At 37.9% G+C, this 72,089-nt stretch overlaps 2 protein-coding genes across 2 annotated transcripts; both read left to right on the top strand.

Moving 5' to 3' along the window:
• Positions 1–19,780: 19,780 nt before the first annotated feature.
• Positions 19,781–49,857, top strand: LOC142167896 (prolyl 4-hydroxylase 1-like). Its single transcript, XM_075228323.1, has 12 exons — positions 19,781–20,108; positions 21,997–22,044; positions 24,723–24,788; positions 26,549–26,601; positions 27,774–27,839; positions 28,734–28,808; positions 37,374–37,448; positions 37,703–37,773; positions 37,869–37,920; positions 38,064–38,153; positions 48,533–48,625; positions 49,458–49,857. Exons 1-12 carry the CDS (start codon positions 20,045–20,047, stop codon positions 49,563–49,565), a joined length of 861 nt encoding a protein of 286 aa, XP_075084424.1. The 5' UTR covers positions 19,781–20,044; the 3' UTR covers positions 49,566–49,857.
• LOC142167897 (uncharacterized) lies at positions 47,035–48,030 on the top strand. The gene is made up of 4 exons (XM_075228324.1): positions 47,035–47,174; positions 47,243–47,411; positions 47,584–47,693; positions 47,781–48,030. Exons 1-4 carry the CDS (start codon positions 47,098–47,100, stop codon positions 48,028–48,030), a joined length of 606 nt encoding a protein of 201 aa, XP_075084425.1. The 5' UTR covers positions 47,035–47,097.
• Positions 49,858–72,089: the final 22,232 nt, after the last annotated feature.

The following is a 72,089-nucleotide window of genomic DNA, read 5'->3' as shown; positions in this document are numbered from 1 at the left end:
ACCCCACACTTAAACATTGCTCGTCCTCGAGCAATCAAACTACACTTGTAGATACGACCTTTTTAATCAATTCTCCCAACTCATTACACCAAGAATTTTTTAAAAATAGTTTAAGCACACAAGTGTGACATCCTCGCCTCAAGATTCGACTCACAAATACCATGCCTTATTCACAATTCACTTACTTACTCTAACATGGATGTCAACAACATTACCTTTCCTTCATGAATCTTGTGCCCTCACTCAATCAAAGAGCTTAGTTCCACATGCAATGAATTTTAAGAACATAGGAACTCAAGATAGACAAAATTCACTCGCTCTTAGAAATAACATTCATATGCCACAAATGATGCACCATAGGCTTGCCCGTAGTGTAATACTCTACTAATCGAGTTCATCCAGTCTAAGATCAAGTAGGACTTTCATTTGTTGTAATGTAGGCTGCGGGCTGGGTAGGATACATTTGGATATGAGTGACTACACCTCCCTTAAGTACTTCAATACATATACTTTGACACACATCCCATACTTATGCCAAACCAAACATTCCACCTTCACTTCAATTTATATTACCCCATATTTCTTTAAGCATAATTATATTAAGAGTCACCACTTATCAAAGAATTTTTTTTTCCAGCAATACAACTATTATTATTATTTTTTTCTTTCTTTCTTGAGTTCTTTCTACACACATAAGTGGTAGTCAGATAAAACTACATTACACACTACACACATAATTTTTCCCGACTTTCTGAGGTTACTGAGACTTCACCTCGTATTTTCTTAATATTAGAATCAAAGAACAATACATGGGCTACCCGCGAGCCACCCCACACTTAAGATTTTATCGTGGTGTATGACTTCATAACACTAGTCTATTAATCCTGGAGACTCAGGCTTCAATGGGGACAAGGAATGCCATTGAGGCATTATATCAAACACTTAACATACATTAGTGCCATGGGAGTTCTTATGGAAATGAGGGATTGCTTCATCCTCCCAAATCGGCTTGGGGGTTCCGTACTACCACATGTTTCCACAATCGCAGCACCAGCATACAAACTCAATACTACAATGAAGAACAACCACCAATTTTTGTGTGTAATTGTATACCAGTACCCCGCTCGAAATTACAAAGGAAAAAGATCAAATCATACCTTTGAAGCTTTTGAGAGGAGGGAGCTGCTTGAGAATTTCTAATGAGTGTGATAGAATAGCAAGACTAAACTTGACTTCAATGGGGATGGGGGAGACCACTATGGCAATGTGCTGCTGAGTGTTTGTGGGTGAGGATAATTCATGCAGTGTGTTTGGTTGAGAGCAACGCTGATGAGAAGATGTGTGAGCTTGTGAATTTTTTTTCTTTTAAAGCTTGATGTGTGTTTGAGGTTAGGGTTGTTTCTATTGTGTTTAGTGTTTAGGGCATGTAATGTGAGGAGGTTCGACTAAAATAACTTAAACTGGGCCGAAATAACTTACCTGGCGACGCCTGGCCCAGTACCTGGTAAGGGTGGCATGTGGGCCCGGTCCTAAGTGGGCCGGTCCTAAATGGGTCGGTCCTAAGTGGTCCCGGTCTTCGCGGGCTTCTTGTTGGAATTGGCCCGGGACCGGGACCACGAACTAACGGTCCCGGGTAAAGTGGGCCGGTCCCGGCCTATGTGGGCCCAATGGATACTTTTTATTTTTTAATTTTTTTTATAGAAGTTAGAAAAAAAAATGGTAATAACAATATTTAAAGCAATTTCTTGTAAATTATATTATAGAATTGTGACCTAAATTTTTTAATTTAAATTTAAAGACAAAAATATTTTAAAGAGATATTCAAAGCAATGCGTTATAATTTTATTATAGCATTAAAAAAATATGGCAATATCTTTCTTAGTCTTCCTCCCCCTATGGAATGAGCACAACAAGGTGCTAATACCACCATTGAGAAGAAAAAGAAACTAATCAAGATGTGCCAAAATACAAGTTACATATTAATTTTTGTTCATATAAGTTACATGGTATCTCTTACAAATTTCATAAATCCTTCAAGGTCCGGAGGAATTTCCGTTGGTGGTGGCGGAAAAGAAGTTTGGTCATCACCGCTTCCAGACGAAGCAGCATCCTCCGCAAGTTCAGCTAGCATTTCTTCGTAAGCTTCGTCTACCTCTGATTGTGATTCAGCAAGTCCAAAATTTCTTCTTTCCGAACGGATCCAATCTCTGAAAAGTACTGATTTTTCCAAGCTCTCCCTCATAAACGCTTTATAATCACCAAGTTGTAGTCTTGCTTGACTGTAAGCGCTCTTTGATGCCACTGTTGATGCTTGAATAATTAAAATGTCTCGGGCCATCCTTGAAAGAATCGGAAAGTATTTTTCTTTGTCCTTCCACCATTCCAAAATATTAAAGGAGCCGTCGGGATTCACTTCCTCAATTTTCTGTGACAAATAAACTTTAAGCTTATTTAGTTGTGAAAAATCACTAGTACTAGAACCTTGAGAACCCCTGAACCCCACCCAAACACTAAGTGTTCTTACTCCTGCAGTTCTTTTAGATGATTGAGAACTAGAAGAAGAAGGAGTTGGAACATTTGGTCTAGCATGATCTAATGCAACTTGATAAGCATTATAAATAGTTTTAACATTTATTTTAATTGAGACTATTGCATCCGGAAGTTTAGACAACTCCTTATCTTCAAGTGCTAAACCATTATAAACAGTTTCATACCAAAATTGAGGACCTCCTAATTTTATAGTAGGATTTAACAATGCAGCAACACCATAAATAGGGGGAATAGGGAAAAAATATTTTTTAAACTTTTTTCTCATAGAATCAATAGCAAGTTGATAAATTTCTCCACCCTCTGAAAAATGATCAAACAAATTTGCAAGTTCTGCAATATAAACTAAATAGTTAAAAATAGTAGGATAATATTGCCCAGAAAATTCATTTGTAGCAATATGAAATTTTTCTAAAAAATCTACAAGTATTTTAACATTAGCCCAATCCGCATTTGTAAGGTGCTCATCATCATCACTTACATGAGCATTAAACGTTGAGTTTACAGGGTTTCTATATTCATATGCAACAACTAAACTTTCATACATGTAATTCCATCTAGTTGGACAAGGTTTAGGAACCTTTCTTTCTCTTAGGCCAAATTCATCGCATCTTTTAAAATATTCTCTAAGTCTACTTGTATGGTTTGAATAAAAAAGCCAATTAAGAGCCATTTTAACCTTTTCAATTTCAACATTTAAAATTCGCATATCATCACCTACAATTAAATAGTAAATATGACAAATACATCTAACATGAAAAATATTACTAAATGCAGGTCTTAATGTAGTGGTAAGCAAGGCTACAACATTTGTGTTACTAGTAGCATTATCCATTGAAACTGACATTATTTTATCACTAATGCAAAAATATCTACAAATATCCGTAACTGTGCTAGAAATAAACTACCGTGTGTGACGTGAATTAATTATTCTATAAGCAATAATGCGTTTTGCATTATCCAATCCTCATCAATCCAATGACTGGTAACAGTAAGGTAATCACAGTCATTACTACTTCTACCAATATCAGTTATAATAGCAACGCGATAATTTATATGAGTAAATAAATAAAGCAAATATTATTCATATTCATGTTTATATTTATAAATATCGCTCTTTACGGTTGTGCGAGGAAAACTTTTATAAGTAGGATTATAAACTTTTCTAATATAATGCACAAAGTGAGGGTTAGAAGGAAAACTATAGGGTAAGCACATAACAGTAACCATTTTTGTCAATTCTTCCCGATCTTTTTTTGGATCATAATATAAAATACCACCGGTAACAGTGTTAATTCCCGGTTGAAATTAATTTGACCCGGTACTAAGGTCAGCCTGACTAGGTGCACTTGTCCCCTCGGCCAAAGCTTTCATACGAAAATATCTAGCTTTATCTTGAGGGTGTAGCAATATGTGTCTAGTCAAACTTCCCGTTCCCCTCGACTTCCAACATATTTAAAAACCAACTCTTTGCCACAAGTTTTACACTTAGCCCTATTTTTTTCTCTTAGTTGAGTAAAAAATGTCCAAACAACAGATGTTTCTGCCCGTTTAGAAGGTTGTCTAGAAAAAGTAGGGGCAGTAACATGAGGGTTAACTTCAGGAGCAGGACTAGTCGGTGTATCGTCATCCGGTTGTGTTTCATCAAAATCTATTTCTTCATCATCATTTTCATCAATAGTTGGATTACCATAAAGAACATTCATATATTCATGGTTTAATTGTTCACCGGGTGCAATATTATGGCAAAATTTACTCTCGATAAATTGTAATAAACTATTATCGCTATCAAGAATAGGAGGTGTAGGATGGGTAACAGGTTTGGATCAGGGAGCCGGGGGAAGTGGAGGAGGAGCAGATTGGCAACTAGATTCACCACTCTTGGATTTTTCCTTATTTTTATTAAATATTGTTTTCAAGGAATAAGCCATCTTAATTAATCAAATAATACAAAGTAAATAAAACAAACAAAATTATAATATTAAAACTTAAGAGTTGGAACGAGTTTACCGAATTGACGAACAACTTGTTGAAAATTAATTATCGTTGAAGACTTGAAGACTTCAATTCACCAACTTCACAATTTTACCCAAATTGTAACAATAAAGTAAGCAATTATAGAAGAAAATTAGAGAGAGATTGAGAGATATTGATGATTTTGTGAGAAAAATGAAAGAATGAGAGGGTATTTATAGTTGAAAATAGGGAAAAGTTTAATTATAAAATGTTTGAGGTTAAAACAAAGTTGAGGGGTTGAATGACTATTTTGGTAGGTAAAACAGCTATATTTTAAATGCCATAACGGCTACGATTCAGAAAATATAAAAAATTCCTTAGAAGTGATGAATGGGAAACAAGTGGGTCCTATTTTTTTGGAAACTAAAATCCTTGTTACAAGGACAAGAATGCACTATGAGACAATCCTATTCCAACTGTTTTTTTCCTTTACTTTTTTTCTTTTTTCTTTTTTGAGTTTTTTTTATGTTTCCAGTCCTTTTTATGGCAGAATTTTTTTAGAAAAAAAATTAGCCGTTGGGCCCGGATAGGCCCGTTTAGGATCGCTTGAACCGGCCCACTTCCCAGCCGGTCCCGGTCTCGCGGGCCTCGCCTATGGGACCGGCCCACTACCCAGTCCACCTCCCCACGGTCCCGGTCCTATCCGGTTAGGACCGTTTAGGCCCACCGCCCATTTGGTTTTGCAGTCCTGGGCCGGGCCCGGTCCTAACCGGCCCATATGCCACCCTTAGTACCTGGCGTTAGCCAGGCGTCGCCAGCCAAAGGCCCAGCAGAACCTGGCGTTAGCCAGGCGTCGCCAGCCTAAGGCCAAGCAGAACCTGGCGTTAACCAGGCGTCGCCAGCCTAAGGCCAAGCAGAACCTAGCGTTAGCCAGGCGTCGCCAGCCCAAACGCCAGCTTTGGCCGGCTTGATCCTGGCGTCGCCTGCCCCAGTGCCTGGTGTACGTCAGGTGATGCTGAAACCCTATTTGACTTGCCCAAACTCGCCTGCAAACTTGTTAGTACCTAAAAACAAAACAAAACAAAATTCTAATTGCACTAAATATCAACTACGAATTGGGTTGCCTCCCAACTAGCGTCTGATTTAACGTCGTAGCACGACGCAGATAATTGCACTTAAGGCTCGCTTAACCTTGGTGGCTCGAGCAAATGAGTCACCAACACTACTTTCGCATCTTCCATGCCCAAATAATGTTTTAACCTGTGCCCATTGACTCTAAACGTGCGGGAGTCATTTGATGCAGCAATCTCTATGGCTCCGGTGGGGTGAATCTCCACCACACTAAATGGTCCCGACCATCGGGACTTTAACTTACCCGGGAATAACCTCAACTTTAAGTTGTATAGTAATACCTTATCTCCGGGTTTAAAACTCCGCTCAAGAATATTTTTATCGTGCATTATTTTCATTCTCTCCTTGTATAATCTTGTGCTCTCAAAAGCGTGGTAACGAAATTCATCAAGCTCGTGCAGCTCTGTGACTCTACTTGTGCCCGCAGCTTCTATATCGAGATTCAACTGCCGCAGTGCCCATAAAGCTCTATGCTCCAACTCCACTGGTAGGTGATATGCCTTCCCAAATACCAATTTATATGGCGTCATACTAATTGGAGTTTTGAAAGCGGTACGACAGGCCCAGAGTGCATCATCTAATTTCTTGCCCAATCCATTCTTGTAGCATTCACAGTCTTTGTCAAAACACTCTTTATCTCTATGTTCGACACTTCTACTTGCCAGCTCGTTTGTGGATGATATGGGGTGGCAACTTTGTGACGTACACCATATTTTTCTAACAACTTTGTGAAGGCTCGATTATAGAAGTGAGTGCCTCTGTCACTGATTATCGCCCTTGGAGTGCCAAATCGGGTGAATATGTTCATTCTCAAAAAACCAATTACCCCCTTAGCATCATTTGTCGGGAGCGCTGCAGCCTCCACCCATTTTTACACGTAGTCCACAGCTACGAGTATGTATTTGTTACTATATGAGCTGAAGAAAGGCCCCATGAAATCGATTTCCCACACGTAAAACACTTCTACCTCTTGAATTGGGTTCATAGGCATCTCATGTCGGCGGGAAATATTCCCAGTTCGTTGGCATTCGTCACAACCTTTCACCCATAAGTGTGCATCTTTGAATACTGTCGGCCAGTAGAAGCCCAATTCCAGTACTTTCGCGGCGGTCCTTACTCCTCCGAAGTGGCCACCATATGGTGATGCATGACAAGCCTGCAAAATAGAAGATTGGTCTATCTCGGGGATACATCTCCGGATCATGTTATCAACACAAATCCTGAACAGGTAAGGCTCATCCCAATAATACATGTGACAGTCACGAAAGAACTTTTTCTTTTGAACAGAGGAACGATCATAGGGGACAATACCGCTTGCCAGGTAGTTTGCAATGTCTGCATACCATGGAGCTTCCTCCAATGTCACTGCTAGCAATTGTTCATCTGGGAATGTCTCAGTTATATCTTCTACCTCAACTTTCTTTTCAGCTCCCTCCAACCTTGAAAGGTGGTCTGCCACTTGGTTCTCTGCCCTTTTTCTATCGCGGATCTCCAAATTAAATTCTTGTAGCAAAAGAACCCAACGGATCAAGCGTGGCTTTGACTCCTTCTTTGCTATCAGGTACCTAAGTGCTGCATTGTCAGTATAAACAATCACTTTTGAACCAATCAAATAAGACCTAAATTTGTCGAATGCAAACACCACAACCAACATCTCTTTCTCAGTCACGGTATAATTGAGTTGTGCACCGCTTAGTGTTCTGCTTGAATAGTAAATTGGGTGCACTAGTTTGTCCTTCCGCTGCCCTAGGACTGCTCCTATAGCATAGTCACTCGCATCACACATGAGCTCAAATGGTTGATCCCAGTTGGGTGAAACGATGATTGGTGCAGTCACCAGTCTCCTTTTTAGCTCCTCAAATGCTAATCTGCAGTCATCAGAAAACACAAAATAATGATCCTTTTCAAGGAGTTTACATAAAGGGTTAGCAATTTTAGAGAAATCCTTTATAAATCGCATGTAGAACCCGGAGTGCCCGAGGAAACGTCTTACTGCCTTAACTGAAGTGGGCGGTGGCAACTTCTCAATCACCTCAACCTTAACGTGGTCAACCTCAATACCCTTACTGGACACTCAATGTCCCAAAACTATACCTTCTTGTACCATAAAATATCACTTCTCCCAGTTCAGCACTAAATTTGTCTCCACACACCTTTTCAACACTCTTCTTAAATTGTGCAGACAGTCTTCTAACGAATCCCCCACCACAGAGAAATCATCCATAAAGACTTCCATAATATCTTCAACCATGTCAGTGAAAATGGCTAACATACACCTTTGAAAGGTGGTCGGTGTATTGCATAAGCCAAATGGCATTCTCCGAAAGGCAAAGATGCCATAAGGACAAGTGAATAATGTCTTCTCTCTATCCTCAGGGGCTATGAAAATCTGATTGTACCCCTAATACCCATCCAAAAAGCATAAGTGAGACCTCCCTGCTAGTCTATCCAATATTTGGTCAATGAATGGTAAAGGAAAATGGTCTTTTTCGGGTGGCTGTGTTCAATTTTCTATAATCCATACAAATTCGCCAACCCGTAACTGTACGAGTTGAGATCAACTCATTATTCTCATTGGGCACTACAGTCATTCCACCCTTCTTTGGCACACACTGAACTGGGCTAACCCAGTTACTGTTAGAGATTGGGAAGATGATTCCCGCATCTAACCACTTGATCACTTATTTCTTCACCACTTCTTTCATGTTGGGGTTTAGCCTTCTTTGATGTTATCTAGAAGGTTTGTGCCAATCTTCCAGTAGAATCTTATGCATACAAAATGTCGGGCTGATCCCCCTAATATCTGCAATGGTCCAGCCAATTGCAGTCTTGCATTCCATTAACACCTGCAAAAGCTGTTTTGCCTCCACATCTAACAAAATGGATGAGATAATAACAGGTAAAGTGGATTTAGGTCCCAAGAAAGCGTACCTGAGGTAAGACGGTAACGGTTTTAGTTCCAACTATGGTGGCTCTTCAATTGACAGCTTAGCTGGAGGTATTTTTCTTTCTTCTAAGTGTAAGGGGTCGAATTCGAGCTCTCTTTTCCAGTGCCCTCGCCCTTCAAATGCCAAAACCCATTCTGCCAAGTTTTTACCATTCATTTCTTCTAAGTTCATGAGGCATGCTACTAGAGGGTCTTTTGCATTCAGAGTCTCATCTTCCTCCTCTAAGATCACATGCACAACTTCTATTAGAGAGCAGTTAGCAAACTCACTAGGTCGCCGCATAAAGTTTTACACATTAAATTCTATCTCTTCATCGTTCAGTCTCATCTTTAGCTCTCCAGTTTCACAATCAATTAGGGCTCTCCCAGTGGCCAAGAATGGCCTTCCCAAAATTATGGGAATCTCCTCGTCAACCCGGCAGTCTAAAATGACAAAATCTGCTGGGAAAACAAACTTCCTCACCTGTACTAATACATCATCAAGGATACCAGAGGGCTTCTTCACCGTCCGGTTGGCCAGCTGTAATAACATAGACGTGGGTCTAGCTCTTCCTATGCTTAACCTTTTGTAGATAGCCAAGGGCATCAAGTTTATGCTTGCCCCCAAATCACAAAGTGCCTTAGCAAACGCATAGTTGCCTATTGTGCATGTGATTGTGAAACTCCCTGGATCAGATAACTTCTCAGCTATGGGTCTTGTCACAACAACACTACATGTCTGAATCAGTGTAACCGTGGCCAAGTCTTGAAAGTCAAACTTACGAGACATCAAGTCCTTCATCATTTTTGCATAACCAGGCATTTACTTTAAGGCGTCAATCAATGGAATGTTTACCTGAATTTGCTTCAACATCTCCAAGAATTTCTTATATTGCTCATCTTTTTGATATTTGGCCAATCTTTGGGGGAAGGGTGCTGGAGGCCGCTTCTTTAATGTGGTTTGATTTTGAACCTGCTCTGGCACTGTTTCTGTTGCCTTCTCTTTCTCTAACTCAGTTTCCTTCGCGACTTCTTTTTCTTTGCTTGTTTCAGCTGGCGCATGTTGTGCCGTCACTTCTGTTAACCCTGTTGAGTCATGTATCTCGATGGGTACTGGCACAAGTGTTTCAGTAGGCCGGCTTTAGCGAGCCATCTCTTGCTCCAGATATAGGTCTCTACCATTTCGTAGACTCACTGCCATAAGCTGTTTCGGGCCCTGTTCTTTTGGATTAACTTGTGTATTTGCAGGTAACGTCCCTTGGGGATGATTGTTTAGGGCCATAGAAATCTGTCCTAATTTAATCTCAATACCCTTTATCGCTGATTCATGCGAGTCTACCCTTTGTTGTATTTTTCCTGTGGACCCAATCAATTATTGCAGCATTCTGTTGTTGTTGTCCAGCATTCCCTCAAGTTTAGTAAACCCATCATCTAGTTTTATAATCTGTTGTTGTTGAGGTTGTTGATAAGTCAACTGCTGATTTTGCTGAATGTAGCCCTGTTGCCTTTGGTAAGGCGCAACTTGACCCAGTGGTCGCATAGCTCCAGGATTGTTGTTGTTATTGTACTGCTATTGTGCTGGTCTATATTATTGATTATGTTGACCCCAATTCTGACCACCTTGCCTCTATCCCCCATAGCTGGCTACATAATTCATATCTCCATGATATTGCTGGTTGTTACCTTCCGCACTCCACGAGAAAACATATGGTTGGTTAATGCATGGTGTACATAAGCCCCAATTAGTTGTGTCAACTATGTGAACCTGGTGCTTCTGGCCTAATTCATCAATCTTTTTGGTGAGGATACTCACTTGTGTCATTTAAGTGGCCACATTCTCAGCTATGGAGTTATTTGGGTCCAACGCCACTGAGTGAACTATCGGAGTGATCGTGGAGGCTCTTGTCATCCATCCTGAGTTTTGTGCCATCTTATCAAGTAGGATCTTGCATTCTGCGAATGTTTTACTCAGAAATGCTCCACCTGCTGAAGCATCAACATTGGCCTTTAAGCTGTCAGCCAATCCCATATAGAATCTCTGCCCCAACATCTGATCCGGAATACCATGATGTGGACACTTAACCAGCATGCCCTTGAACCTCTCCCATGTTTTTTGTAGTGATTCTGTTGGTCTCTACCTGTAGCTCAATATATCATCAATCTGTTGGGTCGTTTTATTTGGTGGGTAGAATTTGTTCAAAAATCGCTTGACTAATTCCTCCCAAGTAGTGATGGAATTTACAGGGAGTGAATTAAGCCAAGTCTGAGCTTCTCTTGTATGTGAGAATGGGAACAACACAAGCTTTATTGCGTCCGGTGTTACGTTAGGTTGCCTTTGCGTTAAACATATTGACAGGAAATTCTTCAGGTGCTGTTGAGGATCTTCAATGTGTGACCCTGAGAACAGTCCTTTGTTCTGTAACAAATGTAGCATGTTATTTGTGATTTGGAATGATTCTGCTTGTATCCGAGGGACTGCAATTGCGGTTGCCAGATTGTCGGCGGTGGGCTATGCCAATCATATAATGATGTTTCTGGTACAAGAGGCACCACACCCCGAATGTTTGGTTCATTCTCATTGTTTATGTTGTTGATTGGATTTTCTATTCCGTCAGCCATGTTTGGTTCGATTTGTTCTGTCGAGTTTCGTTGCTGTTTGCTTTTCTTGTTTGCACGATTTAGTGCCTTGAAAACTTTCTCAGGATCTGATAATGCTTCGAGCAATTCACCAGTTCTTGAGGATTTCCTAGGCATGCACCTGTGACACCCAAGACTACAACGTTAAAATTTCAATGTATTTGGTTTAGAAGGGAGAAAATTGACTACATTAAGAATTCTAGCACTTCTTTTAGCTGCAATTAATAACACCGTTAATTCCCCGACAACGACGCCAAAATTTGATCACGCCCAACTATGCCTTATAAAAAGGACTAAGCGGTCGTTGTAAATATATTCCGGCTAATAAGTCCGGAGTCGAATTCCACAGGGAATTAACCTATCAAACACAGTTACTAGACTCGCACAAATTCACACAATCAATCTTCAGAAATATTTAAGTAACGGGTTGGGTTTTATTAACTAAATATTACGTAATGAAAATGTAATAATTAACAACTAACTACGAACGGGTTGTAAACAAGAATTGGAATGATCTAAGGTTATGATTTCCCCTATTGTCGGAATCTTTTCCGCTACGTTTTCTACAAATTTTTGCCTAAGTCTTCTCTATCGACCATGAGCACTCTAACTGTCGTAACTCTCTCCCGAGTAATTATCACAATTTAATAGGCATATTCTTCCAAATTACGCTAGCTGGCATTAAGTACAGCTCACTCAGATCGCATCAAGGTTTCGTTATCCCTAAACCCACCTTTAAACCTTCATATTGATCCCTCATATACGTTTAGGAGTGATGTTATTCAACAACTACCTAAATATGCACACTCTCTCGAGTAATACATACTAAATAGGCACAACTAATTGAGGTCCCTTCAATCAACCACAAGAATAATATAGTTGAACAAATAGAGAATATACTACGGCAAATCTATATTAACGTAACAAGAAAATCATCCTTCAATAGGTTCCATCAAAACCCTAGATTAGGAATTTAGCTACTCATACTCATAGTAACAATATCCCAAATATTTTGCATAATTAAAATACAGAGTAAAGATGAAAAGTTGTAGAAATTGATGATTCTAACTCCCAAAAGGTGATTCCACCAGCTCTTCTTGCCTCTGGCTGCAAAAGTGCCTCCAAGTGGTGTTTTTAGGTCTATTTATATGTGTAAAAGAAACCCTAAACGTGTAGGCCAAGTCCTAGTCAAACCCGAAAACGAATTAAGTCTTCAAAACTCGGATTGGACCTGGCCTCAGGCCTGGCATCGCCAGCCTAATGCCTAGCTTTTGGCTGGCCTCGCCAGGCTTAAGCCTGGTTCAGCCTGGCCTCGCCAGGTCTTTCCTTTTCACTGTTCTCGAGCACGCTTTCAACGTTTAAGTATCCCTTGTGCTCTACTTTCATCTCCAATTCACCTACACATAAAAAAGATTCCATTATGCGCAAATAAAATTTAATTTATCATTAAAGCATGTAAAATACAAGACACATAATGTACGAAATTATGGAATTATAGCCACAACATCAAGTAACCAACTCCTTTCTTTGGATTTGGAAGCTACAACTTCCACCGAAGATTACCCACTTCATTTGGTTGCTAGCACATAACCGCCTACCCACAGCCTCCTACCTTCATCATCTTAATATTTTGCACTCACCTATTTGCACCCTATGCCACACAGCAGAGGAAACACTTATACACCTCCTTTTTAGTTGCCCAAGAGTTATCAATATATGGTCACATGTGCAAATCAGTGTACCTATAACTTCTACCTCTTCCCCAAACTATAACATGTGGTTGCGCAATTTCCTCTTGGATGCTACAACCCTTACCCACCAATCCTTGCCATTATCTATTCTCCTTTCCTTTTCCCTCTGGCATATATGGAAATCACGCAATATTAATCTTCTTGAAAAGAGGTTCGACCAGGTTAGTCTCATGCATATTTTTAAAAATGTGCATGAATTTTTCCATCTAGGCTTGAATCAACGCCCCAAAACACATAAAATCCCTATGCATATAAAGTGGAAACCTCCTAATATGGGTTCTTTTAAATTAAACACTGATGGAGCTACGAGCGCAAACAACTTCTCATCCATGATTCGATCGGAAACTGGAAATTAGGCTTCTCAGAGTGCACATACAAAGCCAATAGTATACACATGGAATTTCTTGCTCTGCTGAAAGGTCTCCAGTTGGCCCTTAGCCACAACCTCCTACCCCTGGAAGTTGAAACAGATCCAATTGAGGTAATACACCTATTGCACAATGATAATCTTGTTTACTCACATCTCCTTAATGACTGCAGGTACGTACTCCACCAGCTTGGTAATCCCAGTATCAAGCATACATATAGGGAGGAAAATATGGTGGCAGATCGATTAGCGAAGCAACTTTTTGAGTCAACTACCCCTACAAATACCACCGTTTATTATGCAGCACCAACTTTTGTATTGGACCTTTTGCACGCAGATATGTATGGCCCTCCCTATGTTAGGCGTGTCTCTCCAACTTCTCAACAGCATGCTACTGCACCTGCCACTCTTTTGCACGACGCAGCTACAAACAATGATATCTCATCCTCTTGTATCACAAATAGTTTTTTGTCTTTGGTTCCCACTGAGGAAATAGTCAGGGATGACACACTTCCCTTGGACGACGTTACTGTAACACCCACCCTAAGAAGCTCCCTTTATGTAACATGTTATGTTTTAATTAATGCAATATCGTCTTTTATTACCAAAAAAAAGAGATTCTTTATAACATAAGACAGTGTTGCACTTTTGCTGGATGATGCATATGCATAATGTTGTTGCTTGAACGTAATTTTTTTTTTTCCCCTCAAATTTAATGTTAATATGTTATTTCCCCCCAGTTAGTATGCTATATTTTGACTCGTTATCTTTTTTATACTCGACCCTATTCTACAAGAGTAGTGACACACTAAGGCCTATCAACAACAAATTTAATGAATAATTAGGAAATTGAAAATTCTATATACAGTCAGATCTCTCTATAATAACATTCTCATATAATAACCATTCACTATAAAATCTAAGTTTTTCTCAAAACCGACTTTTTAAGTTATATTTTACCTTTCTATAACAACTTTTTACCTATAATAACAACAACCATATTTATAGTAGAACACTCTTTGTATAATTACCCCTCTATAACAACCATATAGAATCTTTAAGATTACTATAATAATTGTAAAATGCACACAATCTTTTCCATTAAACAAAGTTCCTATCTTGCATAAAATATAATATTTGAAAATTTGCACATAATATCTTTTTCATTGGACAAATTTCAAAAAATATTGAAATAGAATATTTAACTGATTAGCTCTTAGATTGTCTTCGAGGAAAAGCTATTGGATACCTTTTTGCTAAAAAAATTGAACACGAACCTTCGCCAATTCAAGCGTTATATCGCAAATAAGAGAATGAAATTTACGAAACAAGCTACAATTATAAAGTTCTTCCATCAATCTTGAAAGAATTTATTTTTCTAGGTAGCTTTAAAATGTCTGTCTTAGAGTTTAAATCTTTATATGTTTAGTTATGAATTTATTAATAATGTATTAGCTTTATTCAATATTTAACTAGTGAAATATGCATATTTTTAAGATTTTGAATTTGAATAATTTTCTTATCTTTTTTATGTAACATTAAAAAAGGAAAAATAATTGATTTTTGGATAATTTTTAGCTATAACAGCTTAACAAATTTAAACGTCAAATGCTGTTATGGATGTATAACAACCATTCACTATAAAAACCAAAAAATATCGGAACAAATAAGGATGTCATAGGCCTCATTTGTTTGTACTTAATGGAGATCTAAATCTTAATCATTCAGATCTCATACATTAAGTGCGTTTGTTTTTAATAGAGCTGTCAAAACGGGCCAGCCCAACCCAACCAACCCTCTCGGGCCACGGAAGTTGATGGGCTAGGACGGGCTGGCCCTTCACGCAAAAGGGCCTTAAAATGGCCAGCCTAACCCACACCTAAGAGGGTCGCAGGCTAGGACGGGCCAAACCTTTATTTTTAGTCTTTTTTTATAAGATAATTTTATTTTCAAATGGTTAATGAAGCTTCAGGAATCAAGATATGTAAAGAAATGGAAAAGACCTGAAAATATACCAACAAAATGAAACACACTTTATTATGAATTCATCAATACTTCTTATATATCATAATTGCAATTTTGTCAATTAAAATCAGAAAATTAAATAATTGTCCAAGTTATTAATAGATCATCCAAATATAAAAAATAAAAGTTCAACAACCAAAATATACTCTATTAGACTACTACGTAGTGTCTGATCAAATCTTAGGTCCATAATTAAATTGTCCCAGTAATATTGCTAAAACAATATTATATAATTAAAAAAAAGTCATTAAACGAATGACATCAGTCATCACAAAAATAAAAAGACCTTAATGAAATAAACTCCTAAAAAAAACGTTTCACGGGTACTTATATCATATACAATACCAACACATTGTCAGACATATTTAAATCCGATTGTGATAAAGTCGTCTTAACATTTTCATCTTCATATTCATCTTCCTCTGCAATTCATATGCAATATTGATTAGTTAAACATTAACAAATAACTACATTTTAAAAATAAATGATATTAAATCCACATAAAAATATTATCACTTTGAGTTTGAGCAAAGCTGTGCAACCAATTTCGAGTAGCAACAAGTGTTTGGATATTTTTATGATGGATGCAACTTCTATACTTGGTGAGAACACGATCACAAATATTGAATGCTGATTCTGATGCTACAGTAGTAATCGGGATACTAAGTACATCTCGCGCCATTACTGATAGGTCAAGATATTTTTCAGAATGATTCTTCCAATACATGATAACATCTATTTCGCGAAACTTATCAAAATCAAGCTTTGACTCCTATAAATAAATATCCAATTATGATTTTCCATCATTGGAAGCACATTCATTCTCAAATGCTTTGAATTCCTATAAGTTAAACACATGACAATACGCTTAAGAATAAATAATAATAATAGTAATAGTAATAATAATAATAGTGAAAAAATAAAAAGAAAAATAAAATTACTTACATCGAATATTTTGAATCCCGTTCCTTTGGATTTAATTACTTCTTTCTTCACTTGATGTAGTCAGAGTACTAGAAGAAGCACTCGCAATATTTTGCTTATTTGCGTAATGATCATAAAGCTTGTACAATTTATTTTTCACGTGCTCTATTTTTCCTTGTGCAGAAATTGAATCCAACTTAGGGTAACAAAACTTTAAAAATTGTGACTTCATGCGAGGAACAAGGATTACTCCAAAAGCAAGCATTACACTATATAACTTTCAGTATTTTTTAAACTTTTCGTGCATTCTTGAAGCCATTTCCTTAATAACTTCATCTTCATTATTCAAATTCTCATTAAGCATGCACTCAATTCTCCAAACTTGCATAAAATAGAAGTTGGATGTTAGATAACTTGAACCAGAAATCAAGTTAGTTGTCTCATAAAAAGGCTCCGAGAATTGAAATATTTTCTCCGCCCTTCTCCACTGATCCAATGTAGGACAATAAGTATAATTTCTATCAATTAAATATATACTAACAAAAGCCTTTTCATACTGGAGTGCACTATCAAGTATCATATATGTCGAGTTCCATCTAGTTGATACATCCAAACGTAAAACAAGATTTGTTTCAATTCCAACTTCCTTAACACATTGCTCAAACTTTTGTTTTCTCCCATCCGATCCTTTAACATACTTAACACTTTCCCTTATTAAATACAAAGAATCACCAGCTTCTTTTAAACCCTCTTGAATAATAAAATTCAAAATATGAGCAGAACAACGCACATGAAAGAACTCACCATCACACAACAAACTTTTTTGCAACCTAAGATGGCCTTTCAAAATATTTTGTAAGCTATCATTGGCAGTGGCATTATCTTAAGTGATTGATAATACCTTCTTATCTATGCCCCATTCTTTCAAACAGTCATATATAGCAGTAGCCAATTCAACTCCAGTGTGAGGAAGATGCATACGACAAAAATTAAGAATTTTACAAACTAACCTCCAATTTTCATCAACAAATTGGGCAGTTAAATAAATATATCTCTCTGAGTTAGAGGATGTCCAACAATCAGAAGTCAAGCATACCTTATTAGAAATTTTTGCTAAGATTTGTTTTAGTTTCTCCTTCTCTCGGATATACATTTTCTTGACATCTGCACACAAGTGTTCCTAGAAGGCATCATAATATCTGGACTTATATCATTCACCCAAGACTTAATTCTATCATATTCGACGAAATAATATGGCAAATTATACTTAATGACAGCTTCAACAAGCATGCTACGGTGTGTCCATTGATCTATTTTTTTAGATTGCATTTTACCTTCTTGATTCAAGATCATTTGACCCAAATCATGAACTTTAAGCATTGGACACTGAGATTTATGACAATGTAAATGTGATGTTCCATAGTTTTTACCTTTGAGTCCCGGAGTTGAATCAACCTTAAATGGTTTTTTACACCCTTTACAGGTAGACCTTTCATTTCCATCTTTAGCTTTGCCAATTATTTTTTAAGTAAAGCCACACATCTGATGCTAACTTAATTTTTTTCTGACTTGGTTCTGCAGAATCATTTACCTCCACAACGTCATCAATATGTTCATGTGTGCCATTTGAATCATCCATTGGTCTTCATGCAACAAAACGAAAAAGAAGTGTTAAGTTTATAAAGTAAACACTGCCATGACAAGTTAGTAAAACTTTTGTAAGAAAATAATTATTAAAGTGTTTACTTAACTTTTGAACCAAATGTATCCTAAATCTTGCATTCACGATGTACATAAACAAAAACAAAAGCCTAAATATGATCCATGTACATATACAGATGCATACAAAATATACATAAACCCAAAGTAAAATGGAGAAATACATATGCATGGGAATAAAATATGAAGCAAACAGAACACTAGTCATGTACATAATGGATTGAATATTCCAAATATTAAACTTATTTATTTGTAAGAAAAAAGATTAGTAAACTCAAGAAAAAAAACTAATTACCTTGTAGTAAATCGTCGATGCCGAAGATCAAGAGAGAGGTAACGATAAAGAATTGAGGATTGAGGGGAGGGAGGCAGAGAGTTGCATTAATATGTTGACTGTTGAGGAAGAAAAGTTTATGATTAAGGTGCAAGACTGACGTCTTTAGCCCATTCTAAATATTTACTTCCTTTTTTTTAATTTTAATTCGAATTAAATAAATTATTGGCCCGCGGGCCAGCCTCAACCCAGCCTAGGTCAAGCCTCAAGGGCCGCGGGCTAACTTGGGTCGAGTTTCTTAGTCTCAGTTGTAAAATGGGCTTAAAGTATCTTATCCCAACCCTACCCTAGTAGCGGGCTGGATTGGGCTGGCCTCATGGGCTAAGCCCATTTTGATGGCTCTAATTTTTAATGTCTGGACCTTTATTATTCAGATCTTAATCATTAAGTGTATTTTTTTTTTTTACCTTACAACCGTTTAATGAGTCTGAATAGGTCTGTATGGTTAAAATCTATAACAAAGACTTAATTTCATTAAGATGTTATCATCTACATTCATTACTAACTGCCGCTACCGCCGACCATTATCAACCACCACCACCACCATCCTCAACCATAGCCACCAACCACTATTATCAACTACCACCACCATCCTCAACCATAGTCGCCACCCTATACCATAGTCGCCACCCTAACCACCACCCCCACCACCATTATCCTCAACCATAACCACACCTCAACTATCACCACCAACCACCAACCACCCTATCACCATCAATAACCATAGCCAGCACCGCCCACCTATATAAACTACCACCACCTATCATCACCTTTCTCAATCACAACCACAACCACCACCATCACCCCACCATTATTAACTATCACCATCCACCACCACCACCACCATCCTCAACCATAATCGCTATCGCTACCAATCACCGCTAGCTACTACCAGAGCCACCACCATCAACCAAAAAATCACTACCAACCACCGCTTCTAGTCGGCACTCCCAAGCACCTTCGTTAGTAATCACCACCACCAACTAACCTTATATATATATATATATATATATATATATATATATATATATATATATATATATATATATATATATATATATATATATATATATATATATATATATATAAGATTAATTAGTATTTTATTTGAATTTATGTTTTGTTAATTTTTAAATAAAGATAAATTATATATCTTCATATGTTTAAAAAACAAACAGTCTGCATCGTTTAGTATTCAGATCTTAAAACACATGTTAATATTCATATGTGTATTCAGATTCAGATTCCTTAATCTTAATACACATCCTGATATTCAGATATGTATTCAGATTTAGACGTCTTAATCTTAAAAAAATAAATAAATGAGGCCATAGACAACTTAACTTATTTCTAACTTATTATAAGAGGTAAAATTTATTTTTCTAGCAAATTAGTATAGAAGCTCTCTTTTATTGTTCCTTTCAGTAAGTCTTCTTCCCCTGGTACACGGTGCAATCTTTCAACGTACCCAAAGAAACTTTACGTGTGATTTCGTCAAACTCGGAATTAAAACTGACAGTGCAATCTTCTCTGCAGAACGTACAACATGTCTATTGCAATTTACCAAATAATCTCTCTTTATTCACTTTCCTAATACTCCCCGAAACATCAAATTTACACTTACCTAAAAAATCAGTTAAAAAAAACCAAACTACAAAATCCTCCATTTCAGTTCAGATATCTGCGGAAAACGCAATACCCATCTCGAGAAAATCTTGCAAAAAAAGATGGCTTCGGCAATGAGAATTGTTTTCGGGCTTCTTACACTTGTCACATGTGGAATGATTCTCGGTAAAACATTTCTTCAATCTTTTTTATCTACCCAATTTTTGTTATATGTATGTATCTGTTGAATTTGTGGCTGTTTTTGTAATTCTTGAATTTTCTCCTCCTGCATTTGCGGTTTTGATCATCATAATTATCATCACTGCTGTTTTTTAGCTTTGGTTTGGCATTTAATTTGGACTAACCAAACACCCTATTTGGAAATAGAAGAAGAAAAAGGAAAAAAAAATGGTGATTTTTATGTAGATATTTTATTTGGAAATGGAGATTTTAAAAAATTGAACTTTTGGGGTTGGAGTGGAGTGGGTGTTTGGTTTTGATCCTTGATCGTCATTCTTGATTGTGATATCACCTATGTTGCTCAAATTTTTCAAAATAGACGGTGAGTGTGTGTCGGATCCTCAAATATAGCTATTTTATGAGGATCTGACAAGGGTGTGACAACTATTTTGGAGAGTCTGAGCAAAAAACGAAAAAATTATGATGATCTTTTTTCTTTTCTTATGAAATTAAAACTTTACAGTGGATTGATGGTGAGATAATTGGATTCTTTACTACAGTGTTGATTAATGAGGTGGGTGGGTTTTATACTTGATCGTCATGCTTTTCGTGATCTCGAGGCTTATGGAAAAAGAGAAAAAAGAAAATGGCCAATGTTTGTTTAATGGTTGATTTTAATGTGAACTTTTGTGCTGGTGTGGTGGGACGGTTGAGTTCTTTATCACATTGTTGACTGTTGAGTTTGGTTGAGGTTATGGTATTATGAGGATGTTATTGAATGAACTCACTTCACTTAAGCTAGGAAAATCAGTAGTTGTTCTCTAAAGCAAAAAAGGAAAAAAAAAAAGAAAAAAGAAAAAAAAAGGGGTTCGTCGGGATAAGGCAATTAGTATTATTTCCCTTGTGAAGCTAAAATGTCTTACAGTTAGTTCAGGGGGTTCGTTTAAGCTTTGATCATCTAAAGTGAAAGTTTCATAATTACACTAAATTAATTCTCTAATATAATCACCAGCACATGTTGTGTTTATGAACACCCGTCGAGTAATATAATGTTCTTACTAAATAGGGTGAAGTAATGCAAACTAAACCGGTGCTTTTATGAGATGAATATCATCACTATCTCGTCTAGTACTATTTAGAGATACTTCCGGAGCTTACATGATGATCATAATTTCATTCTTTTCTTTTCTTGGATTAATGACTCAGCATAACAAACTTTTCTATCATTAATCATTAATTTGATACAGAAAATGAGAGTCCTAGACAAAAAAATAAGCGCAACAGAGAAAATTAAAAAGGAAGTACTTTAAGAAACTTGTAGACATGAACCATGAGATATTGGTTAGTGTTTGGAAAAGATACCTGCTGTTTTCTTTTGTTTCGTTTTTCGGGTGGACGGACATAAATGTCTCTGATTTGCTGTTCCTCTAAAAATGCTGGAAGAAGTAAAAGTTGTCTTTCTAGATCAGATGACTTTATATTAAAAGACCTAGTGGGACCACACATTTTCTACAGAAGCATCCGAAGTGTTTACTATAAGATCCTGATCCTTGACCATCCCGTCGTAGTCTTATCCTTCAAAAGAATTTGTGGTTTTTCTTAAACTTTGGATTTTCTCTGTTTTCCGTCTTGTATTCTGATCAAAGAATACATATTTTGTAGTGGGTTCGAACATTGCTGCAGACAAAAGCCTAGTATTTAAGTGGAGAAGGGTAGAGGGGTAGGTCCATTATCCACCGAGTTCTATACCGTGTGCCACTGGCCCTCGGGGATTTCTTGGTTATAAAATAAAATCGAATACATAATTTGAATTTTACTGATATGGACTTTTGGTTTTCCTGGTTGGATTTGTTGCTGAATGGAAACTGATTAGTTTCTGTCGTGTGATGTGCAGGAGCTTTGATTCAACTAGCATTTATTCATAGGATGGAGGACTCACTTGGTAACTTTTCTTGGTTTATAGTAGATATCTTAAAATGATTGTTTTTTCTTTTATCTTATTTGGAGGGCTTAATACTTGCTCCATCATTCTTCTCATTCGTAGTTGCTGTGGTATCAAATAATCAAACCAGTATTCCATGTTCCACTGCATGCAATACCAAATAGTAATTATTATCAATGATCTTATTATATAAGGGTTACTATTGGCGGATCCTTTAACTAACTATTTGAACATTTTTGGCAGTTCAGCTTAGTGAAAGTAGGAAATACTCGCTCTAATTATTCCTTTCTTTTGTAGTTGTGGTTTCTCCTTTTCAATCAGACTCCAGTGGATTCAATATAAAAGAATGTTTACTTAAGGTTCACTTTTGGGGGATTTAGTTCATATAGTAGCTATTTGGAAAATTTTGACATGTCATTTTGTGCTTAAGCGTGGTAAATTAGGGAAGACTTTTATGAATTTGAGAGAAAACAAGTACTTTGTTGTTAATAGAATGAGGAAAAATTGGATTCACATGTTATATAAGATCTTTTTTTGCTTTCATTTTTTCCTTGTAATAAATTCCTTAAAATTATGAACCAAGGTGGTGTCAGAAGCATTTACAATATGTATATGACATATTCTCCTCTTTCTACTGGTCCTACCCAATTATCCATGCACAGAGGTATTTTCTCCCTCACTTGCTGTTCTATGCTACCAATTGATCTTCTGTTCCTCTAATTCCATATTGTGTAAAAGACGCGCAGTGGTGCTAAGCTTATAACTGCTCTCCTTCCCTTCTAATTTTTGGCCTCCTGCCCTCCTCTAGCATCCTACAAACTCACCGAGTGTTCTTGATAGCAATCCAACTAGTATTAACTATTAAATGCTGAGGAGATGAGATCCACTGATGGATAGCCAACGTGCAATGCAACAAGAGAGGGTTATTGACTTAATTGTCCTCTCAGCAATCTTGCATATATACCAACTCACCATAGTCCTTTCTCCTCCTTATATTATCAGCAATGAAATTCTCAACAAGAAATATTCTCGACGAAGCGGTGTCGCGTGACACTGCTTCGCTAAGTGTGAATTCGCCCCTGGCTATATGAGTTGCGTTTCATGACACACACCATGTGAAGAATGTAACATTTTTGGTGCCTTCACACTCCATAGTGCTTTCTATTCTTCAGTGTTACTGCCCCAACTTTTTTCGGTGAAAATCCTTGTAGCAAACCCTCATCAAACCTTCCTATTGTCCTTCCCCTCTATTTTTACTATAAACTTTGAGAAGGAATTCCTGGGCCTTCTTCCACTTCCAATCCTGGATAACCTTTCTGAATCTTATGTCCCATGAAATTTTCTTTCCTGATCAACTAATGTTGTGCATCTCTCATATACTATAGCATGCAACAATAACAACAAATCCAGTGAAATCCCACAAGTGGAGTCTGGGGAGGGTAGTGTGTACGCAGACCTTACCCCTACCCTGGGAGGGTAGAAATGCTGTTTCCGATAAACCTTCGGCTCAAGAAAGATTGAAAGATACAGTAGAAACAAACAATATCAACAACAAGGGCCAGAACGATAGTAAAGCAAACTAAGAGCCAGAAAATAGACGGAATGAAGCGGTAGCATCAAGCATTGACCACAACAAGATACTAAGAAACCGACGTAGAAGGTAATTGGAAGAAAACATGTAAAATTAGCAATCTAAGAACAAGAAAAACTACCAAACTAGCCGTAATATAGGATACATGTTTTTTCCATTTTCAAAAAAAAAAAAAAAAAAAAAAAAGAAACAATACCAGACGAACCCTAATACCACTGTTACGGATCATAAATACGCTCGACTACCTACTAACCTTCTACACTAGTTCTCGACCTTCACACCCTCCTATCAAGAGCCATGTCCTCGATAAGCTGAAGCCACGCCATGTCCTGCCTAATCACCTCTCCCTAATACTTCCTTGGTCTCCCTCTACCTCTTCTCATACCCACCAAAACTAACAACTCACACCTCTTTACTGGGGCATCTGAGCTTCTCCTCTTCACATGCCCGAACCATCTAAGCCTCGCTTCCCGCATCTTGTCCTCCACGGGGGAGACGCCCACCTTTACCCGTATATCTATACACCATAGCATGCATCTGTTGAAATCATCCGTCTCCCCACACTATATGCCTCCCAAAATGTGCTCTATTACCATTCTGGATGATGTAACCGATAAACCTTGTGAACTCATTCCTTCTTCATGTTCCCGTTCCATAAACCTTCTAAACTCACGAAAATGCTTTCTTTTGGTTTTATAAGTATCAAATTTACCAGATTCAAGGAAATAACCATTCCTTTTTTTACCTTGGATCAGGAGCAGAGGTAGTTGTCTTCTCGCGTCGTTACTGCTTTGCTTGTCCACCTACACTAAGCAGGAATGGTGTTACTTACTTTCTTTGGCTTATTCTGCTTCCATTAAAGCTTCTGATGTTATGTTTTTCTTTGAAAGTACTTTATAAAAAACAATAGCTTTCAACACAGTAAGATCTTTGAGTCTAAGCACTTCATATTCTGCTTCAATCCAGCTGTTAATTGTGATCACTGCTTGAGATGTTGTTAGTATTCCATTGAAACTTTCTTCTTTACCTAATGGAATTTTGTGTAAGTGACTTCCTGTACCGGGCTGCCCTTTTTGACTTCCTGCAGACAGAGAATCGTCTTTTGGTGGAAAGCATGCAAGTTTAGCTGGCAACAAACATCCGTTAGCAAGAGGTTTGTGTTGTTCTTTGATTGTTTTTAGCTCTGCTATATACTTTATGTTGTTCAGCATGAGTTGGGCGCTTCGCTCGCGTAGGCGCTGCTTCAGACTAGGCACTGAGAATCTAAGGCATACTTCCCACAGTCTTTTTCTTGAAGAGCGTGGTACTAAACAATAAGTATAGTTGGCAAAATGATCTAATTAGGAAAATATTATGATTAAATGTGTTTAAAAATTAGAATAGGAACTTTCCAATTTAATATAAGAAAAGTAGTTACCAAACTTAAATTAGAAACTTAAAACTGCATCGTTGCATCTGAATAAAAAATTTAAAATAATTTTTGAACTTGATTTATACTATTTACTTCTTACATTTCAAATATTTTCTCTTCAATTCCTTTATCGATTTTTTTGAGTTAAAATTCTCTGTGTGTGTGTGTTTATGTTAGGATATATGTATTTTCATTTGCCTTTTCACTAAAAGCTCACACTCAATTGCACTTTGGGTTAATGCTCCCACAAGCTCAACTTTTTTGCACTTCTGCCTTTGGCGACATTGCGTTTAGATTTTACATTTGACCATGACCTAAGTTTTTGTCTCGCAAACTCATATACATGCCTACATTGGTAGAGTTATATAATTGAGTTCTTTTTTTTTTTTTGATGAAGTAATTTATTTCATTGTTGGCATCAAGAAGATGCATAATAGTTACAAAAGAGTTATAGCAAAAAGGAATAATGTCAGCTCCAATACAGATGTTCATGCTAATACTAAGGAGCTAACAAAATTCAAATAACTATCAGGGGAATCTATGGGGGATAAATAAACCCAAGTGAATAAAAACATAATACAATTAGCTTTGAGAGATTGGAAAGTAGTTGATAGTCCATCAAAACATCTGCTATTCCTTTCCTTCCAGATACTCCAAAAGATAGCAGCAGGAACCATCTCCCAGACTTTCTTGATGGTGCTGTCAACTTTCCAAAAGCTCCAACTCTCAAAAGCCTCCCTGATGTTATGTGGCATGACCCATCTGAGTCCAAAAAGAGAAATAAACATATCCCATAGATCTGCTGCAACTGGACAGTGTAGGAAGAGATGGCTATGTGATTCTGCCTCCCTCTGGCACATGTAGCATCTATTGACAATCTGAAAATTTCTTCTGAGTTCTTTATGATGCTGATCTTGCATGCAACTGCTGTGTTTGAGAAGAAAAAGGAAAACAGTTGTCCTTCATTCCACCTGTAACTAAATACCACTTCTACTTTGATACAAAAGTCTTCAGAAGACTTTACACTAACTTATCCTTGATCGGTTGATCCCCCTCAAAAGAGATAGCGTGACAGAATAGTAATCAGGTCAAACATGAGTTAGATTCTGGATGTCCACATATCTTCTTTTATAGTGTCTGGAGACGTAATAATAGCCTAAGCAGTAGTATAGTGTTGGTTGGCTTGGGTCGCTTAAGGAGTATGTTGGACTGTTGATTACTTGGGCATTAGCAGTAATCAATTGGTAATTTCCAGGAAATCGCCTTGATTTCATTACTTTAGTGATGGTTGGGTCATGTAAGGAGTATGTTGGACTGTTGATTGTCTTAGGCAGTAATACTAACCAATTGGTAATTCAAGGGAGAGTTAGCATCTTAATTTCTTTAATATCTGAACAACTATCATTACAGCAAGATCTTTTTTTCCCATTTTTCTCTGAGATTTAGCATGAGCACATGGTGTACTTCCCTGATATCCTGACTTTTCTGCCCTTTTTTCTCAGGAATCTCTCATTGGGGTTATGACAAAGAAGCTGTAGCACTACGTATAGGATATGTAAGTCCAAAGTTATGTTTCATTTTGAAAAATTAACTTAAATAGCCCCTACCCAAGCGCTTAATCTTAAAATAGCCGGTGGATGTATAATATATGTATAATTCATGTATAATATGTGTATAATCATGTATAATCATTGAATAATCTTTGTGTGCTGGCTAGAAAAAGTAAATAGTGAATTCAACCGGCTATTTGTGTAAAGATCCCTTTCATGTTTTAGAAAAACCTCTCTTTCTCAACTCCAGGCCATCCACTGTATGCTTTATAGTAGAAGGTACTGGTAAATTCGGCTGGTAGACATGTCTTTCCTACCAGTGCGGTTTCCACATACTATACATATAGCAAGAGGAAGAACTACCAGTGCTACTTGTTGAGATAGCTCATAGATGTGAAGTTGAAATCTTAGACTGTAGATATCAATCAGTTGAAAGATCCGAACTTTATAGATGTATGTGGTGAAACTAATATTGTGCTGTATTATATCTAACTTTTCAAGAGTAAACCATATTTCTCTATGCAGTTAGACGATGAAGGTAATATAGTGTTCCAATGAGTTCTCCTTGTGCTAGTAGACAATATACTTGTCTACCTTCCGGTCTTCCTAGTATCCATGCTAGTCAAGCGGGTTCTTATTTTGGCACTGGAGAGGAGTTTTGTGTATGTAAATGTACAAGTAGTAGATCTTATGGTGGAATGTTGATCAGGTAAGCCCTTAGGGAAATGGAAAACGTGTAGTTTTCTGATCTCCAACAATACCTGTTATCGGAAACAACCAACCCATTTTCTCATGGAACTGATTTCTTATTCTATCTTATGTTCTGACAAATAAAGCCTACTTGGTTCGGAAGTGCCAGATGGGGACCCGCTAGAATCACTTCCGGGCAACGAGAAAGTTATGTTCATTTATATCCGTGGCCCCCTTTTTTTTGAGCAAATGAATGGTTTTCGCTGAAATAAATAAATAGAGAATCTCTCTTGTTATTCTTGTAGACTTACATAAAAAAGTCAAGTTTTCTTCAGTTGAGAACTAGGAGATCACGCCTTAACCAAAATCCATGCATTTCTGGACTATGTTATCCTGTAACTTAAACTGAGCAGCTGCATGAATGCCATTACTGCTAGCTTCTGCTTTGCTATTTTAATTATGTCAATTTCTCATACCGCTCGTGCAGGTGAAGCCTGAAATTATTAGCTGGAAACCAAGAATTATATTATTTCACAACTTCTTAAGTGCAGAGGTATGCCAGTTTTATATTTTTCATCTTCATTTCTACCATTGCATATCTCTGTCTGTTAATTTGGCCTCTTTGTGTAATAGGGCTACTATATCTTTGATGAGATTAAAGTTTTGGTTGGTAATATATTGGATTGTAAAATGTTTAACGGTTCTTCTGTGGTGTCTGCTCCAATTTCACCATGAAATGTACATACATACATATTGTGTATGTGTATATAATATATACATATTTATACATACGAACCAGGAGGTCACGGGTTCGAGCTGTGGAAATAGCCTCTTGCAGAAATGTAGGGTAAAGCTGCGTACAATAGACTCTTGTGGTCCGGCCCTTCCTCGGACCTCGCGCATAGCGGTAGCTTAGTGCACCGGGCTGCCCTTATATATATATATATATATATAGAGAGAGAGAGAGAGAGAGAGAACTGCTACCGACTTATCTTTTTAAGGAAATTGGTCTTCAAGCTAATATTTGCTTGAGGTTTGATCCCCTATTTACTAAATACTGTCAAAGTCATTAATACCTAAAAAGTGAAAATTTTAAAGTCAATTTAGGGTTAGTGTAATGGGTGACAAATTTCGTTATGCTTAAATTGCTCTTGCGCATGGTTTTCTTCCTGCTACAGTGTCAAGTTTCATGCTCGAATGCGAAATAAAAGAAAAAATGTGTAAAACGTTAATTAGAGTGCTTGATACGAATTTGAATGGACGCCAGGGAGGGTGGTTGAAGACTGGAAGAGAACAGTAACTCTTAAATCTTGATATTTTGGACATGATCAAATTTACAGATGGTATTAGTAAATCGTTTGCAAAATCGTGTTAGATTTGTTAATTTTAAAAGCATCATGTGTTCGTGATGATAATTTGGGAATTTAATATTCTATTGCCTTCACAGGAATGTGATTATCTTAGATCGGTTGCCATGCCCCGTCTTCATGTTTCAACTGTTGTAGATGCTAAAACTGGAAAGGTATGCACACTATGCAAATGATTCTCTGACATTCGGCATCTACTACTATTTTTCTTCTGATGAGTAAATTTTTTCCACACCCTGTTGTGCTCATCTATTGTTGAAATGTGCTTGTGAGTTACCACTAGTTCTTAATAGCAAATTAGTTTTGCCTATACAAGTACTTCTGGTTAAAGTTCAAGTTACAGCTACTGCTTTGAAGTTTGCCTCTAGAAGAGCACTGACTTTCAAATGCCACCTCACCTTTTAGTTCATCTGACAGTTCTACTCATATTCTTCATTTGACATGGAGAGATCACATACAAAACAGCCTGGAGGTTACAGAGGGTTGTTTCTTATACATTAATCTCATACCAACGAGGACATAATTTCTAGCTAAGCCTCACATTTTAATTTCCAGCTTAATTAAGTTAGTCTTTCTACTGGGAAAGTTGATATATGTGCTAAAATATATGCAAATTTTATCAATTCTGTATGCTTGAGAGGTTTTCGTATAAATCTGGGTATGCGTTATTCTTTCATTAAGCAAATAGCAAAGTCTTACGTTGTTTGCACTTAATGAAGGTCTGAATCTTAATCATTCATATCTCAGTCATTAAGTCTGTTTGTTTTTTCAATTTTACAACCACTTAATGAGTCTGAATAGATTAAGATCTATAACAAAGTATTAATATCGTTAAGATGTTATACATTCATGAATTTATGTAAAGATGATATTTCACTATTACTCTTAACTTTCACCACTAATCACCATACCACTACTATCGTTGTCCCCCACTATTACAGACTATCACCACCCACGACCCACCATCGATTACCACCATCCTCAGCCACAACCATCACCGCTGCCAAGCACGCATGTCAGTTGTCACTACCACTAGCTATTATTTACAACCATCGACACCAACCACCATTATCACAATAGTCACCAATCACCGCTATCAACCACCACTATATATTACTCATCATTGTTATCGGTCACCACCACCATCAACCACCATCGTTAATTACTACTGTCATCCACCATCTACTACCCATAATTACCACTAACCAATATCCCCACCAACCACTACCAGTCAGCATCCTCAACCATTGTTTTTAGCCATCATCACCCCCAACCGCCGTAAAATTTTTAATTTTTTTTAATATAGTAGTAGATTTATTAGTACTCTTTGATTTGAATTTATACTTATTAATTTTTAATAAAGACAAGTTCTACGCATTCAGATGTAAAGAAAATCAACAGTCTTAATTATTCAGTATTCAATCTTAATACAACATCTTAACATTCAGATGTGTATTCAGATTCAGACGTTTTAATCTTAATACATATATTAATATTCAGATGTGTATTCAGATTCAGACATCTTAATCTTAATAAAAACAAATAAGGCCTAGTCTCACTACGGTCGTTTGGTTACCTGCTTAAGGATACTAATTCGGGGATAGAATATGAGATTGTATTTATTCCATGTTTGGTTATGAGTATTAGCTAATGGTGAGATAAATTTTATGTCAAAAATGGTGGGATTAGCTATCCCATATAGAAGGTGGGATAGCTAATCCCATGGGATATCCCCGCCCATGGGATATCCTTTTCTATCCCACCTTGTAACCAAACGACCCCTAAGTATTAAGATTCATTCTCAAGGTTTCTAATATTATGATGTTGTCTTCTAAAATCTCTTGTGATCTCTAAAGAGTTGAGACAAAAATAAACCCAATTGTTTAGAAAAGAGCCGACAAACATTTAGAAACCTATAAATTCAAATTCTAGTAGAGACAAAAAACGCTAGGTGATCTCTTTCCATCTATGCTGGTGAGAGGTAGCTGATACCCAGTGGAATAGTCGAGGTGCGTGTAAGCTGGCCTAGACACAACCATTATATAAAAAGGGGAAAAAATTGGAGGTATAGTGTGGCTTCATGCTGAGGTATAGTAGTATAATGATGCATACTGGAAGAAGGTAATCAAAGAAAAATATGGTGCATTGGGAGTAAAATGTGGGAGGACTCGAGCTCAAATATGTGGTTCCACAGTAGGGAATGGCGAACACATCAGTTTTTCGCATGATAAATGGTTATGAAGCTGCACCTTGAAAGGAATACCTGAATTATTTCAGTTTGTAAGACATCCTCAAGCTACACATGCAATTTAGAGATGCAACTCATGGAACATTGTATTTAGGAGAAGCTGCTAAGACTAGGAAATAAACAACATGATCGAGTTATTTACTAAGCTGGAGAATGTAAGACTTCATCTCAGGTGAAGGACAGGTTGAAATGGGGCAATAGTGAAAATGGATAGTTCACTGTGAAAGCATGTTATAGCAATCATTACAGGAACAACAAGATTGTTGAACATTGGCTCCATAATTTGGAAAACAAGTCCCAAAAAAGGTAGCTTGTTTCAGTCAGATAGCATTTCTTGAAGCCTGCCTTACAGTGGACAATCTTAAGAAGAGAGGAGTCATCTTGTTCTACAGATGCTATATGTGTAGTGGTGGCAAAATGGATAAAAGAAAACAATTATCCAGCCATATTATCCATAAAATATGGGTTGGATAACGAACATTTTAAAAACGGGTCAAATATGTATAAGAACCATATTATTCACTTAGAAAATGGATAACCAATGGATAACTAATGGGTTTAACTTTTATATTTGTAAAACCTCAAATTGGGGGTTCCTCAAGTTTGGGAGACTAGGAATTCTCCCAAAAGTGATCATATTCAAGAAGCCATGGATAATATGGATATCTGTTGTTGTTGTTGTTGTTATTTTGTGTTACCCGTTTTCGACTCGCCCATATCCGTCCCGCCCCGCCCGTTTGCCACCCTTATATATGTGCATGAAAGAAGCTGAAGTAATCACCTCTTTCTTCACTGCTCTATAACAAAGAACATGTGGCATATGTTTTTGTGTCTTTTAGGGGTGTGTTGGTTAATGCCCTGAGATGCCTCAATTAGTTGGGGACAATAGATAGCTGGAAATCCATCAGTGGTTTTTGGCAAATGGTCCCATCCGAGGAATTACACATGTTCTGATGGAATATCAACTCCCAGCCATTCCTTAAAGGAGTAGTTGTCTGATGGGCCTTTTCTGATTGTGCAGTGTAAATAATTTGGATCATCTTATGAATTTGGTTAGAGTGTCAGAATCACTGTACAAGGCTATATCCTTTCTGCACTTATTTGCATCCTTTGGATGCTCGTTTTCTTGTTTGTTGAGATGGTAACATAATCCTCTGGATGCTTGTTAATGAAATTCTTTACACTTTTTTTTGATGACTCTGAAATCCGTCTAGGGCCAATCCTTAGGACCAATCGTAGCCTTTGAAACTCGGGGATAATGGGCCAGCCCGTTTACCCTTCTCCACTTAAATATCTGGCTTAGTTCGCATATCGCAGGGCTCGAACCTGTTACCTAAGTCACAAGTCCCTCAACCTTTGTCACTTGAACTAATCCGTGTGGCATGAAGTCCTATACTTAATCCAAAAAAAATTAGTTGATTAGCTCTCTCCTCGTCACAAGGAGAAACCACCTAAGAGGAAAAAAAAAGACATGCTTTTAGCTCTTCTAGTTTGAAGGAGCGAGTTGTTGAAGAATACAGGAACAACCATTGATGGATAGAAATTTTCTGATGATAAAGATGCAAGGCAGATTGAGACAGCTACACCAGTAACAAAGATATCAAAAGAATTAAAAAGCCTGGAATTTGGGAGCAATTTCAAAAGCAATGGCACCAGAAACAAGGGGGCTACCACATCAATCAAGATCAATGAAAGTAAATATTGTATCATGCAATGTAAGGGGTCTAAACAGAGCAAGGAAGAGAAGACTGATCAACAATTGCATTAACACTTGGAAAGCAAGATGTTTACTGCTTTCAGGAGACCAAAATTGAAGGAGACATCAAAGGAATTGTGAAAGAACTTTGGGCAAACAGATGGGTGAAATTTGAACAATTGGAGGCTAGTGGCACTAGGGGAGGCATTTTATTAATGTGGGACAGTAGGGTTTGGGTAGGGGAGACCAGCAGCTTGGGATCCTACTCTATCACATGTAAATTCACTGGAAAAACCCAAGACTTCACCTGGCACTTAACAAGTATTTATGCTCCAAATCTCAGGGAGGAGAGAGAAGATGCTTGGTGGGAAGTGGGAGCAGCCAGGGGTTTGTTCTCAGGCCCTTGGGTGGTATGTAGGGACTTCAATACAGTCAGATTCCCGTCAGAAAAGAAAAATTGCAATAGAATCAACAGATCAATGACTGAATTCTCTGATTTCATTCTAGACATGGAGTTGTTGGATTTACAAATGCTAGGAGGCAAATTCACATGGAGGAAAGGAGACAAACATGATATTGCAGCTAGGTTGGATAGATTTAAAAAAAATAAAAATAAAAAAAAATAGATTTCTAATCTCTGATGAATGGAATGAGGGCTTCAGAAATATCAAACAATCAACACTTCACAGAGTGACTTTTGATCATACTCCTCAGTTAACTTCAATATAGTAACTGGGAGCCAACTAAGTCGTAATTTAAATTCGAGAACTGGTGGTTACAGACCGAGGGATTGAAAGATAGAGTTAAGGACTGGTGGGAATCTTTCATCTGTGAAGGAAGGCCCGACTATATCCTCGCTTTCAAATTGAAAGCCCTAAAGGATAAACTTAGAGAATGGAGTAAAACTCTTCAAGGGAATTTGGAAATGCTGAAACTTAACATCTTCACTCAACTATAAGAATTATGAGACTCAGGACCTCAGAAACTTGAATGAAGATGAAATACTTACAAAAGCTGCATTATTAGTGGAGTTTGAGGAGTTTGCAATACAGGAGGAGGTTGCATGGAGACAAAGATCGAGAGCACTCTGGCTGAAACAAAGAGATAACAACACCAAATATTTCCATAGAACGGCCAATGCACACAGAAGGTACAATAACATCGACATGCTGGAAATTGAAGGTGAACCTGTAAAGAACCCTGCTGATATCAAGAAGGATATCATCACTTTCTACCAAAATCTTTATGCTGAGTCAGAAGTGTGGACGCCCCAAGGAAACCTTAGAGTTTGTCCTATGATCACCTTAGAAGAGAATGAGATGTTGCAGAGTCCTTTTGATGCCCAAGAAATATGGAGCAATGTCCAAGCATGTGCCAGGGACAAAGCTCCTGGCCCTGACGGCTACACTATGGCCTTCTTAATCCAGTGCTGGGAGGTGGTCAATTCTGATGTCATTGCTGCTGTTCAAAACTTCCATGACAGAGGTGTTTTGAAAAAAGCTTCAATGCCACCTATGTGGCCTTGATTCCAAAAAAGGTGGGTGCCAAGGAATTGAAAGACTTCAGACCTATTAATTTAATAGGTAGTATCTACAAAATTATCTAAAAGCTGCTAACTGAAAAACTCAAAAAAGTGGTGCACAAATTGGTGGATGCTCAACAGATGGCTTTTATCAAAGGGAAACAAATAGCGGATGCCATACTCATTGCTAACGAGTGTGTTGATGCAAGGATTAAAAGCAAAAAACCAGGGATATTATGCAAGCTAGATATTCAGAAGGCTTTTGACCATCTAAATTGGAGCTTTTTGCTTGAAATATTGGTGAAAATGGGCTTTGGAGATAGATGGCTCAACTCGATTAAATTTTGCATTAGCATTGTAAAATTTTCTATCTTGATAAATGGCTCCCAAGTTGGTTTTCTTCTCATCTCAGAGAGGATTGAGAGGATTGAGACAGGGTGACCCCCTATCTCCCTTTTTATTCATCATAGCCATGGAAGGTTTAAACGACATGTTGAAAACAGCTCAAGTCAACAGTTGGATTAAGGATTTTAATGTATCTTCTAGGGCATCTAACAACCTGGAAATCACACATCTCCAATATGCAGATGACACACTTGTATTCTGTGATGCTGAAAGAGAGCAACTGACTATTCTAAGGGTGATTTTTATCTTGTTTGAAGCCATCTCTGGGTTGCATATTAACGGGAACAAAAGCTATCTATACCCTGTCAACGAGGTAACTGAAATCCAAAGTCTGACTCACATCCTTGGAGGGAGAATTGGAACACTACCAGCTGTTTATCTTGGAATGCCTCTGGGAGCCAAGAGCAAGTCAAAAGATATATGGAATGGTGTTTTGGAGAAGTGCGAAAAGAAGCTTACTAATTGGAAGAGCCAATACCTATCCCTGGGTGCCAGGCTAATTCTGATTAACAGTGTACTGGATGCTATGCCAACTTACATGATGTCTTTATTTCCTATCCCTATAAATGTCGTGAAAAGAATAGATGCTTTGCGAAGGAACTTTCCGTGGCAAGGCAACAATGACAACAACAAAATCCATCTGGTCAAATGGATCTCTCTAACAGTTAGTAAGAAGGAAGGGGGCTTGGGAATTAGGAACTTAAGATTCCAGAATCACAGTCTAATGATGAAATGGCTATGGAGATTTGCTTCAAACGAACAATCACTATGGAAAGATGTAATCAAGCTGAAATAATGGAAGGGAAGTGGACAACTAGGCATGTTAATACTCCTTATGGAGTCAGCTTATGAAAATCTATCAGAAACCTATGGCTGAAGTTCAAAAACAAAGTCAGGTTCAAAGTACGCAATGGTATGAAAGTATCTTTCTGGGAAGATAGTTGGCTAGGACAATGTCCACTGAAGCAGTTATTCCCTTCCCTGACATCTACAACTTGAATCAGCAGCAAGGAGCAACTATCCGTAAAGTATGGTCTGTTCAAGGTTGGAACCTTAGCTACAGAAGATCTCTCAATGACCGGGAGATTGACAGGTTAACAGATTTGTACAGCACCTTAAACCAATTTAAAGGGCCATCAACTTCTGAAGACTGTATGTTGTGGCAAGGGGTTAGGCAAGGCAAATTCTCAGTCAAGTCAGCTTACAAGGAGTTCAATCTTTCTAACAATCAGATTGGATGTTGGCCCCGGAAGCTAATATGGAAAGTCAAAATTCCTTACAAAGTCGCTTGCTTCACATGGCTTTTGAACAAGAAAGCAATTTTGACCAGTGTTGTGAAGAGCGTGAAGCGAGGAAAAGCGACAAGCCCCTTTTCGCTTAAAGCGAGAAGCGAAGCGCTCGCTTTTTTGAAGTGAAGCGGAATTTTAAAAAAAATATTAAAATAAATACTGCATAGACAACCTATGTAACTGTAAGCAAAAAAATGGCAACAACTGAAACGAAAAAAATTGGGCAGCATTTCGCTGCAATTTAAGACTGAAACAGTGAAAGAAAAAGAAGAAGAAGAAGAAGAAGAAGCAGAAGAAGAAGAGAATGAGAAAAAGAAGAACTGGAGGGGGAAAAAATTTTGGCAGCATTTTGCTGCTATTTTGAGACTGAAACAGTGAAAGAAAAAGAAAAAGAAAAAGAAGAAGAAGAAGAAGAAGAAGAAGGGGGAGGAGGAGGAAGAAGAAATCACATACCTGGGCTTGAACATGATGAACTTGAACTTTAAAAGTGCAGAAAATGGGAACCCTAATCGTCTGTTCTTTTCTGCTGCTCGATATGTTTTGAAAAAAAGAGAGCTTTTTTAATTTTTAATCGTTGGCAGCACCTTAATATATCGAAGCGCTCGCTTCTGTCGCTTCTCACGCTTCTCGCTTTTTTGGCAGAAGCGAACGCTTTATAACACCTGCTACGCTTCACAACATAGAAGCGACCAAGTTCCCGCTTCGCTTCGTTTCACTTCACGCTTTAAGCGCTGAAGCGAGTGCTTTTCACAACTCTGATTTTGACCCAGGATAATCTAATCAAGAGGGGCTTCCACCTATGCTCCAGATGTTATTTATGTGGAATTGAAGCAGAGACAATCAACCATCTTTTTTTACATTGCAGGATAACGGAACAAATATGGAGGATTTTCATTAATCTGAAAGGAATCATGTGGGTTATGCCAAGGGATACCCATGAAGTTCTAGAATGTTGGAACAAATATAGTAGCTCCTCCAATCAGAAAGAGAGATGGAAGATTGTCCCAGCTTGTATTTGGTGGACAATTTGGAAAGAGAGAAACCAAAGATGCTTCGAAGATAAATACAACTCTATCTAGAAACTGAAAATGCAATGTTTATCCCTTTTCTATTTTTGGTGTAAGCAAGAATACATGGAAGATCTAGAGTCTTTTGTTGATGTTTTAGGATCCTTGTAAGTAGGTTAAGGCTTAATACACTTCTGTTCCACCTTTTGTAACTATGGATGATTGCACTACCTTTGGTGCAGTTAATATATATACAACAAATGTTACCTTCTCAAAAAAAAAAAACATGCTTTTTCTAAAGTTAAACGACCTCTATTTTTAAGAATGTCCCCCTGAAGACTAGTTCACCTCAAACCTTTGTCAATCAACTAGATAATGAAATCGTCCTCCGTGCTATTGCTTGATTTGTAACTTTAGGAACTCCTTTCTTACTGGTCTGATCTTATATCGCTGTAGTTTTTATAAGTGCTATGCAAGGTATTTGTGATTTTTTGTCCTTGTTGTTATGTGCATGGAAGTCCAATTTGACTGATAATTTTGTTTTGTTCGCTAGGGAATTAAGAGTGATGTCAGAACAAGTTCAGGAATGTTTTTGAGCCCTGATGAGAGGAAGTATCCCATGATACAGGTCTGTACAGCACACGGATCCTTTCAACTCCTCTTGTTCTCTCTTCTTCTTATTCAAAGCTCAACATGATATGCTACTATCTTTGGCAATATCTTGCCGAGTTAACAAGGTTCTTTTATCCCACTTGGGTTCCCCTGTCTTGCACTTGCATTTTTTTTTGTGTATAAAATAACGTTCCGATTATGTGGTGATTGGTATTGATAGTAAAAGTTGGTCTTACATTGGTGATTTTCTTTGCATTCCTGTACTTCCAGGCAATTGAAAAACGAATTTCTGTATATTCTCAAATACCAGTTGAAAATGGGGAACTCATTCAAGTGTTAAGGTACGTAATATGAGAATTTGCTTTTTTCTGTTTTTCATAATGAGATGGAAAGCTGATATGTTCAAGTATCAAGGCTAACATCTGCAGAAGCACAGGTATGAAAAGAATCAGTTCTATAGAGCCCATCACGACTATTTCTCTGATTCAGTAAGTTCTTAGTCCAATTTATTAGTTTGTTATTTCTGCTATTGGCTTATTTTTCTGTTTTCTATTTGTCATTTGGACAGATCTCTTTTAACATATCAATTTACTGTTGTCAAACTGAGTGATTCACTTACTTTATTTTGCAGTTTAATGTGAAGCGTGGAGGTCAACGAATAGCAACAATGCTCATGTATTTGAGCGACGGCGTTGAGGGGGGAGAGACATACTTTCCTATGGTAATTACTCATGAAACCTTGAAGAAAACTTCTTTCCTGTATGATTGACACTTTATTGTCTCTGGTAGAGTACTCCACTTGATTGTTTGAAATGTATCTATTATCGGATGCCTTCAATCATATTCAGTCAATTAGATGATTAACAGAAGATATTTTACAAAAAGAGAAAAATTGCATAACTAGTAGTTTCTGGAGGAATTAGTTTGTTATTCTAATATTTAGTTTCTGGAGGGGTTTTTGCAAGAGCTTTCTGCTGCTATTAGTGTCTTTTTTTTTGGTATTTTATGTTCCATGTATGATGCTTCCACCAGGATAATATGTCTTGTGAATGCTGCTTGAACGCTCGTTGTAACCTATGTTGTGCGGACTCTTCAAAACAGCTGCCAAACCCGTGTTGGATCCTCCAAAAATGCATTACTTTTGGAGGATCCGACACGCACCCATCGACATTTTCGGAGAGTACGAGCAACATAGGTTATAACTTGCTGTTTGTGTTTGGGATAATGAAATCGCTCTCCAGCAGAATTACCCTAAATGGATGCAACTTTCTTCATCATATTCTACAGTGAATAAGAATGATAGATTCGCTTATCTTTTTTTTTTATTTTTATTTTTTTTATAAGATAGTTGCTGTTGATCTTATGTTGGAGAGTCAGTAGATGTTCCATCTTTTGTCCAAGTTCTCAAACGTTTGGAAACTTGATTTCCTTTCGTTTCATAGTTGAAAGATGTGACAATTGAAAGTTCAACTACTAGCAATTTCAGCATTACTCTCTGTATCATGCAAGCAATTTTGTAGTTCTTAGAGAATATGTTGGACTAAAATTATGCCCTTGTGTTATCTCGCCAGAACATCTAACCATTTTTTGTCCGAGCAAATGAATTATAATTCTAAAAATCGTCCATGTGAATCAAACCAAAGTTTATAGCCTTTAACCTTCTCCGGCACCCTGTAATCCTATTGCTACCCCCTACAAATTATTGTATTCCACTATTCCTAATAGCTAATGTGGATTATGGTGGTTTTGCAATTCTGAGAAGGTTGTAGGGTGTAGGAATAGTTTGCAGGGTCTATAGAGGCAGCATAGAAGGAAAGAAGGGGGTGGAGGTGTAAAAATTCTATTGAGTTAACTTACTGTTTGATTCTAACTTTTTGTTTGATTTTGTTTAGTACATCTCGAAAAGGACTAAATTGGCTTATTTCAGATAAAACTGCGTACAAAATTTGTTAAGCACAGTATTTCAGAGAGAAATAACAGAAATTAAACTATAATTTTGGGGTTAAATGCCTAAAAGTGAGTTTGTCTTGTTATGTGTGTTCTCTGAAGACGATGAAGATGATAGGTGATAGGAACAGAGATTTAATAATGGAAAAAGAGATAGAAAATACACTAATATTATTGATAATAGAGAGACACAAGCATCTCGTATCTCACGGATAGTCTGACTGCATATAAAGGATAATTACAACACCTACATATTACTAGATCTATTGTTTATATGGAGGCTGACCATAATTACTACATAACCAAGTTAGGTTAAAGACAGATAACTTCTAGTAACCATAATAAACTGCTAACAGATAACTTCTTCTAATAACGGTAGGAAACTGCTTAATTTTCCATGTCTGAAAGCTCCAGAAATTTGAGAAGCAAATCATTATCTTCTCCTACATTTATTTGCTTTTGCCTCCTTGAATAAGTATGGAAGATACGTGGCTTATCAGTACACCCCTCCTGGAAAGACGACTTGTCCTCAAGGCGAAAGTCGGGAAATTGTGCAGCTAACAGATCATAGTTTTCCCAACTTGCTTCTTCGAGAGGTCGACCAACCCATTGAATTAATAATTCAAGTTGAGGATTGGTTGTTGGTGGTCCCCAGCGATGATCAAGAACCTGTTCAGGTGAAAGAATGAGCTCGCCTTCATCACTTATTGGTAGTTCCGGTGGCTGGGAAGGCAAATCAGAACCAAGCGCAGGCTTTAAGAGAGAAACATGGAAGATATGATGGATTTTAGAGCTGGCTGGGAGTTCAAGTTCGTAGGCAACAGGACCCACTTTGCGAATGACCTTGTAAGGGCCAAAGAAACGAGGCGACAACTTCTGAAATGGGTGATTGGCTAAGGACTTTTGACGATATGGTTGAAGACGTAAAAGGACAGCATCACCAACATTAAAAGAGAGATCTCTGCGCTTTGAATCTGCATGTGCTTTCATCCTGGATTGGGCCTTCAAAAAGTTATCCTTCATAAGTTTCAACATAGCATCTCGAGTCAGCATCTGTTCTTCAAGGTCTGCAATATTGGTGTCGCCTGGATGATAGGGATGCAGTAATGGGGAGTCTCGACCATACACAATTTTGAATGGAGAATAACCAGTTGAAGTGTGATACCCAGTATTAAAGGAAAATTCCGCCAAGCAAGAAACTTACTACATTGGAGAGGCTGGTCATGGGCAAAGCAACACAGGTATGCCTCTAAACAGCGATTGACGACCTCAGTTTGTCCATCAGACTGAGGATGATAGGAAGTGCCCATGCGAAGACGAGTATTACTGAGGCGGAAAAGTTCCTGCCAGAAAGCATCAAGGAAAATAACGTCACGATCAGACAAAATAGAACGTGGGATGTCATGAAGCCTGACAATTTCTTTGCAAAAAAGGCCAGCAACAGATTTAGCAGTAAATGGATGAGACAAGCCAATGAAATGGCTGTATTTTCTGAAGCGATCCACTACCACCAATACCGTATCGATTCCACCGGATTTTGGAAGACCAACAATGAAATCTAGTGAAATATCTTCCCAAACACGCTCTGGAACAGGAAGAGTTTGTAGAAGGCCAGCTGGAGCTAGAGTCTGATACTTATTTTTCTGGCAGATCAAACAATTCTGGACATATTGCTTGACATCCTTCTTCAAATGGGGCCAATAAAAACTCTCTGAAACCCGTCTAAGAGTTTTTAAGAAACCACCATGTCCTCCAACATGAGAATCATGAACCTCAGCCAATATCTTAGCTTTAAGAGAAGCATTGTCAGGAATGACCAGGCGAGACTTGTAATATAGAAGATTAGAAGACACCTGAAAATCCGGAAGAACAGTCGGATCTTCAAGCTTTTGAACAAAAAGCTCTTTTGTGTAAGGATCTGACTGCAACTTGGCTTGCAAATTTCCAAAGTTCATTGAAACAGGAATAGCTAAAGCCAAAAGACTTGCAGAATGTGGCCTGCGAGAAAGAGCATTTGCTCCTATATTTTCACACCCAGACTTATAAACAATGGTGAAATCAAAAGGTAGAAGCTTAAGCAAAAGCCGTTGTTGTTCTGCTGTGGTAATTCGTTGATCCAGCAAGTATTTCAAACTATAATGATCAGTCTTTACAAAGAAATGGCGCCCCAATAAATAATGTTTCCATTTCTGCAAAGCCAACACCAAGGCTAAGAGTTCCCTGTCATAGGCAGATTTGATTCTATTAGAAAAGGACAAGCCTTTACTGAAATATGCGATGGGATGTTCCTTCTGCAACAAAATGGCATCAATTCCCGCGGTAGAAGCATCACACTCCACCGTAAAAGGGTGGGTAAAATCTGGAAGACGCAAAACAGGAACTGAAATTACTGTTGGAATGCAGCAGTAGCATGATTGTCCCAATGAAATGCATCTTTTCTAGTCAAGTCAGTCAAAGGGCGAGCCAGCATGCCATAGTTACGCACAAAGCGCCGATAATACCCAATCAAACCCAAAAAACTATGTAGCTCCTTAACAGATTTAGGCAATGGCCAATCTAAGACAGCAGCAACCTTGTCAGGACCAACCCCCACTCCTGCACGGGAAACAGTGTGACCTAGAAATCCAATTTGAGGTTGGCCGAATAGACACTTTTTTGGATTGGCAAAGTAAGAATTGCTAGACAGAAGGTTAAGGGTCGTTCGAAGGTGCTCATAATGTTGTTGGATGGTAGGACTATACATTAGAATATCATCAAAAAAGACAAGAATGAATTTACGCAAGTAGGGGTGGAAAAGATCATTCATAGCAGCTTGGAATGTAGATGGAGCATTAGTCAAGAACAAAAGGTATGAAAGACTTCTCAGAATTGATCCAAGACTTATGTATCATTGACTTGCCACTACAAGGTGATCAGTATACTTGGTCCAGGGGAGAGAATCACATACAAGCATCAAGGATAGACAGATTTATGATTTCAACAGAATGGAGTGACAGCTTCAAAATTGTTAAGCAGATGGCCTTACCAAAGGTTATTTCTGATCACAGACCTATTTTGCTCGAGAGTGGTGACTGGGAGGCAACACCCTCATACTTCAAGTTTGAAAACATGTGGCTTGAGGCTGAGGGGTTTCTTGACAAAGTGAAGGCTTGGTGGAAGAGTTATATAATTAGTGGTAGTCCAGATTTCACACTTGTTCAGAAGCTAAAAAATCTCAAAAAGGACATCACACACTGGAACAAGGTCTTTGGCAAGCTAGAGGCCAGAAAGAACAAAATCTTAGACGAGCATTTCTCTCTTGAACAAATTGCTGAACGTAGAACACTTTCCACAACAGAGAAATCACAGATGTTAGCTCTACAACAGGAGTATCAGCAACTGATAAAGGCTGAGGAGATCTCATGGAGGCAAAAATTCAGGTGTTTGTGGTTGAAGGAAGGGGACAGGAACACAAAATATTTTCAAAAGATGGCTAACTCTCATAGGAGGAACAACTGTATTGACAAACTCAAAGTAGGACCAGAGATTATTGAGGACAAAGACTCTATCAAAAGGGAAATTCTGTAATTTTATGAGAAACTATACACTGAACAGGAGAGCTGGAGACCTTGTGCTGAATTTGAAGGTCTAGCAAGCATTTCAGAAGAGGAGAAAACAAATCTTGAGCTGGCATTTCAAGAGGAAGAGGTCCTAGCAGTAATTAAGTCACGTGCTCCAGATAAGGCCCCTGGTCCTGATGGCTACACTATGGCATTCTTCCAGAAGGCCTGGGAATTCATTAAAAATGATGTAATGAATGCACTTGATCACTTCCATCAACACTGTTACATGGTAAGGTGCACAAATGCTTCTTTCATAACTCTAATCCCAAAGAAAAAGGGAGCAATTGAACTAAAGGATTTTAGACCAATTAGTTTAATTGGCAGTGTATACAAGATTGCAGCCAAAGTTCTGGCAGAGAGGCTAAAAAGAGTCATGGGGAAGCTGGTTTCTAACCATCAGAATGCTTTCATAAAAAATAGACAGATTACTGATGCAGCCCCTAATTGCAAATGAAGTCACAGATTGGAGGATGAAAAGTGGGGAACCAGGCATCCTATGCAAACTAGATATAGAGAAGGCATTTGATCAACTCAATTGGTCATACCTCATTACTATGCTAAAGATGATGGGATTTGGAGACAGGTGGATTAGATGAATCAAATTCAGCATCACAACAGTTAAATACTCGGTGCTGATTAATAGGAGTCCAGTGGGATTCTTCTCCCCTCAGAAAGGCCTAAGGCAAGAGGATCCATTATCACCCTTTCTCTTCGTTCTAGCCATGGAAGGTCTTAGCAGAATGTTAGATAAAGCCAAGGAACCACAATGGATCAATGATTTTGATGTTGGCAACATGACAGCAAACTCAGTCAATGTCTCGCACCTTTTGTATGCTGATGATACCTTAATATTTTGTGGGGCTGAATCAAGACAAGTGCTTTACCTTAATATTACCCTACTAATCTTTGAAGTTTTATTTGGACTTCATATCAATATGATCAAGAGTAGGAGTGGCAAATGGGCGGGTCGGGTTGGATATGATTCGGGTCGAAAACGGGTAATGAAAAAATGAATAAATTATCCGACCCGACCCGACCCATATTTAATACGGATAAAAAACGGGTTAACCGGCGGATAATATGGTACCTATATTATCCATGACTTCTTGCATATGATCACTTTTGGGAGAATTTTTAGTCTCCTTAACTTGAGGAACCCCCAATTTGAGGTTTTACAAATGTAAAAGTTAGACCCATTGGTTATCCATTGGTTACCCATTGGTTATCCATTTTCTAAATGGATAATATGGTTCTTATTCATATTTGACCCATTTTTAAAAAGTTCATTATCCAACCCATTTTTTAATGGATAATATGGGTGGTTAACTGTATTCTTTTAACCATTTTGCCACCGCTACTCAAGAGTGTTATATACCTTGTCAATGAGGTTCCAAATGTGGCAGAGTTGGCAGAAATTTTGTGCTGCAACACTGGCTCCTTCCCAACAACATATCTGGGACTTCCATTGGGTGCTAAGTTTAGAGCTATATTCAGTTGGGCAGTGTGATTGAAAAATTTGAGAAAAGGCTAGCCTCCTGGCAGATGCAGTACCTCTCGATGGGTGGTAGACTTACTTTGATTAACAGCACTTTAGACAGCATTCCAACATATACTATGTCATTATTCCCTATGCCTATCAAGGTACCGAGACAGCTTGACAAAATCAGGAGGAACTTTTTGTGGGAAGGGAATAATAAGGAACACAAATTCCACCTTGTAAAATGGTCTAAATGCACAATGCCTAAGATACAATGTTGACCGGGCATTAAAAATTTGGCTACACATAACAAAAGTTTACTAATGAAGTGGTTGTGGAGATACTCTCGGAAAAACCAAGCACTTTGGAAAGAGGTAGTCAAAGCTAAGCATGGAGCCCAAAGCCATTGGTGTACAAAAATCTCCCGAGCCTCACATGGAGTTGGACCTTGGAAATACATTAGCAGACTCGGGGATGAATTCTATCAGAATGCCTACTTTTCTACAGGAAGTGGGACGCTCATTAAATTCTGGTAAGATAAATGGCAAGGGAACTGTCTTATAAAAGATGACTTTCCAAACCTCTATCACATCTCTTGTGATCCTGACTCATCCATTGCTTAATACAGGGAAAACAACAGTTGGAACATTCTTCTTGGAAGGTATATACAAGACTGGGAGTATGAGGAGCTGCTAAATCTACTGTCAAGGGCAGAGAATAATGGAATCAATGTTCATGCAGTGGACAAGCTAAAGTGGGGCAAGTCCAAGGAAGGTCTCTATTCTGTCAAGGCTGGATATATATCTTTGACATCACAAAATGAAATGGCAGAAAGCTGGCCATGGAAGCTTATTTGGATAACAAGAGCTCCTTTAAAAGTCACCTGCTTTTGTTGGACTGCACTACAAGATGCGTGCCTCACTAAGGAAAAGAAGCTTCCAGATTGCAAATAGATGCTACATGTGTCATAACAATGAAAAAACCAACAACCATTTGTTTCTACACTGTCCAGTAGCTGCAGATGTGTGGAACATGTTTCTCTCACTTTTTGGACTCAACTGGGTCATGCCTCAGAGCACCAAGGAAGCCTTTAGAAACTGAAACACATGGAAAGTTGATAAAACCATCAAACAAATCTGGAGAATGTTCCCTGCTAGTATTTTTTGGTGATTATGGACAGAAAGAAATAGGAAATGCTTTGATGGTGTATCAACTCCAATTCACTCTAGGTGCTTAATGTTTCTTTTTAGTTGGCACAAATTGTCCCCTGTAGACACCCCTGATAGCTTTCTGAACTTTGTCAGCACCTTGGTCTTAAATTAGCATTTCTTGTATTAGAGCTGACTTAGTTCTTTTTACTGTATTATCTTTTGTACTACTGCATCTTCTTGATGCCATCAATAAACAAATTACTTCATCAAAAAAAAAAGGCATGACGATATACTCATAGTGGCCAGAATGAGTGCGAAAAGCAGTTTTAGGAATGTCCGAAGGATTTACACGAATTTGGTGGTAGCCAGAACGTAAATCTATCTTAGAAAATATGATTGACCCATGGAGTTCATCAAGTAGTTCATCGATGTTGGGTATAGGGTATTTATCTGGGATAATGATTTGGTTAAGGCTGCGGTAGTCAACACACATACGCCAACTATCATCTTTTTTTCTTAACTAATAGGACAGGACTCGCAAACGGGCCGGAACTAGGACGAATGAATCCAGATTGCAACAAAATAGAGATTTGTTTTTCAATCTCGGATTTTTGGGAGAAGGGATAACGATATGGACGCAGATTGGGAGGTTTTGAGTTAGGAAGTTAAGGGATAGAATGGGTGAAATTGCGAAAAGGGGGCAGGGAAGTGGGTTCTGAAAACACATTGTTAAACTCACTGAGGAGCTGTTGCATCAATTGTGGAGTAGGGATATCACCTGAATGTTTGGTTATAGCTACCAAAGATTGAAAAGTTGCTGTTGTGTCTGTTTTCTGAGGAACACCTTGCAATCTGTATTTTTTCCCATTTAGTTGGAAAATTAGAAACATCTCGTCCAATTGGCCTGTATTGTGTTCAGGGATGCTAGCCATTGTATACCCAGCACAATGTCTGCGCCGCCAAAGGAAAAAGGGAAAAAGTCGTGCGTTACAACCAAATCAGAAAGCTCTACTGACAGGCCTTTAAAAACTCTGTTGCATTTGACAATTTCACCATTGCCTATCTGAACACCAAAGGTGGGAAGATATTGAACTGCCAACTCAAGTTCTGTGACAATTCCTTCTGCAACAAAATTATGTGTAGAGCCACTGTCCACCAACATCAGCGCTTTACGCCCACAAAGAGTGCCTTGAAGCTTCAAAGTGGTAGCCGATCCTTTGCCCAAAATTGCCTGAAAGGAAATTTCTGCCAAATCAGTAGGAAACATGTTGTCATTTTTGTTGTTGTCTTCCATACTCCGTGTCTCGTTCTCCTCTTGCATTAACTCCAAATGAGCAAAAGTCCCAGGTTTGCATTGATGACCAGGGGCAAATTTATCTCCACAACGGTAGCATAGACCCTTTTCTCGCCGATTTTGTTGTTCAGGAGTCAACGAACGAGCATTTGGAAGCGATGGCTGTTGAAAAGGACGTGTAACTGGTTGTCGGGATGATTGAGAATGGAAGAACTCTCGAGTGGTTGTTGAGGATGTGCCAGTTGAAGAAGGCCGTGGTGCTGAAGGCCAAGTGAGTCCCTTACTGGATCGATTTGTGCCTTGTTTGCCTTCATATTCTAAAGCCAGACTTGTATACAGATCGAGGCTTGTGAATCCTAACGTCCACGCGAAGGTCTTCTTTGAGCCCACTAAGGAAAACTCCAAGCAACACGCGCTGCTCGCTTTGCAAATTCCTGCCGATACTCGAGCACTATTCCAGTTTGTTGGATATTACACAGATATTCATCAGGGTTTTGAAACTCAGCAGGTCCGTAATTTTCTTGCATAACTTTCACCAATTCGTCCCAATAATAAATGGTTCGCTCGCTATTGATCTAAGCGAAAAGATCCAATGCATCTCCTTCCAAGTACATAGAAGCCACATCAACTTTACAGTCTTCAGGCGTTTGATAGTACTGAAAATACTTCTCTGCTTTCAGAATCCAGCCTCGAGGATCACCTCCCTCATACTTTGGAAATTCCATTTTTGTCTGCGAGCGGCGGGAAGTTTCTCGATGCCACCAAGTGCTGTCAACCTCGCCCTCTTCTGGTGCTTTAGCTTTCTTTTTATTGTTGTGATCTCCACTGTGATCACCTTCACCATGCTGGTTCTGACTGTTTTGTGCCTTTAAGACAGCAACATCAGCGGCCAAAGCATCAATGGCCTCCAGTTTCGCTGCTATAGTCGTCAATTGTTGGGCGATTGGATCAAGAATCGGAATGATGTGTTCGCTTTGGGAAGTGTTGGTCCGTGTGTTCACCATGGCAGATCTTACTGCTCTGATACCAATGATAGGAACAGAGATTTAATAATGGAAAAAGAGGTAGAAAATACACTAATATTATTGATAATAGAGAGACACAAGCATCTCGTATCTCACAGATAGTCTGACTGCATATAAAAGAAATTACAACACACCTACATATTACTAGATCTATTGTTTATATAGAGGCTGACCATAACTACTCCATAACCAAGTTAGGATAAAGACAAATAACTTCTAGTAACCATAATAAACTGCTAACAGATAACTTCTAATAACTGTAGGAAACTGCTTAATTTTCCATGTCTGAAAGCTCCAGAAATTTGAGAAGCAAATCGTTATCTTCTCCTACATTTTTTTGCTTCTTCCTCCTTGAATAAGTATGGAAGATACGTGGCTTATCAATAGGTCAACTTAAGTTTCTCGCCTCTGTATTTGTTAAAGATAAAACTGCTTGTGATACCTGACTATGCATGCTTCTTATTCCAACTTCGGTGCACCTGGGACCATGCATGTTGATTCTTCCAAATTTTTTTCCTTTTCCATCTCTGTTGCACATTTAACTTTTTCTTTTCGACGTTTCTAATTTCATGCTTGTGTTTCAATTTGGCAATGCTGTCTTCAGGCTGGCACCGGTGAATGTAGCTGTGGTGGCAAAATGATCGAAGGGTTATGTGTAAAACCTACTAAAGGAGATGCTGTTCTTTTTTGGAGCATGGTTAGTGTCTTCACCTACTATAACCTTTTTGCTGGAACTTTTCACAAAGATTTCATCTATAAATTACTCGGCAAATGTTGGCCTAGTTGCTTTTAAGATTTTAATAACTGCATATCCTGTTAGTCGTTTGACTTGGCATCCGTAATCTGTCACGTGTTCAGTATTTCGAGCAAAAGTCTCTTTACTTGAATCTAGTTCCTTTATGCATCATCTTGACATGAGGGGATGAGACTATTATTTCATTTTTTTGCCGGATACAGACAGGTTACTAATCTTTGATTGAAGGCGACAGGGTTACTAAATCTTTATACATGTATTGAACTAATAAAAGCTTCTGCCGTAGGTTACTTTGGTTGTCTATAGCCAAACCGTGAGCTATTAAAAATTTAACTGAGAATTTTATTAACATACGTGCTTTTAAGTCCTACAAACTTACAAACACATATTTTTCATGTTTGTATGTAAAATGGTTGACTCCACATAATCACTTAGCCCAATAGCATCTCCCTAGTTCCCAGGAAAAAAAAGCACCGGTGTAAGTTTCTTATATCGTGGGGGTTCAATTCTCACTCTCTCCTTTCCCCATCCCCCTGCCTTCCTTGATCGCTGATCGCCCAGCGTAAATAGAAAATTCCTTCATCAGAAAAAGGGAAGAAAAGAAGGAATCTCAAAAATGGATATTAGGCGTGTCATCGAGACACTTGTGCATGTCACTAAATTCAGGACATGAAGTGCTTTAGTTTCTATATTTATGAAGTTCTTTTTTCGTCTGAAACCATATGTTCCATTTAGTCATGATTGATTGATGGTATCTGTTTTCTTTTAAATTCAGGGGCTTGATGGACAATCTGACCCTGAGAGTTTACATGGAGGATGTGAAGTACTCTCAGGAGAGAAGTGGTCAGCTACTAAATGGATGAGGCAAAGACTTGTATCCTAAATTGCTGATATATCTTAAAACATTTTTGTTCTATAGTGTATCTTGATAGGAAAAAAAGAAAGAAAGGGGACTTCAAATATCTTTTTTGTAAAATTAGCAACAAATGAACTAGGAAATACAGTCATATATAGTTTACTCATTGGAGTTATATATGACTAGCAGAATAGGGGAGAGATAGCAAGGGGATTGCTTCTTTGGCCTAATTTTACTGCATATGAAAGGAAAAGGTTGCAAAATTTTCCTGTCATGTCCCTTGTACCATACAAAGAAAGGAAAATTGTTGTTCTTGATTTTTTTCGATTTTCCTTTTATTTTATGTTCCTTCTTCCTTCCTTTCATGTCTAAACACGCTAAAAAACGTTTTAAGATGATATTAAGCGTAGTTAAGATGGGAGTTGGTATTAATCCTTAAGTCGAGTGTCATAAATTTAATTTTTCAAATTGAATGTTTTGTTCTGCTTTAACACAATCGCAAATTACAGAAGTTGTAATTGAAAATGTAATGTTGCAATATCGAAAGGATAATTAGAGTATGGTTTGCGCGTTTGCTCACCGCACTCTGTACTTTATGCTTATAGTCCATAAAAATAAAATAAAAAATGATTGTTACAGCAAATGAACCTATGTGCTCTTTTCTTCTATTTGTAGAGTAACTCAATTTTAAGTATTGAGTGCTTTCACTTGTCTAGGTTACATATGACATTAAAGATATATGTGCAAAATTGACAAACTTCTTTAATATAAAGGGCAATAGCCTCTTAAACCTTAAAGTTGGCATGATTTGTAAGTTAGATATTCTAACTTAGCTGACAAGAGTGGGTTATTCTAATGGTGAGCACCCTCCACTTCCAACAAAGAGGTTGTGACAGAACAAGGTGGGGAGTTCTTGGAGGGAGAGAACCGAGAGTCTATCGGAAACAGCCTCTCTACCTCAGGGTATGGGTAAGGTATGCGTACACACTACCCTTTCCAGACCTCACTAGTGAGATTATACTTGTTGTATATTCTAACTTAGCTAGTGACCAGATAAATACTTCATCTCGGGAGGAAGTGTGTATCACAAATTTGACATGGCAAAGTGAGTATTTTTCACTCAAATTTGCGAGCGTGAAATATATTATTATATTATCACTCAAATTCTAACTTAGCTAGTGACACTTACTCTTCTAACTTACAAATCATATTATAATACCAACTTTAAGGGGCTATTTAGGTATTTGGCCTAAACATATTATTTTATTATCACTCAAATTCTAACTTAGCTAGTGACCAGATAGTCACTTCATCTTCTAACTTACAAAGCATATTATAATACCAACTTTAAGGGGCTATTTAGGTATTTGGCCTAATATAAAAGGCTAAGTTGTGTTTTTTCTATGCAACATTGAACTAAGAACGTGTCCAATACCTAAATAGAGTGGCCTCAACTGGCTACTTTAACTTAATTTCAGGTCAACATCAATCCTTTTACATACTTTTTCGAGTCTCAAAATATTTAGTGTTGATATAGTTAGTTATATGTTGTTGATGTTGGAATCTTCAATAAAACTAGCAACCGTTCAATGAATTATTTTGTATTATTTAAGTCTCAAAACATTCACCTTTTCTAAAATAACAACATTTCAATGAATTATTTTGGTGGTAGGTATTAGGCTATTAGCAACCTGACCCAGAATATCTTTTGGAGCATAATTATCGAAAGAACTTTATGTAAAATACATTTTCAAGTTCTGAACTAGTTGCTAGCCCATGCTAGGCATGATAATTCACTTATATAGTAGTAGTTTTTATGTATGGTCTAACTAATATCATACATGATAGAGTGAGTGGGATGTATATACAAACAGATACACACTTTTAATTTATTGGAATTTTTGTTATGTAAAATTTAAAGAGAGTATTGTTATTCCCGTCAATATTCCTGTATTTGTAAATATTAATTCTGCAAAATATAAGTTAACGTAATGAAACAATAATAATAAATTCGAGCCCACTGAATTCACAGTGTTTCCTTAAGGAATTTAATCCCCTCCTAGTACCCAAGGTAATGGATTATTTCCTCCCAGGATAGAACGAATAACACACTGGTGTAGCGGTACTTCAAACCCCAGTGTTTCGGCGAACACAAAGTTCGGTAGCAAATCACACTTACAGTTGCTTTGTTTGAAGTTAAAAAACAATGCAGAACGAAGGAGTATATACTCAGAAAAACGTATGGAAGTTCTGAGAGGAAGGAATGCAATGTATAGCCAATTTGTTGAGCGAATTGTATGTTGAGTTTTTGGTATATTTCTTCAACATTTGCTGCTCATATATATAGCAGCCAAGAAGGAGTGCAAGACCAAACGTCCACCCTTCATGGTGGAGCAAGCATTACATGTTTGTGGAGCAAGCACTTCATGTTTGTGGAGCAAGCACTTCATGGTGGAAAGACCATTATCCGGCTGCCAAATTATCAATACACGGATTGGAAAATATCCGTTTACAAATACGGATAATCTTACGTTAATATTTACTATTAACAAATAAATTTGGTCCAAAAAATTAATCAATCAATCGATCATTTGTCCAAATCCGAATCCAAATCCGAATCCGAATCCGAATCCGAATCCGAATCCAAAGCCGTAGCCGTAGCCGTAGCCGAAGCCGAGCCGAGCGAGCGACGACGACGACGGCGCGAGGCTTGCTTTCTTCTTAACTCTTTAAGAGCTACAAGAAGAGCAATTATATATATACCCACCAAAAATGTCTTCCACTTCCAATATGGGACAATGTCTCATTGTTAAGAGGGGGAAACTTAAAATTTTACTCAAAATTTTATTTTCCCTCCATTTTCCATTCACCCTCATTTTAAGAATATTACATCTTAAAAATAAAACCTCAACAATCCCCCACATGAATGGGGAATGGCTATATCACGGAAGTATGCATGAAAAAACTGTGTGATTTACAAGCAAGGATTAATTGCATCTGGATAAGTAGGTTTCCCTTTGAACTTTCCGTAGTAAACTTATGTCGGATATACTCGGTCAATCGGTAGATTTGATATCTTTGAACCGTCGATCTTTGGTGTATACCTAGACAACCATAAGTCACACAATCAACCCTTAACCGTCTTTGGTTCTCATTGTTGTGTTCGTTTCAGCCATGAACACCGCCTGGTTTCATAAGTGCGTAGAGAACTGGCCTTACAAAGTTCTCCTTGAAGCGGCTCACACTTCACACTTAAATAGGTGATTCCTAAACGTGTCATCCTGTAGATACACTATTTGATATACCCCGTATCAAATTTAGAAATCATTAAAAAGCCTTAATGCTTTATCCTTGGTACTGAACATTGTCTCATCACGAGAATGGACTAAAATTTTATTTGACAATGTTGAACCGTCATTAATGACTTTGTTTGATCTCTTTGAACCTAGATCTTGGGATCTCCAGTCTTCTAGGTAGAGTTACCGCCACAATGACTTATTCTCGGCCATAGCCCCATTCCTCTTGATGATTTCTCAACTACCTCTCTAGTTAGGCCTTTTGTAAGTGGATCCGACACATTATCACTTGACTTTACATAGTCAATTGTGATAATTCCTCTAGAGAGTAATTGCCTAACGGTTTTATGTCTTCGTCGTATATGACGAGATTTACCGTTATACATGACGCTCCCAGCCCTTCCAATTGCCGCTTGACTATCACAATGTATGCATATTGGTGCCAACGGTTTGGGCCAAAATGGAATGTCTTCCAAGAAATTCCGGAGCCATTCAGCTTCTTCACCGGCTTTATCTAAGGCTATGAATTCAGCCTCCATTGTAGAGCGGGCAATACATGTTTGTTTGGACGACTTCCAAGATACCGCTCCTCCACCAATAGTGAATACATATCCACTCGTGGACTTAGAATCAGTTGAACCGGTGATCCAATTTGCATCACAGTATCCCTCAATCACCGTAGGGAAATTACTGTAGTGCAATTCAAAGTTCTGGGTATGTTCTAAATATCCCAAAACTCGTTTCATTGCCATCCAATGAGATTGGCCTGGATTGCTCGTATATCGACTCAGTTTACTTATAGCACAAGCTATGTCTGGTCGTGTACAATTCATGATATACATTAAGCATCCCAATACACGAGCATAATCCAATTGTGATATGCTTTGGCGTTTGTTCTTTGCTAATGCAAGATTCACGTCAATTGGAGTCTTTGCAACTTTAAAGCCCAAGTGCTTGAATTTTTCAAGTACTGTCTTAATATAATGAGATTGTGACAATGCCAGACCTTGAGGAGTCTTATTGATCTTAATTCCCAGAATTAAATCAGCAGCTCCCAAGTCTTTCATATCAAACTTGCTATTGAGCATACGCTTAGTAGCATTTATGTTGGCAATGTCATTACTCATTATCAACATATCATCCACATATAGGCAAACAATGACTATGTGATTTGGAACATTTTTAATGTACACGCATTTATCACATTCATTTATCTTAAAACCATTTGACAACATTGTTTGGTCAAATTTCGCATGCCATTGTTTGGGTGCTTGTTTTAGTCCGTAAAGAGACTTAACAAGTCTACATACCTTCTTTTCTTTACCTGGAACCACAAACCCTTCAGGTTGTTCCATGTAAATTTCTTCCTCCAACTCTCCATTTAAGAAGGCCGTCTTAACATCCATTTGATGAATTTCAAGACCATACACTGCAGCTAATGCTACTAACATCCGTATGGACGTAATTCTTGTAACTGGAGAGTATGTATCAAAGTAGTCTAGACCTTCTCGTTGTCTATACCCTTTGACTACGAGCCTTGCCTTGAATTTATCAATAGTGCCATCATCTTTGATTTTTCTCTTAAAAATCCATTTAGAACCCAAAGGTTTATTTCCAGGAGGAAGATCAACCAATTCCCATGTATGGTTGTTCAATATGGATTCTATTTCACTATTGACTGCCTCTTTCCAAAACAATGATTCCGAAGAAGTCATAGCTTCTTTAAATGTTTGAGGCTCATTCTCCAATAAGAAAGTCACAAAATCTGGTCCAAATGAAGTAGACGTTCTTTGACGTTTACTACGTCTTGGATTCTCCTGATTACATGTACTTTCTTTTGTTTCTTCCCGAGGTCGTTTAGATCCTTCACCAAACGACTCACATTCCTTTTTATACGGATATATATTTTCAAAAAACTCAGCATTATCTGATTCTATAACCGTATTATTATGAATGTCGGGATTTTCTGATTTATGAACCAGAAATCGATATGCTTTACTATTTGTCGCATATCCTATGAAAACACAATCAACGGTTTTCGGTCCTATCTTTACCCTTTTGGGTTTAGGAACTTGCACTTTTGCCAAACACCCCCACACTTTAAAATAATTCAAGTTGGGCTTCCTTCCTTTCCATTGTTCATAAGGAATGGATTGTGTTTTGCTATGGGGCACTCGATTTAATATTCGATTAGCCGTAAGAATGGCTTCCCCCCACAAGTTCTGTGGCAAACCAGAACTTATCAACAACGCATTCATCATCTCCTTTAATGTGTGATTCTTTCTTTCCGCAATCCCATTAGATTGGGGCGTGTAAGGGGCTATTGTTTGATGAATAATTCCATATTCTAAACATATTTCTTCAAAAGGAGATTCATATTCACCACCCCTATCACTTCTTATCATTTTTACTTTCTTGTTAAGTTGCGTTTCAACTTCATTTTTGTATTGCCTGAATGCGTCTATTGCTTCATCTTTACTATTCAGTAAGTAAACATAGCAATATCGAGTACCATCGTCAATAAAAGTTATGAAATACTTCTTTCCACCGCGAGATGGTATTGACTTCATGTCACAAATATCTGTGTGAATTAAGTCTAAAGGATTTGAATTCCTTTCAACTGACTTATAAGGATGTTTAACATACTTAGATTCCACACATGTTTGACATTTTGATTTTTCGCATTCAAACTTGGGCAGTACTTCCAAGTTAATCATTTTTCGCAAGGTTTTATAATTGACATGACCCAAACGTACATGCCATAAATCATTTGACTCAAGTAAGTAAGAAGAAGCTGAAATATTATTATTATTTTCAACAACCATTACATTTAGGTTGAAAAGGCCCTCGGTGAGGTAACCTTTTCCCACAAATATTTCATTCTTACTAATTACAACCTTGTTGGATACAAAAATGCACTTAAAACCGTGCTTAACAAGAAGTCCAGTAGAGACTAAATTCTTTCTCATTTCGGGAACATGAAGGACATTGTTCAAAGTCATGACCTTGCCAGAAGTCATTTTTAGAAATACCTTCCCATATCCTTCAACTTTTGCTGTTGAAGCATTTCCCATATAAACTGTCTCTCCGGGTTCAGCAAGAGCATAGGTAGCAAAAGCCTCTCTAACTGCACAAACATGGCGAGTGGCTCCTGAATCAAACCACCACAGTTTAGGATTTCCCACCAAGTTACATTCAGAGAGCATGGCACACAAGTTATCAACATCATCATGGTTTACTACCATGTTTGCTTGATCCCTTTTCTTGTCTTTCTTCGGAGCACGACACTCCGTAGATTTGTGTCCGGTTTTCCCACAGTTGTAGCAGTTTCCACTGAACCGCTTCTTGCTTGGGTTGTATTTCGGACCAGAAGCCTTCTTCCTCTTTTTGTTAGCTTCAACAATATTTGCTCCCATTATTGTTGAATTTCCACGGCCTTTCCTTTCAGCAGTTTTATTGTCCTCTTCGATTCTCAACCGAACAATGAGATCTTCAAGGGACATTTCCTTTCGTTTGTGTTTCAAATAATTTTTGAAGTCCTTCCACAACGGAGGCAACTTCTCAATCATTGCTGCTACTTGGAATGCTTCGTTGATTACAAGACCTTCAGCAAGTAGATCATGAATAATCACTTGCAATTCCTGGACTTGAGTAATAACAGACTTGCTATCTATCATTTTGTAGTCCAGAAATTTTGCGGCAACGAATTTCTTCATCCCGGCATCTTCAGTCTTATATTTCTTTTCAAGCGCATTCCACAATTCTTTGGATGTCTCCATGCTACTGTATACATTATACAGATTATCATCCAGTTCGCTAAGAATATAATTCTTGCATAAAAAATCAGAATGCTTCTACGCTTCAATCACGAGAAAGCGTTCATTATCTGGAGTTTTATCCGGCAGATCAGGAACATCTTCCTTGATGAACTTCTGTAGACATAACGTAGTTAAGTAGAAGAACATCTTCTGCTGCCAGCGTTTGAAATCAATCCCGGAAAATTTTTCGGGTTTTTCTGCCGGTGCCAACGCCGGTGTTCGGCTTGTCGTTGCGTTGGCAGTCGCCATCGGAACAGCTTGGTTTTCGTTTTCAGTCATCATCTTTTTCAGAAAAGAATGACACAAACAAACGTTTAATACACGTTTTCAAACTGGAGTAAAAATCACGTAGATTTTAATATCCAACAAAACGCCACGAAGGCTTAACTCTCCAAAACGGGAGTACACAAACCACAAAGGTTTTAGTTTGCAGAATAATAAGAATAACACAAGTACAGAAATAAATATTAAATTCCTTAAGATTGTTATTCCCGTCAATATTCCTGTATTTGTAAATATTAATTCTGCAAAATATAAGTTAACGTAATGAAACAATAATAATAAATTCGAGCCCACTGAATTCACAGTGTTTCCTTAAGGAATTTAATCCCCTCCTAGTACCCAAGGTAATGGATTATTTCCTCCCAGGATAGAACGAATAACACACTGGTGTAGCGGTACTTCAAACCCCAGTGTTTCGGCGAACACAAAGTTCGGTAGCAAATCACACTTACAGTTGCTTTGTTTGAAGTTAAAAAACAATGCAGAACGAAGGAGTATATACTCAGAAAAACGTATGGAAGTTCTGAGAGGAAGGAATGCAATGTATAGCCAATTTGTTGAGCGAATTGTATGTTGAGTTTTTGGTATATTTCTTCAACATTTGCTGCTCATATATATAGCAGCCAAGAAGGAGTGCAAGACCAAACGTCCACCCTTCATGGTGGAGCAAGCATTACATGTTTGTGGAGCAAGCACTTCATGTTTGTGGAGCAAGCACTTCATGGTGGGAAGACCATTATCCGGCTGCCAAATTATCAATACACGGATTGGAAAATATCCGTTTACAAATACGGATAATCTTACGTTAATATTTACTATTAACAAATAAATTTGGTCCAAAAAATTAATCAATCAATCGATCATTTGACCAAATCCAAATCCAAATCCAAATTCGAATCCGAAGCCGAAGCCGTAGCCGTAGCCGAAGCCGAGCCGAGCGAGCGACGACGACGACGGCGCGAGGCTTGCTTTCTTCTTAACTCTTTAAGAGCTACAAGAAGAGCAATTATATATATACCCACCAAAAATGTCTTCCACTTCCAATATGGGACAATGTCTCATTATTAAGAGGGGGAAACTTAAAATTTTACTCAAAATTTTATTTTCCCTCCATTTCCCATTCACCCTCATTTTAAGAATATTACATCTTAAAAAATAAAACCTCAACAATCCCCCACATGAATGGGGAATGGCTATATCACGGAAGTATGCATGAAAAAACTGTGTGATTTACAAGCAAGGATTAATTGCATCTGGATAAGTAGGTTTCCCTTTGAACTTTCCGTAGTAAACTTATGTCGGATATACTCGGTCAATCGGTAGATTTGATATCTTTGAACCGTCGATCTTTGGTGTATACCTAGACAACCATAAGTCACACAATCAACCCTTAACCGTCTTTGGTTCTCATTGTTGTGTTCGTTTCAGCCATGAACACCGCCTGGTTTCATAAGTGCGTAGAGAACTGGCCTTACAAAGTTCTCCTTGAAGCGGCTCACACTTCACACTTAAATAGGTGATTCCTAAACGTGTCATCCTGTAGATACACTATTTGATATACCCCGTATCAAATTTAGAAATCATTAAAAAGCCTTAATGCTTTATCCTTGGTACTGAACATTGTCTCATCACGAGAATGGACTAAAATTTTATTTGACAATGTTGAACCGTCATTAATGACTTTGTTTGATCTCTTTGAACCTAGATCTTGGGATCTCCAGTCTTCTAGGTAGAGTTACCGCCACAATGACTTGTTCTCGGCCATAGCCCCATTCCCCTTGATGATTTCTCAACTACCTCTCTAGTTAGGCCTTTTGTAAGTGGATCCGACACATTATCACTTGACTTTACATAGTCAATTGTGATAATTCCTCTAGAGAGTAATTGCCTAACGGTTTTATGTCTTCGTCGTATATGACGAGATTTACCGTTATACATGACGCTCCCAGCCCTTCCAATTGCCGCTTGACTATCACAATGTATGCATATTGGTGCCAACGGTTTGGGCCAAAATGGAATGTCTTCCAAGAAATTCCGGAGCCATTCAGCTTCTTCACCGGCTTTATCTAAGGCTATGAATTCAGCCTCCATTGTAGAGCGGGCAATACATGTTTGTTTGGACGACTTCCAAGATACCGCTCCTCCACCAATAGTGAATACATATCCACTCGTGGACTTAGAATCAGTTGAACCGGTGATCCAATTTGCATCACAGTATCCCTCAATCACCGCAGGGAAATTACTGTAGTGCAATTCAAAGTTCTGGGTATGTTCTAAATATCCCAAAACTCGTTTCATTGCCATCCAATGAGATTGGCCTGGATTGCTCGTATATCGACTCAGTTTACTTATAGCACAAGCTATGTCTGGTCGTGTACAATTCATGATATACATTAAGCATCCCAATACACGAGCATAATCCAATTGTGATATGCTTTGGCCTTTGTTCTTTGCTAATGCAAGATTCACGTCAATTGGAGTCTTTGCAACTTTAAAGCCCAAGTGCTTGAATTTTTCAAGTACTGTCTTAATATAATGAGATTGTGACAATGCCAGACCTTGAGGAGTCTTATTGATCTTAATTCCCAGAATTAAATCAGCCACTCCCAAGTCTTTCATATCAAACTTGCTATTGAGCATACGCTTAGTAGCATTTATGTTGGCAATGTCATTACTCATTATCAACATATCATCCACATATAGGCAAACAATGACTATGTGATTTGGAACATTTTTAATGTACACGCATTTATCACATTCATTTATCTTAAAACTATTTGACAACATTGTTTGGTCAAATTTCGCATGCCATTGTTTGGGTGCTTGTTTTAGTCCGTAAAGAGACTTAACAAGTCTACATACCTTCTTTTCTTTACCTGGAACCACAAACCCTTCAGGTTGTTCCATGTAAATTTCTTCCTCCAACTCTCCATTTAAGAAGGCCGTCTTAACATCCATTTGATGAATTTTAAGACCATACACTGCAGCTAATGCTACTAACATCCGTATGGACGTAATTCTTGTAACTGGAGAGTATGTATCAAAGTAGTCTAGACCTTCTCGTTGTCTATACCCTTTGACTACGAGCCTTGCCTTGAATTTATCAATAGTGCCATCATCTTTGATTTTTCTCTTAAAAATCCATTTAGAACCCAAAGGTTTATTTCCAGGAGGAAGATCAACCAATTCCCATGTATGGTTGTTCAATATGGATTCTATTTCACTATTGACTGTCTCTTTCCAAAACAATGATTCCGAAGAAGTCATAGCTTCTTTAAATGTTTGAGGCTCATTCTCCAATAAGAAAGTCACAAAATCTGGTCCAAATGAAGTAGACGTTCTTTGACGTTTACTACGTCTTGGATTCTCCTGATTACATGTACTTTCTTTTGTTTCTTCCCGAGGTCATTTAGATCCTTCACTAAACGACTCACATTCCTTTTTATACGGATATATATTTTCAAAAAACTCAGCATTATCTGATTCTATAACCGTATTATTATGAATGTCGGGATTTTCTGATTTATGAACCAGAAATCGATATGCTTTACTATTTGTCGCATATCCTATGAAAACACAATCAACGGTTTTCGGTCCTATCTTTACCCTTTTGGGTTTAGGAACTTGCACTTTTGCCAAACACCCCCACACTTTAAAATAATTCAAGTTGGGCTTCCTTCCTTTCCATTGTTCATAAGGAATGGATTGTGTTTTGCTATGGGGCACTCGATTTAATATTCGATTAGCCGTAAGAATGGCTTCCCCCACAAGTTCTGTGGCAAACCAGAACTTATCAACAACGCATTCATCATCTCCTTTAATGTGCGATTCTTTCTTTCCGCAATCCCATTAGATTGGGGCGTGTAAGGGGCTGTTGTTTGATGAATAATTCCATATTCTAAACATATTTCTTCAAAAGGAGATTCATATTCACCACCCCTATCACTTCTTATCATTTTTACTTTCTTGTTAAGTTGCGTTTCAACTTCATTTTTGTATTGCCTGAATGCGTCTATTGCTTCATCTTTACTATTCAGTAAGTAAACATAGCAATATCGAGTACCATCGTCAATAAAAGTTATGAAATACTTCTTTCCACCGCGAGATGGTATTGACTTCATGTCACAAATATCTGTGTGAATTAAGTCTAAAGGATTTGAATTCCTTTCAACTGACTTATAAGGATGTTTAACATACTTAGATTCCACACATGTTTGACATTTTGATTTTTCGCATTCAAACTTGGGCAGTACTTCCAAGTTAATCATTTTCCGCAAGGTTTTATAATTGACATGACCCAAACGTACATGCCATAAATTATTTGACTCAAGTAAGTAAGAAGAAGCTGAAATATTATTATTATTTTCAACAACCATTACATTTAGGTTGAAAAGGCCCTCGGTGAGGTAACCTTTTCCCACAAATATTTTATTCTTACTAATTACAACCTTGTTGGATACAAAAATGCACTTAAAACCGTGCTTAACAAGAAGTCCAGTAGAGACTAAATTCTTTCTCATTTCGGGAACATGAAGGACATTGTTCAAAGTCATGACCTTGCCAGAAGTCATTTTTAGAAATACCTTCCCATATCCTTCAACTTTTGCTGTTGAAGCATTTCCCATATAAACTGTCTCTCCGGGTTCAGCAAGAGCATAGGTAGCAAAAGCCTCTCTAACTGCACAAACATGGCGAGTGGCTCCTGAATCAAACCACCACAGTTTAGGATTTCCCACCAAGTTACATTCAGAGAGCATGGCACACAAGTTATCAACATCATCATGGTTTACTACCATGTTTGCTTGATCCCTTTTCTTGTCTTTCTTCGGAGCACGACACTCCGTAGATTTGTGTCCGGTTTTCCCACAGTTGTAGCAGTTTCCACTGAACCGCTTCTTGCTTGGGTTGTATTTCGGACCAGAAGCCTTCTTCCTCTTTTTGTTAGCTTCAACAATATTTGCTCCCATTATTGTTGAATTTCCACGGCCTTTCCTTTCAGCAGTTTTATTGTCCTCTTCGATTCTCAACCGAACAATGAGATCTTCAAGGGACATTTCCTTTCGTTTGTGTTTCAAATAATTTTTGAAGTCCTTCCACAACGGAGGCAACTTCTCAATCATTGCTGCTACTTGGAATGCTTCGTTGATTACAAGACCTTCAGCAAGTAGATCATGAATAATCACTTGCAATTCCTGGACTTGAGTAATAACAGACTTGCTATCTATCATTTTGTAGTCCAGAAATTTTGCGGCAACGAATTTCTTCATCCCGGTATCTTCAGTCTTATATTTCTTTTCAAGCGCATTCCACAATTCTTTGGATGTCTCCATGCTACTGTATACATTATACAGATTATCATCCAGTCCGCTAAGAATATAATTCTTGCATAAAAAATTAGAATGCTTCCACGCTTCAATCACGAGAAAGCGTTCATTATCTGGAGTTTTATCCGGCAGATCAGGAACATCTTCCTTGATGAACTTCTGTAGACATAACGTAGTTAAGTAGAAGAACATCTTCTGCTGCCAGCGTTTGAAATCAATCCCGGAAAATTTTCCGGGTTTTTCTGCCGGTGCCAACGCCGGTGTTCGGCTTGTCGTTGCGTTGGCAGTCGCCATCGGAACAGCTTGGTTTTCGTTTTCAGTCATCATCTTTTTCAGAAAAGAATGACACAAACAAACGTTTAATACACGTTTTCAAACTGGAGTAAAAATCACGTAGATTTTAATATCCAACAAAACGCCACGAAGGCTTAACTCTCCAAAACGGGAGTACACAAACCACAAAGGTTTTAGTTTGCAGAATAATAAGAATAACACAAGTACAGAAATAAATATTAAATTCCTTAAGATTGTTATTCCCGTCAATATTCCTGTATTTGTAAATATTAATTCTGCAAAATATAAGTTAACGTAATGAAACAATAATAATAAATTCGAGCCCACTGAATTCACAGTGTTTCCTTAAGGAATTTAATCCCCTCCTAGTACCCAAGGTAATGGATTATTTCCTCCCAGGATAGAACGAATAACACACTGGTGTAGCGGTACTTCAAACCCCAGTGTTTCGGCGAACACAAAGTTCGGTAGCAAATCACACTTACAGTTGCTTTGTTTGAAGTTAAAAAACAATGCAGAACGAAGGAGTATATACTCAGAAAAACGTATGGAAGTTCTGAGAGGAAGGAATGCAATGTATAGCCAATTTGTTGAGCGAATTGTATGTTGAGTTTTTGGTATATTTCTTCAACATTTGCTGCTCATATATATAGCAGCCAAGAAGGAGTGCAAGACCAAACGTCCACCCTTCATGGTGGAGCAAGCATTACATGTTTGTGGAGCAAGCACTTCATGTTTGTGGAGCAAGCACTTCATGGTGGGAAGACCATTATCCGGCTGCCAAATTATCAATACACGGATTGGAAAATATCCGTTTACAAATACGGATAATCTTACGTTAATATTTACTATTAACAAATAAATTTGGTCCAAAAAATTAATCAATCAATCGATCATTTGACCAAATCCAAATCCAAATCCAAATCCAAATCCGAAGCCGAAGCCGTAGCCGTAGCCGAAGCCGAGCCGAGCGAGCGACGACGACGACGGCGCGAGGCTTGCTTTCTTCTTAACTCTTTAAGAGCTACAAGAAGAGCAATTATATATATACCCACCAAAAATGTCTTCCACTTCCAATATGGGACAATGTCTCATTGTTAAGAGGGGAAACTTAAAATTTTACTCAAAATTTTATTTTCCCTCCATTTCCCATTCACCCTCATTTTAAGAATATTACATCTTAAAAAATAAAACCTCAACAATCCCCCACATGAATGGGGAATGGCTATATCACGGAAGTATGCATGAAAAAACTGTGTGATTTACAAGCAAGGATTAATTGCATCTGGATAAGTAGGTTTCCCTTTGAACTTTCCGTAGTAAACTTATGTCGGATATACTCGGTCAATCGGTAGATTTGATATCTTTGAACCGTCGATCTTTGGTGTATACCTAGACAACCATAAGTCACACAATCAACCCTTAACCGTCTTTGGTTCTCATTGTTGTGTTCGTTTCAGCCATGAACACCGCCTGGTTTCATAAGTGCGTAGAGAACTGGCCTTACAAAGTTCTCCTTGAAGCGGCTCACACTTCACACTTAAATAGGTGATTCCTAAACGTGTCATCCTGTAGATACACTATTTGATATACCCCGTATCAAATTTAGAAATCATTAAAAAGCCTTAATGCTTTATCCTTGGTACTGAACATTGTCTCATCACGAGAATGGACTAAAATTTTATTTGACAATGTTGAACCGTCATTAATGACTTTGTTTGATCTCTTTGAATCTAGATCTTGGGATCTCCAGTCTTCTAGGTAGAGTTACCGCCACAATGACTTGTTCTCGGCCATAGCCCCATTCCCCTTGATGATTTCTCAACTACCTCTCTAGTTAGGCCTTTTGTAAGTGGATCCGACACATTATCACTTGACTTTACATAGTCAATTGTGATAATTCCTCTAGAGAGTAATTGCCTAACGGTTTTATGTCTTCGTCGTATATGACGAGATTTACCGTTATACATGACGCTCCCAGCCCTTCCAATTGCCGCTTGACTATCACAATGTATGCATATTGGTGCCAACGGTTTGGGCCAAAATGGAATGTCTTCCAAGAAATTCCGGAGCCATTCAGCTTCTTCACCGGCTTTATCTAAGGCTATGAATTCAGCCTCCATTGTAGAGCGGGCAATACATGTTTGTTTGGACGACTTCCAAGATACCGCTCCTCCACCAATAGTGAATACATATCCACTCGTGGACTTAGAATCAGTTGAACCGGTGATCCAATTTGCATCACAGTATCCCTCAATCACCGCAGGGAAATTATTGTAGTGCAATTCAAAGTTCTGGGTATGTTCTAAATATCCCAAAACTCGTTTCATTGCCATCCAATGAGATTGGCCTGGATTGCTCGTATATCGACTCAGTTTACTTATAGCACAAGCTATGTCTGGTCGTGTACAATTCATGATATACATTAAGCATCCCAATACACGAGCATAATCCAATTGTGATATGCTTTGGCCTTTGTTCTTTGCAAATGCAAGATTCACGTCAATTGGAGTCTTTGCAACTTTAAAGCCCAAGTGCTTGAATTTTTCAAGTACTGTCTTAATATAATGAGATTGTGACAATGCCAGACCTTGAGGAGTCTTATTGATCTTAATTCCCAGAATTAAATCAGCCACTCCCAAGTCTTTCATATCAAACTTGCTATTGAGCATACGCTTAGTAGCATTTATGTTGGCAATGTCATTACTCATTATCAACATATCATCCACATATAGGCAAACAATGACTATGTGATTTGGAACATTTTTAATGTACACGCATTTATCACATTCATTTATCTTAAAACCATTTGACAACATTGTTTGGTCAAATTTCGCATGCCATTGTTTGGGTGCTTGTTTTAGTCCGTAAAGAGACTTAACAAGTCTACATACCTTCTTTTCTTTACCTGGAACCACAAACCCTTTAGGTTGTTCCATGTAAATTTCTTCCTCCAACTCTCCATTTAAGAAGGCCGTCTTAACATCCATTTGATGAATTTCAAGACCATACATTGCAGCTAATGCTACTAACATCCGTATGGACGTAATTCTTGTAACTGGAGAGTATGTATCAAAGTAGTCTAGACCTTCTCGTTGTCTATACCCTTTGACTACGAGCCTTGCCTTGAATTTATCAATAGTGCCATCATCTTTGATTTTTCTCTTAAAAATCCATTTAGAACCCAAAGGTTTATTTCCAGGAGGAAGATCAACCAATTCCCATGTATGGTTGTTCAATATGGATTCTATTTCACTATTGACTGCCTCTTTCCAAAACAATGATTCCGAAGAAGTCATAGCTTCTTTAAATGTTTGAGGCTCATTCTCCAATAAGAAAGTCACAAAATCTGGTCCAAATGAAGTAGACGTTCTTTGACGTTTACTACGTCTTGGATTCTCCTGATTACATGTACTCACTTTTGTTTCTTCCCGAGGTCGTTTAGATCCTTCACCAAACGACTCACATTCCTTTTTATACGGATATATATTTTCAAAAAACTCAGCATTATCTGATTCTATAACCGTATTATTATGAATGTCGGGATTTTCTGATTTATGAACCAGAAATCGATATGCTTTACTATTTGTCGCATATCCTATGAAAACACAATCAATGGTTTTCGGTCCTATCTTTACCCTTTTGGGTTTAGGAACTTGCACTTTTGCCAAACACCCCCACACTTTAAAATAATTCAAGTTGGGCTTCCTTCCTTTCCATTGTTCATAAGGAATGGATTGTGTTTTGCTATGGGGCACTCGATTTAATATTCGATTAGCCGTAAGAATGGCTTCCCCCACAAGTTCTGTGGCAAACCAGAACTTATCAACAACGCATTCATCATCTCCTTTAATGTGCGATTCTTTCTTTCCGCAATCCCATTAGATTGGGGCGTGTAAGGGGCTGTTGTTTGATGAATAATTCCATATTCTAAACATATTTCTTCAAAAGGAGATTCATATTCACCACCCCTATCACTTCTTATCATTTTTACTTTCTTGTTAAGTTGCGTTTCAACTTCATTTTTGTATTGCCTGAATGCGTCTATTGCTTCATCTTTACTATTCAGTAAGTAAACATAGCAATATCGAGTACCATCGTCAATAAAAGTTATGAAATACTTCTTTCCACCGCGAGATGGTATTGACTTCATGTCACAAATATCTGTGTGAATTAAGTCTAAAGGATTTGAATTCCTTTCAACTGACTTATAAGGATGTTTAACATACTTAGATTCCACACATGTTTGACATTTTGATTTTTCGCATTCAAACTTGGGCAGTACTTCCAAGTTAATCATTTTCCGCAAGGTTTTATAATTGACATGACCCAAACGTACATGCCATAAATCATTTGACTCAAGTAAGTAAGAAGAAGCTGAAATATTATTATTATTTTCAACAACCATTACATTTAGGTTGAAAAGGCCCTCGGTGAGGTAACCTTTTCCCACAAATATTTCATTCTTACTAATTACAACCTTGTTGGATACAAAAATGCACTTAAAACCGTGCTTAACAAGAAGTCCAGTAGAGACTAAATTCTTTCTCATTTCGGGAACATGAAGGACATTGTTCAAAGTCATGACCTTGCCAGAAGTCATTTTTAGAAATACCTTCCCATATCCTTCAACTTTTGCTGTTGAAGCATTTCCCATATAAACTGTCTCTCCGGGTTCAGCAAGAGCATAGGTAGCAAAAGCCTCTCTAACTGCACAAACATGGCGAGTGGCTCCTGAATCAAACCACCACAGTTTAGGATTTCCCACCAAGTTACATTCAGAGAGCATGGCACACAAGTTATCAACATCATCATGGTTTACTACCATGTTTGCTTGATCCCTTTTCTTGTCTTTCTTCGGAGCACGACACTCCGTAGATTTGTGTCCGGTTTTCCCACAGTTGTAGCAGTTTCCACTGAACCGCTTCTTGCTTGGGTTGTATTTCGGACCAGAAGCCTTCTTCCTCTTTTTGTTAGCTTCAACAATATTTGCTCCCATTATTGTTGAATTTCCACGGCCTTTCCTTTCAGCAGTTTTATTGTCCTCTTCGATTCTCAACCGAACAATGAGATCTTCAAGGGACATTTCCTTTCGTTTGTGTTTCAAATAATTTTTGAAGTCCTTCCACAACGGAGGCAACTTCTCAATCATTGCTGCTACTTGGAATGCTTCGTTGATTACAAGACCTTCAGCAAGTAGATCATGAATAATCACTTGCAATTCCTGGACTTGAGTAATAACAGACTTGCTATCTATCATTTTGTAGTCCAGAAATTTTGCGGCAACGAATTTCTTCATCCCGGTATCTTCAGTCTTATATTTCTTTTCAAGCGCATTCCACAATTCTTTGGATGTCTCCATGCTACTGTATACATTATACAGATTATCATCCAGTCCGCTAAGAATATAATTCTTGCATAAAAAATTAGAATGCTTCCACGCTTCAATCACGAGAAAGCGTTCATTATCTGGAGTTTTATCCGGCAGATCAGGAACATCTTCCTTGATGAACTTCTGTAGACATAACGTAGTTAAGTAGAAGAACATCTTCTGCTGCCAGCATTTGAAATCAATCCCGGAAAATTTTCCGGGTTTTTCTGCCGGTGCCAACGCCGGTGTTCGGCTTGTCGTTGCGTTGGCAGTCGCCATCGGAACAGCTTGGTTTTCGTTTTCAGTCATCATCTTTTTCAGAAAAGAATGACACAAACAAACGTTTAATACACGTTTTCAAACTGGAGTAAAAATCACGTAGATTTTAATATCCAACAAAACGCCACGAAGGCTTAACTCTCCAAAACGGGAGTACACAAACCACAAAGGTTTTAGTTTGCAGAATAATAAGAATAACACAAGTACAGAAATAAATATTAAATTCCTTAAGATTGTTATTCCCGTCAATATTCCTGTATTTGTAAATATTAATTCTGCAAAATATAAGTTAACGTAATGAAACAATAATAATAAATTCGAGCCCACTGAATTCACAGTGTTTCCTTAAGGAATTTAATCCCCTCCTAGTACCCAAGGTAATGGATTATTTCCTCCCAGGATAGAACGAATAACACACTGGTGTAGCGGTACTTCAAACCCCAGTGTTTCGGCGAACACAAAGTTCGGTAGCAAATCACACTTACAGTTGCTTTGTTTGAAGTTAAAAAACAATGCAGAACGAAGGAGTATATACTCAGAAAAACGTATGGAAGTTCTGAGAGGAAGGAATGCAATGTATAGCCAATTTGTTGAGCGAATTGTATGTTGAGTTTTTGGTATATTTCTTCAACATTTGCTGCTCATATATATAGCAGCCAAGAAGGAGTGCAAGACCAAACGTCCACCCTTCATGGTGGAGCAAGCATTACATGTTTGTGGAGCAAGCACTTCATATTTGTGGAGCAAGCACTTCATGGTGGGAAGACCATTATCCGGCTGCCAAATTATCAATACACGGATTGGAAAATATTCGTTTACAAATACGGATAATCTTACGTTAATATTTACTATTAACAAATAAATTTGGTCCAAAAAATTAATCAATCAATCGATCATTTGACCAAATCCAAATCCAAATCCAAATCCAAATCCGAAGCCGAAGCCGTAGCCGTAGCCGAAGCCGAGCCGAGCGAGCGACGACGACGACGGCGCGAGGCTTGCTTTCTTCTTAACTCTTTAAGAGCTACAAGAAGAGCAATTATATATATACCCACCAAAAATGTCTTCCACTTCCAATATGGGACAATGTCTCATTGTTAAGAGGGGGAAACTTAAAATTTTACTCAAAATTTTATTTTCCCTCCATTTCCCATTCACCCTCATTTTAAGAATATTACATCTTAAAAAATAAAACCTCAACAATCCCCCACATGAATGGGGAATGGCTATATCACGGAAGTATGCATGAAAAAACTGTGTGATTTACAAGCAAGGATTAATTGCATCTGGATAAGTAGGTTTCCCTTTGAACTTTCCGTAGTAAACTTATGTCGGATATACTCGGTCAATCGGTAGATTTGATATCTTTGAACCGTCGATCTTTGGTGTATACCTAGACAACCATAAGTCACACAATCAACCCTTAACCGTCTTTGGTTCTCATTGTTGTGTTCGTTTCAGCCATGAACACCGCCTGGTTTCATAAGTGCGTAGAGAACTGGCCTTACAAAGTTCTCCTTGAAGCGGCTCACACTTCACACTTAAATAGGTGATTCCTAAATGTGTCATCCTGTAGATACACTATTTGATATACCCCGTATCAAATTTAGAAATCATTAAAAAGCCTTAATGCTTTATCCTTGGTACTGAACATTGTCTCATCACGAGAATGGACTAAAATTTTATTTGACAATGTTGAACCGTCCTTAATGACTTTGTTTGATCTCTTTGAACCTAGATCTTGGGATCTCCAGTCTTCTAGGTAGAGTTACCGCCACAATGACTTGTTCTCGGCCATAGCCCCATTCCCCTTGATGATTTCTCAACTACCTCTCTAGTTAGGCCTTTTGTAAGTGGATCCGACACATTATCACTTGACTTTACATAGTCAATTGTGATAATTCCTCTAGAGAGTAATTGCCTAACGGTTTTATGTCTTCGTCGTATATGACGAGATTTACCGTTATACATGACGCTCCCAGCCCTTCCAATTGCCGCTTGACTATCACAATGTATGCATATTGGTGCCAACGGTTTGGGCCAAAATGGAATGTCTTCCAAGAAATTCCGGAGCCATTCAGCTTCTTCACCGGCTTTATCTAAGGCTATGAATTCAGCCTTCATTGTAGAGCGGGCAATACATGTTTGTTTGGACGACTTCCAAGATACCGCTCCTCCACCAATAGTGAATACATATCCACTCGTGGACTTAGAATCAGTTGAACCGGTGATCCAATTTGCATCACAGTATCCCTCAATCACCGCAGGGAAATTACCGTAGTGCAATTCAAAGTTCTGGGTATGTAGCCGTAGCCGTAGCCGTAGCCGTAGCCGAAGCCGAGCCGAGCGAGCGACGACGACGGCGCGAGGCTTGCTTTCTTCTTAACTCTTTAAGAGCTACAAGAAGAGCAATTATATATATACCCACCAAAAATGTCTTCCACTTCCAATATGGGATAATGTCTCATTGTTAAGAGGGGGAAACTTAAAATTTTACTCAAAATTTCATTTTCCCTCCATTTCCCATTCACCCTCATTTTAAGAATATTACATCTTAAAATAAAACCTCAACAATCCCCCACATGAATGGGGAATGGCTATATCACGGAAGTATGCATGAAAAACTGTGTGATTTACAAGCAAGGATTAATTGCATCTGGATAAAGCAAGAAAACATCCAATAATCCAAACCAACTTTTGATTAAAAAGAAATTGTTTTACACCTAAAGAGTATAGATTGTAAAGTAATAATCCTGAAACTCAAAGCAATGGATGCCAAAATGCCGACAGTCATATAAAACTATAGGCAACTGTTTCATTTAAAAATTCATGTTGACCGCTAAAAAGAGAGGAAGGAAAGCACTGAATAGTGTGTCTATGTTCATCAGATTTAAGTGATTACTTGTTCAATGCTATGTCACAGAATTTCTAGGCATTGTGCACAGCGTTTTAAAAAGCGTTTTCGGGGCAAGCCCCAGAGCGAGCCCTAGGGCGCGGCGCACCAAAAATTTTCCGAGGCGATGGTGGGGACGAAAGTCTCAAGAGGCGTACGTACGTCTAGCAATTCGGGGTGTACGTCTCGGCGTTGAGGCGCGTGTTTGTAGTGAGGCGTAAGCCCCAGAGACTTTTTCAAATTAACACAAAATTTATTGAATAAGTCCTTCATATAATCCCCAAATTCTCAAAAGTTAATTATTCAAAAGTTTTAAAAAGGAACTGAAACATTAAATTTAAAATTCAAGACCTTTTTTATTGATAGAAACCCTAATTTATGGTCTTTGCCAATTCTTTATCTTGTCCGCTAGTCTGCTACTATCTCCCAAAAGCAACGAATAGTCATTTTTTTTTTTGCAAATACAAAGAGAACTCCATTCTCCTTATTCTCTTTCATAGTAGTAAATTCAAAGTTTAATATATAGTTTACTCATTGGAGTTATATATGACTAGCAGAATAGGGGAGAGATAGCAAGGGAGATTGCTTCTTTGGCCTAATTTTACTGCATATGAAAGGAAAAGGTTGCAAAATTTTCCTGTCATGTCCCTTGTACCATACAAAGAAAGGAAAATTGTTGTTCTTGATTTTTTTCGATTTTCCTTTTATTTTATGTTCCTTCTTCCTTCCTTTCATGTCTAAACACGCTAAAAAACGTTTTAAGATGATATTAAGCGTAGTTAAGATGGGAGTTAGTATTAATCCTTAAGTCGAGTGTCATAAATTTATTTTTTCAAATTGAATGTTTTGTTCTGCTTTAACACAATCACAAATTACAGAAGTTGTAATTGAAAATGTAGTGTTCAATATGGAAAGGATAATTAGAGTATGGTTTGCTCGTTTGCTCACCGCACTCTGTACTTTAGGCTTATAGTCCATAAAAATAAAATAAAAA

The sequence above is a fragment of the Nicotiana tabacum genome, chromosome 13 (assembly GCF_000715075.1).
Source record: "Nicotiana tabacum cultivar K326 chromosome 13, ASM71507v2, whole genome shotgun sequence".
Taxonomy (NCBI): Eukaryota; Viridiplantae; Streptophyta; class Magnoliopsida; order Solanales; family Solanaceae; genus Nicotiana; species Nicotiana tabacum.
The sequence above is the reverse complement of the archived record's forward strand: the minus strand, read 5'-3'. Positions and strand labels throughout refer to the sequence as shown.

Coding starts and splice junctions, on each gene's coding strand:
- LOC142167896 (XM_075228323.1), top strand. CDS start 20,045: ATGGCTTCGGCAATGAGAATTGTTTTCGGGCTTCTTACACTTGTCACA. Junction 22,045..24,722: donor TAGGATGGAGGACTCACTTG/GTAACTTTTCTT, acceptor GACTTCCTGCAG/ACAGAGAATCGTCTTTTGGT. Junction 28,809..37,373: donor TAGATGCTAAAACTGGAAAG/GTATGCACACTA, acceptor TTTGTTCGCTAG/GGAATTAAGAGTGATGTCAG.
- LOC142167897 (XM_075228324.1), top strand. CDS start 47,098: ATGATTGAGAATGGAAGAACTCTCGAGTGGTTGTTGAGGATGTGCCAG. Junction 47,175..47,242: donor GCCGTGGTGCTGAAGGCCAA/GTGAGTCCCTTA, acceptor ACTTGTATACAG/ATCGAGGCTTGTGAATCCTA. Junction 47,694..47,780: donor GTCAACCTCGCCCTCTTCTG/GTGCTTTAGCTT, acceptor CCTTTAAGACAG/CAACATCAGCGGCCAAAGCA.